This window comes from Rhinopithecus roxellana, chromosome 7, assembly GCF_007565055.1.
Source record: "Rhinopithecus roxellana isolate Shanxi Qingling chromosome 7, ASM756505v1, whole genome shotgun sequence".
Taxonomy (NCBI): Eukaryota; Metazoa; Chordata; class Mammalia; order Primates; family Cercopithecidae; genus Rhinopithecus; species Rhinopithecus roxellana.
Genome location: NC_044555.1, coordinates 47,731,509 through 47,803,597, shown reverse-complemented (window position 1 = coordinate 47,803,597; position 72,089 = coordinate 47,731,509). Strand labels below are relative to the sequence as shown.

Sequence of the window (72,089 nt, the reverse complement as noted above, 5' to 3'; positions counted from 1 at the left end):
TGCAAAAGAAATGATTTTTTTTAAATATAACTTAATAGTATCCCCTGGCGTATATATACTACATTTTTAAAAACCACACACTGTGTATGATATTTTCTTCATACAATCTAAACTTGATGGATACTCAGGTTGATTCCATGTCTTTGCTATTGTGAATAGTGCCGCAATGAACATATGCATGCATGTGTCTTTCTAGTAGAATAATTTCTATTCCTTTGGGTGTTCACTCAGTAATGGAATTGATGGATCAAATAGTAGTTCTGTTTTTAGCTCTTTGAGGAATCACCACACTGCATTTCACAATCGTTGAAATAATTTACATCCCCACCGGCAGTGTATAAGCACTCCCTTTTCTCTGCAACCTTGCCAACACCTATTACTTTTTGGCTTTTAAAAAATAGCCCTTCTTACTAGTGTGAGATGATATCTTGTTGTGGTTTAGATTTGAATTTTTCTAATGATCAGTGATATTGAGGGTTTTTTAAAAATATGCTTCTTGGCCACATGTATATCTTCTTTTGAAAATTGTCTGTTCAAATGAGAACGTATGGACACAGGGAGGGGAACATCACACACTGGGGCCTGTGTAGGGGTGGGAGGCAAGGAGATGGAGAGCATTAGGACAAATACTTAATGCATTCACGTTCTGCACATGTATTCCAGAACTTAAAGTAAAATAAAAAATAAAAATAAAAATAAATTGTTCATATTCTTTGCCCATTTTAAAATGGATTTATTTTTTCTTGTGTATTTGCTTAAGTTCCTTATAGATGTTGGATATTGACTTTTTTAAGATGCATAGTTTGCAAAATTTCTTCTTTTCTGTAGGTTGTGTTTACTTTGTTTATAGTTTCTTTTGCTGTGTGGAAGCTCTTTAGTTTAATTAGGTCCCACTTGTCAATTTTTGTTTTGGTTGCAATTGATTTTGGAGTCTTCATCATGAAATATTCACCAGTTCCTATGTCCAGAATGGCATTGCCTAGGCTGTGTTCCAGGGTTTTTATAGCTTTGGGCTTTACATAAAGTGTTGAATCCATCTTGAGTTGATTTTTGTATACGATGTAGGAAACAAGTCCAGTGTTAATCTGCAAATGGATGGCCAGTTATCTCAGCACCATTTATTGAATAGGGAGTCCTTTCCTTATTTCTTGTTTTCACCAAACTTTATCAAAGTTTCAGTATACAAAATCAGTGTAGAATAATCGCTAGCATTTCTGTGCAACGGCAATAACAAAGCTGAGAGCTAAATCAGGAATGCAATCCCATTCACTATTGCAACAGAAAGAATAATATACCTAGGAAACTGAGAATCAAGTCAAGGACTCAATTCCTTTCACAACAACTGCAAAGAAAATGCATAGAAATATACCTAACCACAGAGGTCAAAGTTCTCTACAAGGAAATCTACAAAACACTGCTGAAAGAAATCATAGATGACACAAACAAATGGAAACATATCCCATGCTCGCAAATGGGTAGAATCAATATTGTAAAAATAATCATACTGCCAAAAGCAACCTATAAATTCAATGCAATTCCCATCAAAATACCACCATCATTCTTCAAAGAACTAGAGAAAACAATCCGAAAATTCATGTGGAACCAAAAAGCCTCTGCATTGCCAAAGCTAGACTAAGCAAACAGACAAAATCTGGAGGCATCACATTACCCGACTTCAAGATATACTACAAGGCTATAGTTTCCAAAACGGCATGGGCCTGGTATAAAGATAGGCACACAGACCAATGGAACAGAATGGAGAACCCAGAAATAAACCCAAATACTTACAGCCAACTGATCTTCAAGAAAGCATACAAAAACATAAAGTGGTGAAAAGAATCATATTCAACAAACTGTGCTGGAATAATTGGAAAGTCACATACAGAAATATGAAACTGAAACTTCATTTCTCACCTTACACAAAAATCAAGTCAAGATGAATTAAAGACTTACATTTAAGACCAGAAACCATAAACATTCTGGAAGATGATACTGGAAAAACTCTTTTAGACGTTGGCACAAGCAAACAATTTATGACCAATAGCCCAGAAGCAAATGCAATGAAAACAAAAAGAAATAAATAGTACTTGACTAAACTAAAAAGCTTCTGCACAGTAAAAGAAATAATCAGCAGAGTAAATAGACAATCCATGGAGTGGAAGAAATTCTTTGCAAACCATGCATTTAACAAAGTACTAACATCCAGAATCTACAAGGAACTCAAACAAATCAGAAAAACGAAGTCAAATAATCCCATCAAAGAGTAGGCAAGAGACATGGATAGACAATTCTCAAAAGAAGATACACAAATGACCAACAAGCATATGAAAAAAATGCTGAACCTCACTACCATCAGAGAAATGCACATTAAAACTACAATGAGATCCCACATTACTCCTGCAAGAATGGGCATAATTATTATGAAAAATATAAAATAATAGATATTGGCATGGATGTGGTGAAAAGGGAACACTTTTATACTACTGTTGGGAATGTAAATGAGTACAACTACTCTGGAAAACAGTATGGAGATATATGTTTAAAAACTAAAAGTACAACTATCATTCAATCCAGCTATCCCTCTACCAGGTATCTACCCAAAGGAAGAGAAATCATTATTTTAAAAAGAAACGTGCACCATGCATGTTTATAGCAGCACAATTTACAACTGCAAAAATATAGAACCATCCCTAATGCCCATCAACTGAGTGAATAAATAAAAATATTATATATATAATATATATACCATAGAATACTATATATATACACCATATATATATATATATATATATATATATATATATATATGCCATAGAATACTACTCAGCCACTAAAAGAAACAAAATAATGGCATTCACAGCAACCTGGATGGAATTGGAGACCATTACTCTTAGTGAAGTAACTCAGGAATGGAAAACCAAGTATTGTATGTTCTCACTTATAAGTGGGAGCTAAACTATGATGATGAAAAGACAAGACTAATATAATGGACTTTGGGGACTCAGGGAATGGGTTGAAGAGGGGTGAGAAATAAAAGACTATACATTGGGCACAGTGTACACTGCTTGAGTGATGGGTGCACCAAAATCTCAGAATTCGCCACTTCAGAACTTATCCATGTAACCAAAAACCACTTGTTCCCCCAAAACTAATGAAATAAAAAAAAATTTAAACACCAAAATAAGAACAAAATACCTAAAATTACAGCTAACAAGGGAAGTGAAAGGTCTCTACAATGTGAACTACAAAACAGTGCTCAAAGAAATCAGAGATGCCAGAAAGAAATGGAAAAACATTCCATGCTCATGGAGAGGAACAATCAATATTGTTAAAATGGCCATAATGCCCAAAGCAACATACAGATTTAATGCCATTTCTATCAAACTACCAACAACAATCTTCACAGAACTAGAAAAAATATTTTAAAATTCATACAGAACTGAAAAAGAAGCCCAAATAGCCAAGGCAATCCTAAGCAAATAGAACAAAACTGGAGGTATTATCTTACCTGACTTCAAACTGTATCACAGGGCTACAGTAACCAAAACTGTATGGTGTCAGTACAAAAACAGACACATAAACCAATGGAACAGAATAGAGAATCCAGAAGTAAGGCTCCACATCTACAACCATCTGATTTTTCACAAATGTATAGACTCTAAATAAAATTTAAAAAACTGGAATTTAGCCATCTAAAAATATGGTTTAACTCAGAACACCAAGAATAGTTGTATGTTAGAAAATTTATAAATTCACTTAATAGTTTTAAAGTTTTTGATAAATTCAAGACTAAGAAAAGGATGGAATAAAAATACTTTTATATGTTAACAAATTTAATCCTCACAATAACCTTACAATAATTTTCCTACCATTATTATTCTTATCTTACTGATAAATAGGCAGAAATATATTAAATAACTTTCCCTTACCTATGCAATACACCAGCAAGTAACACTAGAAAATGTAATTAGAGAAAGCTCCTTCTTGCCATAGCACAAAAATTATAATACACCTTAGAATAAACCCAAGAAGAAATATGAAATGGTAACATTTGATATAGTTTGGCTGTGTCCCCATTCAAATCTCAATTTGAATTTTATCTCCCAGAATTCCCACGTGTGGTGAGAGGGACCCAGTGGGAGGTAATTGAATCATGGGGACCAGTCTTTCCTGTGCTATTCTTGTTATAGTGAATAAGTCTCACGAGATCTGATGGGTTTATCAGGGGCTTCTGCTTTTGCTTCTTCCTCATTCTCTGTTGCTGCAACCATGTAAGAAATATCTTTCACCCTCCACCATGATTTTGAGACCTCCCCAGCCCTGTGGAACTGTAAGTCCAATTAAACTTCTTTTTGTTCCTAGTTTCAGGTATGTCTTTATCAACAGTGTGAAGACAAACTAATACACATTTTATTGAATGGCATGATAAATGGGGAATAAATCATGCTCATCAATGGGAAGACCCAATATTATAAATTTGTCAGTTCTTTTCTATTTTAGTCTAAGAATTTGAATCAATAGTAATTAAGGATTTTGAAATGTTGATTCTACAGCTCAAATCTGAGTATTCAGGAAAGGCCAAAAATAATGTAGTGGACTTAATAATAGTTATCAACACATATGAAATTATTAGAAATAAAAGAAAGTGACAGTGGAATAAGCAAAAACAATCACTGCAAAAGGATAAAAAGTCCATGAAGACAATTCTATATCATCTTTTAATATTTGAGAGGAGCAAACTGCCCAATGTAACCTGAAATATTTTATATATTTTGTGTTAAAAAGAAACCCATAAATAAAAGTCCATATATTTTATGACTCACAGTGTGTATATAAGTTAATTGAAAAATGCTGCAAAGAAAACCCATCATACATTAGTGGCTAATTTGTGGGGTGGATTGTTAATGAAAAAATTTAACATAATTTATAATGCTTTGTGTCTTTTTAACACAGAAAATGTATTTATGTATTTTTTGCAATTAAAATTAATTTTATAATAAAAACAAGAGACTGTAAGAATATGGAGTTCTTTTCACATACTCAAATTTATTGAGTGATTACAGTGTATTATAAGTCATTCTAAGCAACTTATGTGTACTAGTGAATTTAAATTTCATAGCAACTCTATGAAACTCTCACAATGTCACACAGCTTGCAAAGTGTAGAATGAGGACTTGAATTCAGGCAATCTGGTTTCAGAGCCTGTCATCATACCCACTCCACCACTGTATATGTTAATCAGATTTATAATATTTTAATAGATTAAAGGTTAATAATCTTAATAAAGCTATTATTAACATTAGTATGAAATATGAAATGACAATAAACATATGGCCAAAATATATAAATAGAAAATTCAGAGCAGAAGAAATAAAAGTGACTGAGAGTGACAAGCAATGATAAAGAGGTGTCACGATGGCTGAACATTGTGAAGATATTACTACAACTTAAGTTATTCTAAAATAATTACATGCAGTTCTAAGTAAAAAATCAATAGGCCATAGAATTTTGTTGTTCGTAATTGACAAGCTGACTGTCAAATTCAACTGGAGCAGAAAATATGAAAGATTAAAACATGTTTTTAAAGATAAAAATGAGTAACAAATTTTCTTACACAAATAAAGCATCGTAAGAGCCCAGTAATTAACACAATGTAATATTGACACATAAATCAAAGGAATACAATAATTTTAGAAATCAATGTTACCTAAGCACTACTATACCTGCACAGAGATACATATTCAGTGATGTTCCCTATGTCAGTATTAGTAATTGTAAAATAAAATGTAAATAGCTCAAATATTCATCAAGAAAAAATTGGTTAAATTACTGTAAAACTTAATGATGGCACATTATGCTATGCATAGGATCTCTATGTAATTACATGTTAATGCTGTTGCTGTACTACATAACATCAGTTGCAAAAGGAAAGTTACAGAACAATGTTAGTCCAGAGCTTATTCTGTCAGTTAAAGTCAAATTCCCTAGCTTTTCAAGGTATTAGTAATCTTTCTTGCCCAATAAATATAGTAATGGGACCTACCTAATTGTGATATGGTTAATTCTTATTGACAAAACATAAAAAGTGCTTAGTGTAGTGTGTTGCACAGAGTAGGCCCATCATAAACATTAGCTATTAGTATTCATAGTGGATGTAATATGTAAATATTAATGTTAGCAGGGAAAGGTGGGGGTTAAAAGCAGAAAATCTTTCCTTCTATTCCCTTTCCCTCCTTTCCCCTACTTCTCCCCCTCTTTATTTTCTCTTATGTTCTTTCTAATGATATATAATTGTATCAATATATTTATAGCATAAAGTCAGAAGTTTAAAAAAAGATTTTTCAGTCCTACCTAGCAATGAAAGATTCTAATATCACTGAAAATTAGAATCCTGATTGATAGTCTCTGAGTCTTGAGCAAACAAAAATTATTATCCTCTGGGTTTTTTCTTGGAAATATCTCTAATGAAAATCCTTTATTTCCTGATTAAGGCTCATTATTTGGGCACTCTTTTGCAACTCCAGCATGCTACAAATGCTTTATTGACAGGTGGCCAGACTGCATACCACATGACCCCCACCCACACTGCTCCTTGCCAGGCATGACCCTTCAACTTGGGCTCCCTCCCAGTGCAGCCAACCCATCCCTGCCTAACACTGCAGTCAGTCATGATTTTGTATTCCTCTGGGACCAAATTGCCCAGAGGTACCTGAAAGCCTTTCACTATCACCTATGCTGTTGCCCTTGCCCACACTACCCTCAGGCCAGAGAGGGAATGAGGAGACTTGGCACAGTTGTGCACAACCAGAATGGATTCTACAGCCAAGATATAAAGAAGGAGTGGGCAGACTGCACACCCCACAACTCCCCACCTTCACTACTCCCTGCCAAATGAGGCTTGCCACCTTCTGGCATCCAGCCCACTCACTTTTCCCCCAAATGAGCATTTTAGTTATGTCTCAAAGCCCTTCTGAAAACCCAACCCCAACAGGCATGTGATATTCCCTTGGGCTCTCACCACCTAAGCATTTTGCCTTCCCCTTCCTGAGCATCTGGCCAGTGACCTGGGGATCAGTTTGCTCCTTCCCATCACAGGAAGCACTTGAACTCTGGTCTATCCTGACCCTGCTCCAACCCCTTCAGGACTCAAACATGCTGTTCAGCAGGCCACATAGGGGCCGGCGAAGTGGGTAACTATGTATCAGTTTCCAATTCTGCTGTCACATAACCACATCCCCAGAGCCTGTGGTCACGTGAACTCAAGCATCCAACACCATGACAACCAACACCTACCTGCATGAGTTGAAAGACAGAGCCCTGCCTTTACACAAATCAGCAGTGCTATTACACTGGGGAACAGGCAAACTATAAAGCTATCTGTATTGGGCTGAGTAACAAGGTTCTACCCTGACACCGTTTCCACAGAGTCATTAAACAAGAGTTTCCTGTGGCCCTCAATAATATTGTGCTCTGGAGAGAGACTACAGTGTCCATCTGAAATAAGAGTAGCCTGGAACAGAATTTTGAGAGGAAAACATTTCACATTCCTGCATAATTAGGATTCTTGAAGAAATTGCAACCAAAAATTTCATATCTCATAAAAACAAGCTTCACAAATGATAGAGAAATAAAATCTTTTCCAGACAAGCAATCACTAAGGAAATTTGTTACCGCTAGGTCAGACTTACAAGGAACACTTAAGGAAGTTTTAAACATGGAAATAGAAGAATGATACCTGCTATCACAAAAACACACTTAAGTACATATCTCACAGACCCCATAAAGCAATTACAAAATCAACATTACAAAGCAACCAGTTAACTACTTCATGACCAAATCAAAATCTCAGATATCAATATTAACCTTGAATGTAAGTAATATAAACATCCCCTTAAAAAGCACTGAGTAGCAAGGTGAATAAAACACAAGACTCAACATCTTCTGTATTTAAGATACAAATCTCAGATGTAAACATTCATAGGCTTAAAGTAATGGGTTACAGGAATTGCTGTTGTTATATTTGATAAAAGAAACATTAAGCCAACAACAGTCAAAAGGGACAAAAAAGGATATTACATAATGATAAAGGGTTCAATTCAACAAGAATATTTAACTATGCTAAATATATATGCACTCAATATTAGGGTACCTGGATTCATAAAACAAGCACTTCTAAACCTACAAAACGACGTAGACATCCGCACAATAATATTGGGAGACCTCAACACCCCACTGACAGTGGTGAACATATCCTTGAGGTGAAAAACAAAGAAATTCTGGACTTAAAGCTGACACTTGCCCAATTGGACTCAATAGACTTCTACAGAATACTTCACCCAAGAAATCACAGAACATACATTCTCCTTCTCTGCACACAGAACATACTCTAAGATTTACCACTTGCTCAACTATAAAGCAAAGGTCAATAAATTCAAAAATATTAAAATCATTAAACTTATGCTCTTCGGCCAAAATGAAATAAAAATATAAATCAATATGAGGAAGATCTCTAAAAACCACACAATTACATGGAAACTAAACAACTTGCTCCTAAATGACTTCTGGTTAAACAATAAAATTAAGGAAGGAATAAAATGTTCTTAGAGACAAGATAAATAAAAACAGAGACACAACATACCAAAATCTCTGGGATACAGCAAAACAGTGCTTAGAGAAAACTTTATACTGCTAAACACCTACATCAGGAAGTTACAAATATCTCAAATTAAGAATTTAACATTGCATTTACGAAAAAGAAAACTAACCCTAAAGGTAACAGAAGAAAAGAAATAACTAAAATCAGCAGAACTGAATAAAATTGAGACCTCAAAATCCAAACATATGATTAAAAAAAACTAGTTTTTTTTTTTTTTTTTTTTTTTTTTTTTTTTTTTTTTTTGTAAAGACAAATAAGATCAATACACCATCAGCTGGGTTAAAGAAAAGAAAGAAGATCCAAATAAGCACAATAAAAAATGACGAAGGTGACATTGCAAGCAACCCTACAGAAATACAAAAGATCCTCAGACTATTATGAATGCCTCTGTGTATACAAACCAGAAAAGATAGAGAAAATGAATGAACGCCTGGAGCCACATAACCTCCCAAGATTAAATCAAGAAGAAACTGAAACCCTGAAGAATGATATAATGAGTTTCAAATTTGAAGCAGTAATAATAATAAAAAAAAAAAAAGCAAAAGAAGTCCTGTACCAGATGAAGTCACACCCAAATTCTATCAGGCATACAAAGAGAGCTGATACCAATCTTAACAAAACTATTCAAAGAGGAGCAACTTCTCCCTTTCATTCTATGAAGCCAGTTTCATAGTCTGGCAAGCACAAAATGAAAAAGTAAATTACAGGCCACTGTCCCTGATAAAGAAAGATGCAAAAATCCTCAGTAAAATACTAGTAAAGTAAATCCAGTAGCACGCCAAAAAAACTAATTCACCACAATCAAGTAGGCTTTATTTTAGAAATGCAAGGTTGCTTCAACATATGCAGATCAATAAATATTAATCACTACATAAATAAAAACAAAAACTGTATGATTATTTCAATAGGTGTAGGAAAAGCTTTTGATAAAATTCAACATTTTTTCATGATAAATACCCTCAACAAACCAGACATCAAAGGAACATACCTTAGAATAAGAGCCATTTATGACAAACCCACAGCCAACATCATAATAAACAGGCAAAAGCCGGATGCATTCTTCTAAAGATCTGGAATAAGACAATGATGCCAACTCTCACCATTCCTATTCAACATAGTACTAGAAGTCCTAGCCACAGCAATCAGACAAGAGAAATAAATAAAAGGCATCCAAATAGGAAAAGAAGTCAAAGTATCTCAATTTACTGATGATATAATTCTATGCCTAGAAAATTCTAAGGACTCCACCAAAATGCTCCTAGGCCTGATAAAAGACTTCAGTAACGTTTTGGGACACAGAATCAACGTACAACTATTAATAGCATTTCTTAACTAAAAGCCAAATCAAGAATGCAATCTCATTCATAATAACCATATCGTGTACAAACACACCTTGCTAAAAGGGGAAATATCTTTATGAGAAAAACTACAAAACACTGCTGAAATAAATCATAGATATCACAAACTAATGGAAAAACATTCTGTGCTCATGGAATCAAAAGTGAATTAATATTGATAACTATTGTTAAAGAATCAATCAATATTGTTAAAATGGTCATACTACCAAAAGCAAACTACAGATTCAATGGTATTTCCTATCAATCTATTAATATCATTTTCCACATAATTAGAAAAAGCTATTGTAATATTCACATGGAACCAGAAAATAGCCTGAAAAGCTATAAGAATAGCCAAAGAAATCCTGAACAAATTGAACAAAACTGGAGGCACGACATTACCTGTCTTCAAACTCTACTACATGGCTACAGTAACCAAAACAACATGGTACTGATTAAACAACAACAACAACAACAACAACAACAACAAAACAGACACATAAACCAATGGAATGGAATAGAGAATCCAGAAGTAAAGCTTCTCACCTAAAACCATTTGATTTTCAACAAAGTTGACAAAAGTAAACAATGGGGAAAGGACCCCCATTCAACAAATAGTGCTGTAATAACCAGTTAACTATATGCAGAAGAATAAAATTGAACCCCTACTTTTAACCATATACAAAAACTAATTCATGGTAAAGTTAATACTTAAAGATAATACCAAAAACTATAAAAATCCGGGAAAACATTTAGGAAACACTATTCTGGACATTGGCCGTGGCAACTGATTTATGACTAAGGGTTCAAAAGCAGTAGCAATGGAAACAAAAATTGTCAAGTGGGACCTAATTAAACTTACGAGCTTCTGCACAGCAAAAGAAACTATCACTTGTACACTGTAGGTGAGGAAATAAATTAGTTCAGCCACTGTGGAAAGCAGTTTGAAGATTCTTCAAAAAACTAAACATAGAACTACCATTTGACCCAGCAATCTTATTACTGGGTATATACAAAAAGGAAAATAAGTAATTCTATCCAAAAGATACATGTGAGAATTGGGGCCAAGATGGAGGAATAGGACCAGCACCTGTCTGCAGCAATCAGATACACCAATGCAGAAGGCGGGTGATTTCTGCATTTCTAATGGAAGTACCCAGTTCATCTCACTGGGACTGGTTAGGCAGTGGGTGCAACCCACGAGGGTGAGCAGAAGCAGTGTGGGACATCGCTTCATCTGGGAAGTGCAAGAAGACGGGAAAACCTCCCTCCCCCAGCCAAGGGAAGCCTTGAGGGACAGTGTTACCTGGTCAGAATACTATGCTTTTCCCATGGTTTTTGCAATCTGCAGATCAGGAGATTCCCTCATGTGCCTGCACCACCAAGGTCCTGGGTTTCAAGCACAAAACTGGGCAGCTGTTTGGGCAGACACCAACCTAGCTGCAGGAGATTTTTTTGCATAAGCCAGTGGTGCCTGGAACCCCAGCGAGTCAAAACCATTCACTCCCCTGGAAAAGGGGCTGAAACCAGGGAGCCAAGTGGTCTCACTCAGCGGGTCCCACTCTCATGGAGCCCAGCAAGCTAAGAACCACTGGCTTGAAATTCTCACTGCCAGCACAGCAGTCTGAAGTTGACCTCGGATGATTGAGCTTGATAGGGGGAGGGGCATCCGCCATTACTGAGGCTTTAGTAGACGGTTTTCTCCTGACAGTTCTAAGGAGACTGGGATGTGTGGACTGGGTGGAATTTACCACAGTTTAGCAAAGCGACTGTGGTCAGACTGCTTCTAAATTCCTTCTAACTGGGCAGGGCATCACTGAAGGAAAGGTAATAGCCCCAGTCGGGGGCTTACAGATAAACTCCCATATCCCTGAGACAGAGCACCTGGGAGAGGGGTGGCTGTGGGTGCAGCTTCAGTGAATTTAATCTCTCCTGCCTACTGGCTCTGAAGAGATCAGCTGATCCTGACAAGAGGGATTCTCCCAGCACAGTGCACCAGCTTTGTTAAGAAACAGACTGCCTCATCAAGTGGGTACCTGACCTCCGTGCTTCCTGACTGGGAGAAACCTCCAAACAGGGTTAGACAGACATTCTCATACAGGAGAGCTCCAGCTAGCATCAGGTCAGTGTCAGTCTGGGATGAAGCTTCCAGAGGAAGGAGCAGGCAGCAGTCTTTGCTATTCTGCAGCCTCCACTGGTGATACCCAGGTGAACAGGATCTGGAGTGGACCCCTAGCAAACTGCAGCAGACCTGCAGAAGAGGGATGTGACTGTTAGAAGAAAAACTAACAAACAGAAAGCAACATCAAAATCAACAAAAAGACTCCCACACAAAAATCTCATTCAAAGGTCATCAGCCTCAAAGATCAAAGGTAGATAAATCCACAAAGATGAGGAAAAACCAGCACAAAAATGCTAACAATTCCAAAAACCACAATGATCCTCTGAATGATCACAACTCCTCTCCAGCAAGGGCACAAAATTGGATGAAGAATGAGATTGAAAAATTGAGAGAAGTAGGCTTCAGAAGGTGAGTAATAACAAACTCCTCTGAGCTAAAGGAGCATGTTCTAACCCAATGCAAGGAAGCTAAGAAACTTGATAAAATGTTACAGGAGCTGTTAACTAGAATAACCAGTTTAGGGAGAAACATAAATGACCTGATGGAGTGGAGAAACACAGCACGAGAACTTCATGAAGGATACACATGTATCAATACCTGAATTGATCAAGGAGAAGAAAGGATATGAGAGATTGAATATCAACATACTGAAATAAGTTGTGAAGACAAGATTGGGAAAAAAAGAATGAAAAGAAACGACCAAAGCCTTCAATAAATATGAAACTGTGTTAAAAGACAAAACCTATGATTGACTAGTGTACCTGAAAGTGACAGGGAGAATTAAACCAAGTTGGAAAACACACTTCACGTTATTATCCAGGAGAACATCCCCAACCTAGCAAGGAAGGCAAACATTCAAATTCAGGAAATACAGAGAAAATCACTAAGATACTCCTAGAGAAGAATAACCCCAAGAAACATAATTTCACATTCTCCAAGGTTGAAACGAAGGAAAAAATGTTAAGGAAGCCAGAGAGAAAAGCAAAGTAACCTACAAATGGAAGCCCATCAGACTAACAGCGGTTCTCTCTGCAGAAACCCTACAATCAAGAAGAGAGTGAGGGGCCAATATTCAACATTTTTAAAGAAAATAATTTTACACCCAGAATTTCATATCCAGCCAAACATAGCTTCATAAGCAAAGGATTAATAAAATTGTTTACAGACAAGCAGATGCTGAAGGATTTTGTCATCACCACGCCTGCCTCACAGGAGTTCCTGAAGGAAGTATTAAATATGGAAAGGAAAAACTGGTACCAGCCACTGCAAAAACACACTAAAAGATGAAGACCAATGACACTATGAAGAAACTGCATCAACCAATGTGCAAAACAAGCAGCTAGCATCATGGTGACAGAATCAAATTGACACATAACAATACTAACCTTAAAGGTAAATGGGCTAAATGCCCCAATTAAAAGACAGACTGGCAAATTGGATAGAGTCAAGACCCATTAGTGTTTTGTTTTCAGGAGACGCATCTCACATGCAAAGATGCACATAGGCTCAAAATAAAGGGACGGAGGAATATTTACCAAGCAAATGGAAAGCAAAGAAAGCAGGGGTTGTAATTGTAGTCTCTGATAAAACAGACTTTAAACCAACAAAGATCAAAAAAGACAAAGAAGGGCATTACATAATAGTAAAGGGATCAATGAAACAAGAAGAGCTAACTATCCGAAATATATATGCACCCAATACAGGAGCACCCAGATTCATAAAGCAAGTTCTATGAGACCTACAAAGAGACTTAGACTTCCACACAATAATAGTCGGAGACTTTTAATTGGAGACTACTGCCAATATTAGACAGATCAACAAGACAGAAAATTAACAAGAATATTCAGGACTTGAACTCAGCTGTAGACCAAGTGGACCTAATAGACATCTACAAAGCTCTCCACCCTAAATCAACAGAATATACATTCTTCTCAGCACAAGATAACACTTATTATAAAATTGACCACATAATTGGAAGTAAAACACTCCTCAGCAAATGCAAAAGAATGGAAATAATAAGAAACAGTCTCTCAGTCCACAATGCAATTAAATTAAAACTCAGGATTAAGAAATACACTCAAAACCATACAACAACATGGAAACTGAACTACCTGCTCCCAAATGACTACTGGGTAAATAACAAAATTAAGGCAGAGATAAAAAAAATTCTTTGAAACCAATGAAAACAAAGAGACAATGTACCAGAATCTCTGGGACACAACTAATGCAGTGTTAAGAGGGAAATTTATAGCACTAAATGCCCATATCAGAAAGTGGGAAAGATCCAAAATGGAAGCCCTAACATGAGAACTAAACAAACTAGAGAAGCAAGAGCACACAAATTCAACAGCTAGCAGAAGACAAGAAATAACTAAGACCAGAGCAGAACTGAAAGAGATAGAGATACGAAAACCCTTCAAAAAAATCAACGAATCCAGGAGCTAGTTTTTTGAGAAGATTAACAAAATAGATACACTGCTAGCCAGACTGATAAAAAAGAAAAGAGAGAAGAACCAAACAGACATAATAAAAAATGATGAAGGGGCTATCACCACTGAGCCCACAGAAATACATACCACCATCAGAGAATACTATAACCAACTCTATGCAAATAAACTAGAAAATCTAAAAGAAATATACAAATTCCTGGACACATACAACCTCCCAAGACTAAACCAGGAAGAATTTGAATCCCTGAATAGACCAATAACAAATTCTGAAATTGAGGCAATAATTAATAGCCTAACAATGAAAAAAAAAAGGCCAGGACCAGAGGAATTCACAGTCAAATTCTACCAGAGTTACAAAGAGGAGCTGGTACCATTCCTTCTGAAACTATTCCCCAAAACATAGAAAAAGAGGGACTCCTCCCTAACTCATTTGATGAGGCCAGCATCATCCTGATACCAAAACCTGGCAGAGACACAACAAAAAAAGAAAATTTCAGACCAACATCCTTGATGAACATTGATGCAAAAATCCTCAATAAAATACTGGCAAACCGAATCCAGCAGCATATCAAAAAGCTTATCCACCATGATCAAGTCACCTTCGTCCCTGGAATGCAAAGCTGGTTCAATGTATGCAAATCAAGAAATGTAATCCATCACATAAACAGAACTAATGACAAAAACCACATGATTACCTCAATAGATGCAGAAAAGGTCTTTGATAAAATTAAACATTGCTTCATGATAAAAAACTCTCAATAAACTAGGTATTGATGGGACATATCAAAAAATAATAAGTGCTATTTATGACAAACCCTTAGCCAATATCATACTGAATGGGCAAAAGCTGGAAGCATTCTATTTGAAAACCAGCAAAAGAAAAGAATGACCTTTCAAATCACTCCTATTCAACATAGTATTGGAAGTTCTGGCCAGGGCAATCAGGCAAGAGAAAGAAATAAAGAGTATTCTAATAAGAAGAGAGGAATGGAAATCGTCTCTGTTTGCAGATGACATGATTGTATATTTAAAAAACTCCATCGTCTCAGCTCAAAAACTCCTTAAGCTGATAAGCAACTTTAGTAAAGTCTCAGGATACAAAATCAAAGCATTCCTAAACACCAATAATAGACAAACAGAGAGGCAAATCATGAGTGAACTCCCATTCACAATTGCTACAAATAGAATAAAATACTTAGAAATACAACTTACAAGGGACATGAAGGACCGCTTCAAGGAGAACTATAAACCACTGCTGAAGGGAGTAAGAGAGGAAGCAAACAAATGGAAAAACATTCCATGCTATATGGATAGGAAAAATTGACATCACGAAAATGGCCATACTGCCTGAAGTAATTTATAGGTTCATTGCAATTCCCATAAAACTACCCTTGACTTTCCTCACAGAATCAGAAAAAAACTACATTAAATTTCATATAGAACCACAAAAGAGCCTGTATAGCCACAACAATCCTAAGCAAAAACAACACAACTGGAGGCATCACGCTACCTGACTTCAAAGTATACTACAAGCCCACAGTAACCACAACAGCATGGTACTGGTACCAAAACAGATATATAGACGAAAGAAACAGAACAGAGACCTTAGAAATAACACCACACATCTACAGTCATCTGATCTTCAACAAACCTGACAAAAATAAGCAATGAGAAAACGATTCCTTATCTAATAAATGGTGCTGGGAAAACTGGCTAGCCATATGCAGAAAACTGAAACTGCACCCTTTCTAAACACCTTATACAAAAATTAACTCAAGATGGACTCAAGACTTAAATGCAAACCGTATAATTATAAAATGTCTAGAAGAAAACCTAGGCAATATCATTCAGAACATAGGCATGAGAAAATAGTTCATGACTAAATTACCAAAAGTAATTGCAACAAAAGCCAAAATTGACAAATCAGATCTATTTAAATTAAAGAGCTTCTGCACAGCAAAAGAAACTAGCATCAGAGTGAACAGGCAACCTAAAGAAGGTGAGAAAATTTTTGCAATCTATCCATCTGACAAAGGTCTAATATCCTTAGGAACTTAATATACAAGGAACTTAAACAAATTTACAAACAAAACAAAACAAAAACAACCCAATCAAAAAATGGGCAAAGGATATGAACAGACACTTCTTAAATGAAGACACTTATGTGGCCAACAAACATATAAAAAAAGCTTATCATCACTGGTCATAGAGAAATGCAAATCAAAACCACAATGAGATACCATCTCACACCAGTTAGAATGGTGATCATTAAAAAGTCAGGAAACAACAGATGCTGGAGAGGATGTGGAGATATAGAAATGCTTTTAGACTGTTGGTGGGAGTGTAAATTAGTTTAACCATTGTGGAAGACAGTGTGGTGATTCCTCAAAGATCTAGAACCAGAAATACCATTTGACCAAGCAATCCCATTACTGGGTATATACCCAAAGGATTATAAATCATTCTACTATAAAGACACATGCACACATATGTTTATTGCAGCACTATTTACAATAGCAAAGATTTGGAACCAACACAAATGCCCATCCATGATAGACTAGATAGAGAAAACGTGGCACATATATTTCATGGAATACTATGCAGCCATGAAAAAGAATGAGTTCATGCCCTTTGCAGGGACATGGATGAAGCTGGAAACCATTATTCTCAGCAAACTAACACAGGAACAGAAAATCAAAGACTGCATATTCTCACTCATACATGGGAGTTAAACAATGAGAACACATGGACATAGAGAGGGGAACATCACACACTGGGCCTTCCAGGGGGTGGTGGCAAGGTGAGGGAGGTCATTAGGACAAATACCTAATGCATGTGGGGCTTAAAATCTAGATGAGGGGTTGATAAGGTGCAGCAAGCCAACATGGCATCTGTATATCTATGTAATAAACCAGGACATTCTGCACATGTATCCCAGAACTTAAAGTAAAAAAACAATAATAATAGTAATAATACATGCATGTATGTGTTCATCAGAGCACAATTCACAATAGCAAATATGTGGAATCAACCTAGGTACTAAACAATGCTGGATTCAATAAAGAATATGTAGTACATACTATGGCATACTATGCAGCCATAAAAATGAATAAAATTATATTATTTGCAGCAACATGGATGCAGCTAGAGGCCATTATACTCAGCAAATTAATGAAAAAATAGAAAACCAAATACTGCATGTTATCTCTTATATGTGGGAGTTAAACTTTGGGTACACAAGGACATAAAGATGGTATCAATAAACAATGGAGATTACTAGGTGTTAAGGGTTGAAAAACTACCTACTGGGTACTCTGATTACTACCTGGGTAATGAGATCAATTGTACCCCAAACTTCAGCACCACACTACATACCCATGTAAAAAACCTTCACATGTATGCCTTGAATCTAAAATAAAAGTTGATTTTTTTTAAAAAAAAGGCTCAATACTCACATTTAAATATTTTTCTCTTCTACTTTAGGTGCATATTTAGTGCTCCCTTCAGAAGCTCTTGCGAGGGAGGCCTGGTGGTAACAAAATCTTTCAGCATTTGCTTGTCTGGAAAGGATTTTATTTTTCCTTCACTTATGAAGCTTAGTTTGGCTGGATATAAAATCCTGGGTTGAAAATTATTTTCTTTAAGAATATTGAATATTGGCTGGCTCCCACTCTCTTCTGGCTTGTAGAGTTTCCGCTGAAGCTCCATTCTTAGTCCGATGGGCTTCCCTTTGTAGGTTACTTTGCCTTTCTCTCTGGTTGCACTTAACATGTTTTCCTTCATTTCAATCTTGGAAAATCTGGTGATTATGTGTCTTGGGAGTAATCTTCTTGAGGATTATCTTAGTTGTGTTCTCTGTATTTCTTGAATTTGAATGTTGGCCTTTCTTGCTAGGTTGGGGAAGTTCTCTTGGATAATATCCTGAAGTGTGTTTTGCAGTTTGTTTCCATTCTCCCCATCTCCTTCAGGTACTCCAATCAATCGTAGGTTTAGTCTTTTTACAAAGTTCCATATTTCCTGGAGGCTTTGTTTGTTCCCTTTCATTTTTTTTTCTCTAATCTTGTCTGCATGCCTTATTTCAGCAAGATGGTCTTCAAACTCTGATATCCTTTCTTCCACTTGGTCTATTCATCTACTGATACTTCTGTATACTTCATGAAGTTCTCCTGCTGTTTTTCAACTCCATCAGGTCACTTGTTTCTCTCTAAACTGATTATTCTAGTTAGCAGCTCCTCTAACTTTTTATCAAGGTTCTTGGCTTCTTCGCATTGGATTAGAACATGCTCTTTAGCTCAACATAGTTTTTTTTTTTTTTTTTTTTTTTTTTTTTTTTTTTTTCTTTTTTTTTTTTTTTTTTTTTATTATACTTTAAGTTCTAGGGTACATGTGCATAACGTGCAGGTTTGTTACATATGTATACTTATGCCATGTTGGTGTGCTGCACCCATCAACTCGTCAGCACCCATCAATTCATCATTTATATCATGTATAACTCCCCAATGCAATCCCTCCCTCCTCCCCCCTCCCCATGATAGACCCCAGTGTGTGATGTTCCCCTTCCCGAGTCCAAGTGATCTCATTGTTCAGTTCCCACCTATGAGTGAGAACATGCGGTGTTTGGTTTTCTCTTCTTGTGATAGTTTGCTAAGAATGATGGTTTCCAGCTGCATCCATGTCCCTACAAAGGACGCAAACTCATCCTTTTTTATGGCTGCATAGTATTCCATGGTGTATATGTGCCACATTTTCTTAATCCAGTCTGTCACAGATGGACATTTGGGTTGATTCCAAGTCTTTGCTATTGTGAATAGTGCCGCAATAAACATACGTGTGCATGTGTCTTTGTAGTAGACTAATTTATAATCCTTTGGGTATATACCCAGTAGTGGGATGGCTGGGTCATATGGTACATCTAGTTCTAGATCCTTGAGGAATTGCCATACTGTTTTCCATAATGGTTGAACTAGTTTACAATCCCACCAACAGTGTAAAAGTGTTCCTATTTCTCCACATCCTCTCCAACACCTGTTGTTTCCTGACTTCTTAATGATTGCCATTCTAACTGGTGTGAGATGGTATCTCATTGTGGTTTTGATTTGCATTTCTCTGATGGCCAGTGATGATGAGCATTTTTTCATGTGTCTGTTGGCTGTATGAATATCTTCTTTTGAGAAATGTCTGTTCATATCCTTTCCCCACTTTTTGATGGGGTTGTTTGTTTTTTTCTCGTATATTTGTTTGAGTTCTTTGTAGATTCTGGATATTAGCCCTTTGTCAGATGAGTAGGTTGCAAAAATTTTCTCCCATTCTGTAGGTTGCCTGTTCACTCTGATGGTAGTTTCTTTTGCTGTGCAAAAGCTCTTTAGTTTAATTAGATCCCATTTGTCAATTTTGGCTTTTGCTGCCGTTGCTTTTGGTGTTTTAGACATGAAGTCCTTGCCCATGCCTATGTCCTGAATGGTACTACCTAGATTTTCTTCTAGGGTTTTTATGGTATTAGGTCTAACATTTAAGTCTCTAATCCATCTTGAATTAATCTTCGTATAAGGGGTAAGGAAAGGATCCAGTTTCAGCTTTCTACTTATGGCTAGCCAATTTTCCCAGCACCATTTATTAAATAGGGAATCCTTTCCCCATTTCTTGTTTCTCTCAGGTTTGTCAAAGATCAGATGGCTGTAGATGTGCGGTATTATTTCTGAGGACTCTGTTCTGTTCCATTGGTCTATATCTCTGTTTTGGTACCAGTACCATGCTGTTTTGGTTACTGTAGCCTTGTAGTATAGTTTGAAGTCAGGTAGCGTGACGCCTCCAGCTTTGTCCTTTTGACTTAGGATTGTCTTGGCAATGCGGGCTCTTTTTTGGTTCCATATGAACTTTAAAGCAGTTTTTTCCAATTCTGTGAAGAAACTCATTGGTAGCTTGATGGGGATGGCATTGAATCTATAAATAACCTTGGGGAGTATGGCCATTTCACGATATTGATTCTTCCTATCCATGAGCATGGTATGTTCTTCCATTTGTTTGTGTCCTCTTTGATTTCACTGAGCAGTGGTTTGTAGTTCTCCTTGAAGAGGTCCTTTACATCCCTTGTAAGCTGGATTCCTAGGTATTTTATTCTCTTTGAGGCAATTGTGAATGGAAGTTCATTCCTGATTTGGCTCTCTGCTTGTCTGTTGCTGGTGTATAAGAATGCTTGTGATTTTTGCACATTAATTTTGTATCCTGAGACTTTGCTGAAGTTGCTTATCAGCTTAAGGAGATTTTGGGCTGAGACGATGGGGTTTTCTAAATATACAATCATGTCATCTGCAAACAGGGACAATTTGACTTCTTCTTTTCCTAACTGGATACCCTTGATTTCTTTCTCTTGCCTGATTGCCCTAGCCAGAACTTCCAACACTATGTTGAATAGGAGTGGTGAGAGAGGGCATCCCTGTCTTGTGCCAGTTTTCAAAGGGAATTTTTCCAGTTTTTGCCCATTCAGTATGATATTAGCTGTGGGTTTGTCATAAATAGCTCTTATTATTTTGAGGTACGTTCCATCAATACCGAATTTATTGAGCGTTTTTAGCATGAAGGGCTGTTGAATTTTGTCAAAAGCCTTTTCTGCATCTATTGAGACAATCATGTGGTTCTTGTCTTTGGTTCTGTTTATATGCTGGATTACGTTTATTGATTTGCGAATGTTGAACCAGCCTTGCATCCCAGGGATGAAGCCCACTTGATCATGGTGGATAAGCTTTTTGATGTGCTGCTGAATCCGGTTTGCCAGTATTTTATTGAGGATTTTTGCATCAATGTTCATCAGGGATATTGGTCTAAAATTCTCTTTTTTTGTTGTGTCTCTGCCAGGCTTTGGTATGAGGATGATGTTGGCCTCATAAAATGAGTTAGGGAGGATTCCCTCTTTTTCTATTGATTGGAATAGTTTCAGAAGGAATGGTACCAGCTCCTCCTTGTACCTCTGGTAGAATTCAGCTGTGAATCCATCTGGTCCTGGACTTTTTTTGGTGGGTAGGCTATTAATTGTTGCCTCAATTTCAGAGCCTGCTATTGGTCTATTCAGGGATTCAACTTCTTCCTGGTTTAGCCTTGGGAGAGTGTAAGTGTCCAGGAAATTATCCATTTCTTCTAGATTTTCTAGTTGATTTGCGTAGAGGCGTTTATAGTATTCTCTGATGGTAGTTTGTATTCTGTGGGGTCAGTGGTGATATCCCCTTTATCATTTTTTATTGCATCTATTTGATTCCTCTCTCTTTTTTTCTTTATTAGCCTTGCTAGCGGTCTGTCAATTTTGTTGATCTTTCAAAAAACCAACTCCTGGATTCATTGATTTTTTGGAGGGTTTTTTGTGTCTCTATCTCCTTCAGTTCTGCTCTGATCTTAGTTATTTCTTGCCTTCTGCTAGCTTTTGAATGTGATTGCTCTTGCCTCTCTAGTTCTTTTAATTGTGATGTTAGAGTGTCAATTTTAGATCTTTCCTGCTTTCTCTTGTGGGCATTTAGTGCTATAAATTTCCCTCTACACACTGCTTTAAATGTGTCCCAGAGATTCTGGTATGTTGTATCTTTGTTCTCATTGGTTTCAAAGAACATCTTTATTTCCGCTTTCATTTCGTTATGTACCCAGTAGTCATTCAGGAGCAGGTTGTTCAGTTTCCATGTAGTTGAGCGGTTTTGATTGAGTTTCTTAGTCCTGAGTTCTAGTTTGATTGCACTGTGGTCTGAGAGACAGTTTGTTATAATTTCTGTTCTTTTACATTTGCTGAGGAGTACTTTACTTCCAATTATGTGGTCAATTTTGGAATAAGTGCGATGTGGTGCTGAGAAGAATGTATATTCTGTTGATTTGGGGTGGAGAGTTCTATAGATGTCTATTAGGTCCGCTTGGTGCAGAGATGAGTTCAATTCCTGGATATCCTTGTTAACTTTCTGTCTCGTTGATCTGTCTAATGTTGACAGCGGAGTGTTGAAGTCTCCCATTATTATTGTATGGGAGTCTAAGTCTCTTTGTAAGTCTCTAAGGACTTGCTTTATGAATCTGGGTGCTCCTGTATTGGGTGCATATATATTTAGGAGAGTTAGCTCTTCCTGTTGAATTGATCCCTTTACCATTATGTAATGGCCTTCTTTGTCTCTTTTGATCTTTGATGGTTTAAAGTCTGTTTTATCAGAGACTAGGATTGCAACCCCTGCTTTTTTTTGTTCTCCATTTGCTTGGTAGATCTTCCTCCATCCCTTTATTTTGAGCCTATGTATGTCTCTGCATGTGAGATGGGTCTCCTGAATACAGCAGACTGATGGGTCTTGACTCTTTATCCAGTTTGCCAGTCTGTGTCTTTTAATTGGAGCATTTAGTCCATTAACATTTAAGGTTAATATTGTTATGTGTGAACTTGATCCTGCCATTATGATATTAACTGGTTATTTTGCTCGTTAGTTGATGCAGTTTCTTCCTAGCCTCGATGGTCTTTACATTTTGCCAAGTTTTTGCGATGGCTGGTACCGGTTGTTCCTTTCCATGTTTAGGGCTTCCTTCAGGGTCTCTTGTAAGGCAGGCCTGGTGGTGACAAAATCTCTAAGCATTTGCTTATCTGTAAAGGATTTTATTTCTCCTTCACTTATGAAACTTAGTTTGGCTGGATATGAAATTCTGGGTTGAAAATTCTTTTCTTTAAGAACGTTGAATATTGGCCCCCACTCTCTTCTGGCTTGTAGAGTTTCTGCCGAGAGATCTGCTGTTAGTCTGATGGGCTTCCCTTTGTGGGTGACCCGACCTTTCTCTCTGGCTGCCCTTAAGATTTTTTCCTTCATTTCAACTTTGGTGAATCTGGCAATTATGTGTCTTGGAGTTGCTCTTCTGGAGGAGTATCTTTGTGGCGTTCTCTGTATTTCCTGAATTTGAATGTTGGCCTGCCCTACTAGGTTGGGGAAGTTCTCCTGGATGATATCCTGAAGAGTGTTTTCCAACTTGGTTCCATTTTCCCCCTCACTTTCAGGCACCCCAATCAGACGTAGATTTGGTCTTTTTACGTAATCCCATACTTCTTGCAGGCTTTGCTCATTTCTTTTTCTTCTTTTTTCTTTTGGTTTCTCTTCTCGCTTCATTTCATTCATTTGATCTTCAATCGCTGATACTCTTTCTTCCAGTTGATCGAGTCGGTTACTGAAGCTTGTGCATTTGTCACGTATTTCTCGTGTCATGGTTTTCATCTCTGTCATTTCGTTTATGATCTTCTCTGCATTAATGAGTCTAGCTGTCAATTCTTCCACTCTTTTTTCAAGATTTTTAGTTTCTTTGCGCTGGGTACGTAATTCCTCCTTTAGCTCTGATAAGTTTGATGGACTGAAGCCTTCTTCTCTCCTCTCGTCCAAGTCATTCTCTGACCAGCTTTGATCCGTTGCTGGTGATGGGCTGCGCTCCTTTGCAGGGGGAGATGCGCTCTTATTTTTTGAATTTCCAGCTTTTCTGCCCTGCTTCTTCCCCATCTTTGTGGTTTTATCTGTCTCTGGTCTTTGATGGTGGTGACGAACTGATGGGGTTTTGGTATAGGTGTCCTTCCTGTTTGATAGTTTTCCTTCTGACAGTCAGAAGGACTCTCTGTTGGTCTGTTGGAGATTGCTTAAGGTCCACTCCAGACCCTGTTTGCCTGGGTATCAGCAGCAGAGGTTGCCGAAGATAGAATATTGCTGAACAGCGAGTGTACCTGTCTGATTCTTCCTTTGGAAGTGTCCTCTCAGGGGTGTACTCCACCCTGTGAGGTGTGGGGTGTCAGACTGCCCCTAGTGGGGGATTTCTCCCAGCTAGGCTACTCAGGGGTCAGGGACACACCTGAGCAGGCAGTCTGTCCGTTCTCAGATCTCAACCTCCGCGCTGGGAGATCCGCGGCTCTCCCCAAAGCTGTCAGACAGAGTCGTTCGCGTCTGCACCGGCTCCCGCTACTTCCCCTGTTGGTCTTCAGCTGTGCGCTGTCCCCAGAGGTGGAGACTACAGAGACAGGCAGGCTTCCTTGAGCTGCTGTGAGCTCCACCCAGTTCGAGCTTCCCAGCGGCTTTGTTTACCTACTTAAGCCTCAGCAATGGCGGGCGCCCCTCCCCCAGCCTCGCTGCTGCCTTGCGGATAGATCGCGGCAGACTGCTGTGTTAGCAGTGAGGGAGGCTTCGTGGGCGTGGGACCCTCCCGGCCAGGTGTGGGATATATTCTCCTGGAATGCCTGTATGCTTACAGCGCAGTATTGGGGTGGGAGTTACCCGATTTTCCAGGTGTTGTGTGTCTCAGTTCCCCTGGCTAGGAAAACGGATCCCCTTCCCCCTTGCGCTTCCAGGTGAGGCGATGCCTCGCCCTGCTTCAGCTCTCGCTGGTCAGGCTGCAGCAGCTGACCAGCACCGATTGTCCGGCACTCCCTAGTGAGATGACCCCAGTACCTCAGTTGAAAATGCAGAAATCACCGGTCTTCTGTGTCGCTCGCGCTGGGAGTTGGAGACTGGAGTTGTTCCTATTCGGCCATCTTGCTCCGCCCCCGTTCACAACATAGTTTTTTATTATCCATCTTCTGAAGCCTACTTCTGCCAATTCATTCATCTCGCTTTCCATCCAGTTTTGTGCCCTTGCTGGGAGACCTTGTGATCATTTGGAAAAGAGTCACTATAGCCTTTTTGGTTTTCAGCATTTTTTTGTTGATTCTTTCTCATCTTTGTGTGTTTGTCTAGTTTCAATTTTGAGGCTGTTGACCCTTGGATAAGGTTTTTGTAGGGACTTTTTTTGTTGTTGATTCTTTTGTTACTTTCTGTTTGTTTTTATTTCAATCATCAGGTGTCTCTTCTGTAGGGCTGCTGTGGTTTGTTGGATGTTCACTTCAGGCCCTATTCATCTGGTTCGCTCCAGCACCTGGAGATGTCACTCAAGGAGGCTGGAGAACAGCAAAGATGGGTGGTTGCTCTTTCTTCTGAAATCTCTAATGTCAAGGGGCACCAAACTGATGCCAGTAGGATCACTCCTGTATAGGGTTTCTGACAACTCCTGTTGGAGGGTCTCACCCAGTTGGATGTCGTGGGGAATAGGACCCTTTTAATGAAGCACTTTGACTGTCCCTTGATGAAGGGGGTGTGCTTCACTGAGGTGAAACCTACTCGTCTGGGCTTCCCGGATTCCTCAGAACTATTTGGAGGAAAGGCTAAGTCTGCTGGTCTGCAGAGACTGTGGCGACCCCTCACACTAAGGGCTCAGGCCCAGGGAGATCTGGCTTCTGTCCCTGAGCCTGCGGCTAGAGTTGGAGTTCCTGCAGGGAAGCCCCACTCAGTGAGAAAGGATGAGTCAGTTTCAGACCTGAAGACGCGCTCTGGTCGCAGTCTGTCACTGTTAGTGTGTTGGGCTGTGAGGGACACTTCTTGGGACCAAGCCGTCCAGCTTCCCCAGCTCCAGCAGGGAAAAAGCATGGCCTGGAGCTATAGAGATGGATGGCACCCTTCCGCTGCCCAGGGAGCTTAGTGTTTTAGGCAATTGTGAGTCCCATTATTGGCTCCTGCCCCTCCGCAAGGAGCTCAAAGGGCTTAGACAGCAGGCAGTTGCAGCTGTGCTGCTGGTAGCCCTTCCCCTCAGGAACTCAGCATGCTTAAGCAAATTCTAGCTGAGAGGTGCTTGAGAATCTGGGGCCCTCGGTCCTGGTGGTGTGGGTTTGCGAGCGGGATCTTCTGATCCGTGGGTTGCACAGTTCTGTGGAAAAAGCATGGTTTCCCTGGCTGGGTGGCACACTCACCACCACTCTTGGCTTGGGTGTGGGAGCTCCTATGCCTCATGTTGCTCTCAGTTGGCCACCACAGGACTCTGCTCTTTCTTCCTCTCCATGGATCACGCCAGCCGCTTAATCAGTTCTGGCGAGAGAACCTGGATATCTTGGTTGCTGGTGAAGGATTCATATGCTAATTATGGTTCTTTGCGATGGGAGACTTTGATCGCTGCTGTTTCTAGTCAGCCATCTTGGGCCCCACCCAATAAATTTCTTTTGACCCCGCCCCAATAAATTTCTGTCCTGGAAGCTTTAACATCCTTTTTGTTTTTATTCTCAATTGACGACCTTATCTCCTACTATACTAAGAATACAGATACAATTAAAAGTGAATATCACACATACTCCTATCACTGTGTCTACAAACATATGAGATATACACCCATATATTCTCCCACCTCACATGCTATTATAAATTAATTCTCCAGCAAAAGTCAGAAATCCATTTTTGCACTATATTCCATTCTATCCCTTTTCTTTCTCTTTCTCTTATATACCACCTCCAAAGCATACAGGAAGACTTATTTTTCCTTTCTAAACAAGAAAGTCTTCCTCTACTTATTCCTCACATTTCTCTGTTTTGTTTATAAAAAAGCTCCTCAATACAACCGGATGAGGTGGCTCACACCTGTAATCCCAGAAGTTTGGGAGGCTGAGGTGGGTGAATCACAAGGTCAGGCATTCGAGACCAGCCCGGCCAACATGGTGAAATGCCGTCTCTACTAAAAATACAAAAAATTAGCTGGGCGTGGTGGCGGGCACCTATAATCCCAGCTACTCAGGAGGCTGAGGCAGGAGAATCACTTGAACCTGGGAGGTGGAGGTTGCGGTAAGCCGAGATCACGCCACTGCACTCCAGCCTGGGTGACAGTGTAAGACTCCATCACACACACACACACACACACACACACACACACACACACACACACACACACATTGTGTAAATAAAAGATTGCTACTTTTTTTTCCCAATTCTCTCAAGCAAGGCCCTTGATTTATCTTACTCTTGTTTCCACTACATTAATTACCCCAGCATTTCCTTCTGTGTTATCTTTCTTTTTTTTCCCCCGAGATGGATTCTCACTGTGTCACCCAGGCTGCAGTGCAGTGGCATGATTTTGGCTCACTGCAACTTCTGCCTCCCTGGTTCAAGCAATTATCCTTACCTCAGCCTCCCGAGTAGCTGGGATTACAGGCGCCTGCCACTGGGCCTGGCTAATTTTTGTATTTTTTAGTAGAGACAGGCATTTGCCATGCTGGCCAGGCTGGTCTTGAACTCCTGACCTCAGGTGATCCACCTGCCTCGGCCTCCCAAAGTGCTGGGATTACAGGCATGAGCCGCTGCGCCTGGCCCTGTGTTATCTTTAACTCACTGTCTTCCGTATATATGTGCCAATGGTTCTCAAAGTATGGTTTCCAGGCCTGCAACATCATTATCACCTGGGAACTTGTTAAAAATGCAAATTTTATGGCTCCATCTCCAACCTTTTATATCAGAAACTCTAAGAAGCCTACTTTGCAGAAGTAGGCTTCAGAAGACGGGTACTAAAAAACTACCCCGAGCTAAAGGATCATGTTCTAACCCAACGCAAATAAGCTAATTTCTCAGCAATTTGTATTCTAACAAGTCCTTCAGGTGACTTTGGTTCATGCTAATGTCTGATAATCATTTTCCTACAAGGAATTTAATAAATATTCTCATTGTGGTTGCCACTTTGATGGGGAAAGGGCAGATTCTATAAAGAAAGCAATGAAGAGACTGCATCCTAAAGGTGTAGCTTCTTGGCACCTGGCTGTGAAATGTCTTCTTTCAGAAAAAAAGGGAGGCCAGGCACAAAAAGAGTGTATTAAGTTGGTGGTAGAGATGGAGATTCGCTATGGTTCTACCGTTGTTGCTTGCTCAGTTCGACATGGGTTGATAGTCTAAGAACCTTTCTGTAGCATCTAGAAGCATCCTTGCTAAGGTCACTTAATGCCATTAAAGAAAAAATTTAGGTACTATAGAACAGGGAGTATCATTGTAAGGTATGATATAGGAAGAAATGAACTTTTAAAATTTGTCCAAAACTTTGATATTTAGTGGATTCATCCATGATAGAGACCCAAAATGTTTTTCCCCTTAGGAAACCCTAAAATTCACATGGGTCTCGGTGCTCCATTTCTTTGAGAATAATTATGGAGACCCTGTGGAATCTATATGCTGCTTTATAAGATCCTCAGAAATTTCTTCCTCAGTTTTTCTTCAGGATGTTGGTGTAAAGCATGAATAATCAGCACATTGCCATCTGATTTGATGAAGTTAAACAGAGTTCCTCACATGCAGGAAGGCTGTGTCATTTCGAAGTCCTATTCCTTGCCTTCCTGCCTACAGATTTTCATGAGTAGACTAGTGAATACACACAAGGGATAGTTGAGAGTTGCCTTTCTTAATTAAACAATATTCTATTTTACCGTACTTTTCCCATTTATTTCTAGTCTCCTTAGATTAAGTCACCTACTCTACAGTCTTAAGGCTCCTTTCTTTTCTCATGTAGAATCATTGCAAATCTGTAAGATGACTGACTTTGTAATAATGACATATAACAGTGTTTGTAATTCTAGCAGTTCTAATTTTATTTCTAAATGTATTTCCTGAGGAATCTCAGTTAACTTCTCTGCCTCTTATTTCCAATAAAGGAGGTAAAGGAAACAGCAATGCCTTCAAAGTTGTCTCTGTTCTTCTAATTTTCCTCTGAAAGGTTTTATACTCCTCATCCACAAAAGTTATGTGATGATCTTTTCATAGTTTTCATACTTATTACACTAAACTTGCCCCCTTATTCTCAGCAGTAACTTCAACACTCTTTCTCAAATAAAATAGCCAGTAGGCAGGAACAAGTATTTGCTTCTTTCTTGAAAAAAAGGGATCCTTTTTCTTTCTGTTTAAGTGCAATCACGTTACCAGTGCACAGGAAAGTGATCAGTCTGCCTTGTGATTATGTTATTGCCTAGCATCTTAGAAATTAATTAATTTATTTATCTTTTAAATTTTTATTTCCAAAGGTTTTTGAGAAACAGGTGGCATTTGGTTACATGAATAAGTTAGTTCGTGGTGCTTTGTGAGATTTCGAAGCACCCATCATCAAAGCAGTATACACTAAACACAAGTTGTAGTCCTTTATCCCTCACCCCCTTCCTACCTTTTCCCCCGAGTCCCCTAAGTGCATTGTATTATTCTTATGCCTTTGCATTCTCATAGCTTAGCTCCCACTTATGAGTTAGAACATACGATGTTTGGTTTTTCATTCCTGACTTACTTCACTTAGAATAATAGCCTCCAGTTCCATCCAGGTTGGTGCAAATGCCATTAATTTGTGTTTGTGTGTGTGTGTGTGTGTGTGTGTGTTTGTTATGGCTGAGTACTATTCCATTATATATATATTTATATATATTACAATTTCTTTATATATATTTTTATATATTACAATTTCTTTATATATATTCATATATAAAGAATAGAATACTAAAATATGTATTCTAGATAGCAGCTACTCTTTTTATCAAGGTTCTTAGCTTCTTTGCATTGGGTTGGAACACGCTCCTTTAGCTTGGTGTAGTGTTTTATTACCCACCTTCTGAAGCCTGCTTCTGTTAATTCATTCATCTCATTTTCCATCCTGTACTGCACCCTTGCTGGAGAGACGTTGTGATTACTTGGAGATGAGGCACTCTAGCTTTTTGGGTTTCAGCTTTTTTGTTGTTGTTGATTCTTTCTCATCTTCGTGAGTTTGTCTAGTTTCAATCTTTGAGGCTGCTGATTCTTGGATGGGCTTTTTGGGGATATATATATATATATATCTCACAATTTCTTTATCCATTTGTTGACTAATGGGCTGGTTCCATATTTTTGAAATTGCAAATTGTGCTGCTATACACATATATGTGCAAGTTTCTTTTTTGTATAATGACTTATTTTCCTCTAGGTAGATGCCCAGTAGTGGAATTGCTAGATCAAATGGCAGATCTACTTTTTGTTCTTTAAGGAATTGCCAAACTGTTTTCAATAGTGGATGTAGCAGTTTGCATTCCCAACATCAGTGTGAAAGTGTTCCCTATCACCGCATCCACGCCAACGTCTACTGTTTTTTTATTATGGCCATTCTTTTTTTATTATTTTATTTTTATTTTATTTTATTTTTTATTATACTTTAAGTTCTAGAGTACATGTACACAACGTGCGGGTTTGTTACATATGTATACATGTGTCATGTTGGTGTGCTGCACCCATTAACTTGCCATTTACATTAGGTATATCTCCTAATGCTATCCCTTCCCCCACCCTCCACCCCACGACAGGCCCCAGTGTGTAATGCTCCCCATCCTGCGTCCAAGTATTCTCATTGTTCAATTCCCACCTAGGAGTGAGAACATGTGGTGTTTGGTTTTCTGTCCTTGTGATAGTTTGGTCAGAATGATGGTTTCCAGCTTCATCCATGTCACTACAAAGGACACGAACTCATCCTTTTTTATGGCTGCATAGTATTCCATGGTGTATATGTGCCACATTTTCTTAATCCAGCCTCTCATTGATGGACATTTGTGTTGGTTCCAAGTCTTTGCTATTGTGAATATTGCCACAATAAATATACGTGTACATATGTCTTTATAGCAGCATGATTTATAATCCTTTGGGTATATACCCAGTAGTGGGATGGCTGGGTCAAATGGTATTTCTAGTTCTAGATCCTTGAGGAATCGCCACACTGTCTTCCAAAATGGTTGAACTAGTTTACAGTCCCACCAACATTGTAAAAGTTTTCCTATTTCTCCACATCCTCTCCAGCACCTGTTGTTTCTTGGCTTTTTAATGATCGCCATTCTAACTGGTGTGAGATGGTATCTCATTGTGGTTTTGATTTGCATTTCTCTGATGGCCAGTGATGATGAGCATTTTTTCATGTATCTGTTTGCTGCATAAATGTCTTCTTTTGAGAAGTGTCTGTTCATATACTTTGCCCACTTTTTGATGGGGTTGTTTGATTTTTTCTTGTAAATTTGTTTAAGTTCTTTGTAGATTCTGGATATTAGTCTTTTGTCAGATGGGTAGATTGTAAAATTTTTCTCCCATTCTGTAGGTTGCCTGTTCACTCTGATGGTAGTTTCTTTTGCTGTGCAGAAGCTCTTTAGTTTAATTAGATCCCATTTGTCAATTGTGGCTTTTGTTGTCATTGCTTTTGGTGTTTTAGTCATGAAGTCCTTGCCCATGCCTATGTCCTGAATGGTATTGCCTAGGTTTTCATCTAAAGTTTTTATGATTTTATGTCTAACATCTAAGTCTTTAATCCATCTTGAATTAATTTTTGTATGAAGTGTAAGGAAGGGATCCAGTTTCAGCTTTCTACATATGGCTGGCCAGTTTTCCCAGCATCATTTATGAAATAGGGAATCCTTTCCCCATTTCTTGTTTTTGTCAGGTTTGTCAAAGATCAGATGGATGCAGTTGTGTGGTATTATTTCTGAGGCCTTCTTTTGTTCCATAGGTCTATATCTCTGTGTTGGTACCAGTACCATGCTGTTTTGGTTACTGTAACATTGTAGTATAGTTTCAAGTCAGGTAGCATGATGCCTCCAACTTTGTTCTTTTTGCTTAGGATTTTCTTGGCAATGCGGGCTCTTTTTTGGTTCCATATGAACTTTAAAGTAGTTTTTCCCAATTTTGTGAAGAATGTCATTGGTAGCTTCATGGGGATGGCATTGAATCTATAAATCACCTTGGGTAGTATGGCCATTTTCACGATATTGATTCTTCCTGTCCATGAGCATGGAATGTTCTTCCATTTGTTTGTGTCCTCTTTTATTTTGTTGAGTAGTGGTTTGTAGTTCTCCTTGAAGAGGTCCTTCACATCCCTTGTAAGTTGGATTCCCAGGTATTTTATTCTCTTTGAAGCAATTGTGAATGGGAGTTCACTCATGATTTGGCTCTCTGTTTGTCTGTTATTGGTGTATAGGAATGTTTGTGAGTTTTACACATGGATTTTGTAACCTGAGACTTTGCTGAAGTTGCTTATCCGCTTAAGGAGATGTTGGACTGAGACGATGGGGTTTTCTAAATATACAATCATGTCATGTGCAAACAGGGACAATTTGACTTCCTCTTTTCCTAACTGAATATCCTTTATATATTTTTCCTGTCTGATTGCCCTGGGATTATGGCCATTCTTACAGGAGTAAGGTGGTATCGCTTTGTGGTTTTGATTTGCATTTTCCTGATCATTAGCAATGCTGAGAACTTTTTTTCTAATTGAGCATTTGTATATTTTCTTTTGAGAATTGTCTATTCATGTCCTAAGCCCACTTTTGATGGCATTGTTTGTTTTGTTCTTGGTGATTTGTTTGAGTTCCTTGTAGATTCTGGATATTAGTCCTTTGCAGATGTGTAGATTGTCAAGATCTCCCACTCTGTAGGTTGTCTCTTTACTATGCTGCTTCTTTTGCTGTGCAGAAGCTCTTTCATTCAATTAAGTCCCTCCTATTTATCTTTGTTTTTGTTGCATTTGCTTTTGGGTTATTGGTCATGAAATCATTGCCTGAGCCAATGTCTAGAAAGATCTTTCTGATGTTATCTTCTGGAATATTTATGGTTTCAGGTCTTAGAGTTCAGTCCTTGATCCACCTTGAGTTGATTTTTCTATAAAGTGAGAAATGAGGATCCAGCTTTATTCTCCTACCTGTGGTTTGCTGATTATCCCAGCACAATTTGTTTAATAGGGTGTTTTCCCCACTTTATGGTTTTGTTTGCTCTCTCCAAGATCAGTTGGCTCTAAGTATTTGGGTTTATTTCTGGGTTCTATACTCTGTTCCATTGGTATATATGCCTATTTTTATACCTGTACCATGCTGTTTTGGTGATTATAGCCTTATAATATAGTTTGAAGTCAGGTAATGTGATGCCTCCAGATTTGTTCATTTTGCTTAGATTTAGTTTGGCTATGCAAGCTTTTTTTTTTTTTTTTTTTTTTTTGGTTTGTTTATTTCATATACATTTTAGGACTTTGTTTTTCTAGTTCTGTGAAGAATGATGATGTAATTTTGATGAGAGTTGCATTGGATTTGTAGATTGCTTTTTGCAGTATGGTCATTTTCACACTATTAATTCTACCCATCCACGAGCATGGGATGTGTTTCCATTCATTTGTGTTGTCTATGATTTCTTTCAGCAGTGTTTTCTTTATTTTTTTTTTTTTTTCTTGTAGGGTTCTTTCACATCCTTGGTTAGGTATATTCTTATGTATTTTCTTTCTTTTTTTTTGTACGTATTGTAAAAGTGGTTGAGTTCTTTATTTGATTCTCAGTTTGGTCACTGTTGGTGTATAGCAAAGCTACTAATTTGTGTACATTAATTTTGCATTCTGACAGTTTGTTGAATTATCAGTTGGAGGAGCTTTTTGAAGAAGTATTTAGTATTTTCTAGGTATACAATCATATAATTAGCAAACAGCAACAATTTGACTTCTTTTTTACCAATTTGGATGCGCTTTCTTTCTCTTGCCTGATTGCTCTAGCTAGGACTTCCAGTACTATGTTGAATAGAAGTGGTGAGAGTGGGCATCCTTGTCTTGTTCCAGTTCTCTGAGGGAATGCTTTCAACTTTTCCCCATTCAGTATTATGTTGGCTGTGGTTTGTCAGAGATAGCTTTGTCATAGGTGAGGTATGTCCTTTGTATGTTGATTTGGCTGAGGGTTGTAATCATAAAGCAATGCTGAATTTTGTCAAATGCTTTTCTGAATTTTTTGAGATAATAATGTGATTTTTGTTTTTTAATTCTGTTTATGTGATATATCACATTTATTGACTTGAATACGTTAAACCATTCCTGCACTCCTGGTATGAAACCCACTTGGTCATGGTGGATTATCTTTTTGATATTCTCTTGGACTTGGTTAGCTAGTATTTTGTCAATAATTTTTGCAGCTCTGTTCATCAGTTATATTGGTCTTCAGATTTCATTTTTTGTTATGTCTTTCTCTGATTTTGCCCTTATGGTAATACTGGCTTTATAGAATGATGTATGGAAAATTTTATCTTTCTCTATCTTGTGAAAGAGTATCAATAAGATTGGTATCAATTGTTCTTTATTTTTTTTTATTTTTTTATTATACTTTAAGTTCTAGGGTACATGTGCATAACGTGCAGGTTTGTTACATATGTATAATTATGCCATGTTGGTGTGCTGCACCCATCAACTCGTCAACACCCATCAATTCATCATTTATATCATGTATAACTCCCCAATGCAATCCCTCCCTCCTCCCCCCTCCCCCCCCATGATAGGCCCCAGTGCATGATGTTCCCCTTCCCGAGTCCAAGTGATCTCATTGTTCAGTTCCCACCTATGAGTGAGAACATGCGGTGTTTGGTTTTCTCTTCTTGTGATAGTTTGCTAAGAATGATGGTTTCCAGCTGCATCCATGTCCCTACAAAGGACGCAAACTCATCCTTTTTTATGGCTGCATAATATTCCATGGTGTATATGTGCCACATTTTCTTAATCCAGTCTGTCACAGATGGACATTTGGGTTGATTCCAAGTCTTTGCTATTGTGAATAGTGCCGCAACAAACATACGTGTACATGTGTCTTTGTAGTAGACTAATTTATAATCCTTTGGGTATATACCCAGTAGTGGGATGGCTGGGTCATATGGTACATCTAGTTCTAGATCCTTGAGGAATTGCCATACTGTTTTCCATAATGGTTGTTCTTTAAATGTCTGATTAAATTAAGCTGTGAATACCTGTTCTCCTGGAATTTTGTTGGTAATTGTTATTACCTTTTCGATTTTGCTGCTTGTTATTGTTCTGTTCAGGGTTTTCAGTGTTTCCTGATTTAAGTTAGGAGGGTTGCATATTTCTAGAAATGTATCCATCATCTCTAGGTTTTGTAGTTCATTCATGCAAAGGTGTTCATAGTAGCCTTGGGTAATCTTTTGTATTTCCGTGATGTCGGTTGTAATATCTCTCATTTCCTTTCTAATTGAGCTGATTTGAATCTTCTCTTGTCTTTTCTTGGTTAATCTTGCTAATGGTCTATCAATTTTATTTATCTTGTCAAATAACCAGATTATTATTTTATTTAATTTTGTATTTTTTGGTTTCGATTTTATTTAGTTCTGCTCTGATCTTGGTTATTTCATTTTCTCTGCTGAGTCTGGGTTTGGTTTCTTCTTGTTTCTCTAGTTCCTTGAGGTGTGACCTTAGATTGTCTATTTGTGCTATTTCAGACTTTTTGATGTAGGCATTTAAGGCTATAAACTTTCCTCTTAACACTGCCTTTGCTGTATCCAAGGGGTTTTCATAGGTTGTGTCACTATTATTGCTCAGTTCCTAGAATTTTAAAATTTCCATCTTCATTTCATTGTTGACCCAATGATTATTCAGGAGCACGTTATTTAACTTCTATGTATTAGATATCCATTTTTATTCCACTGTGGTGTGAGAGAGTGCTTGATGTAATTTTAATTTACTTAAATTTATTGAGACTTGTTTTGTGGCTACTGCATCATCTATCTTGGAGAAAGTTCCATGCACTGATGAATAGAATGTATATTCTGTGGTTGTTGGGTAGAATGTTCTGCAAATAACTGTTAAGTAATTTGTTCTAGGGTATAGTTTAAATTCATTGTTTCTTTGTTGACTTCCTGTCTTGATGACTTGTCTAGTGCTGTCAGTAGAGATTGAAGTCCCACACTATTATTGTGTTACTGTCTATTTCATTTCTTAGGTCTAGTAGTAATTGTTTCATAAATTTGGGAGCTCCAGTGTTAGGTGTACATATATTCAGGATTGTGATATTTTCCTGTTGGATAAGGCCTTTTATCATTATATAATATCCCTCTTTTTTCAACTGCTGTTTCTTTAAAGTTTGTTTTGTCTGATATAACAATAGCTATTCCTGCTGTCTTTTTGTATCCATTTGCATGGAATGTCTTTTTCCACCTTTTTAACTCAAGTTTATGTGAGTCTGTATGTGTTAGATGAGTCACTTGAGGGGAGCAGATACTGCCCTCATGAGGCCTTATCCATGGGTAAGCCCTCAATGCTTATCCATTCTGCCATTTTGTATCTTTTAAGTGGAGCATTAATGCCATTTACATTCAATGTTTGCAATGAGATGTGAGGTGGTATTTCATTCATCATGTTATTTGTTGCCTGAATACCTTCATTTTATTTATTGTATTTTTGTTTTATATGTCCTGTGAGATTCATGCTTTAAAGATTTTTTTTTACGTGTTTCCAAGATTCATTTCAAGATTCAGAGCTCCCTTTATCAGTTCTTGTAGTGCTGGCTTGGTAGTGGTGAATTCTTTCAGCATTTCCTTGTCTGAAATAGACTGTACCTTTCCTTCATTTATAAAACTGTTTTGCTGAATACAAAATTCTTAGCCGATAATTGTTTTGTTTAAGGAGACTGAAGATAGGGCCCCAATCCCTTCTGGCTTGTAGGGATTCTGCTGAGAAGTTTGCTGTTAGTCTAATCAGTTTTTCTTTATAGGTTACCTGTGCCTTTGCCTCATAGGTATTAAGATTATTTCCTTTGTCTTGACTTTAGATAACCTGATGACTATATGCCTAGGCAATGTTCTTTTTGTGATGAATTTCCCTGGTGTTCTTGGAGCTTCTTGTATTTGGATGTCTAGATCTGTATCAATTCTGGGGAAGTTTTCCTCAGCTATTTCCCCAAATGTGTTTTCCAAAGTTTTGGATTTCTCTTCTTTTTCAGAAATGCCAATTATTCTTATGTTTGGTCATCTAACATAATCCCAAACTTCTTGGAGGCTTTGTTTATGTTCACTTTTTTAAAGTTCTCATTTCTTTGTCTTTGTTGGATTGAATTATTTCAAAAACTTTGTCTTTGAGCTCTGAAGTTCTTTCTTTTGCTTGTTTAATTCCATTGCTGAGACTTTCTAGTAAATTTTGCATTTCTGTGTGTCCTTTATTTCCTGAAGTTGTGATTGTTTTGTATTTATGCCAATTCACTGAAGATTTCTCTCCTCACACCTTCTATCATTTTTTAAAACAGTTCTTTAAGTTGGGCATCATCTTTTTCTTGTGCCTCTTTGATTAGCTTAATAATCGACCTTCTGAATTCTTTTTCTGGCAATTCAGGGATTTCTTCTTGTTTTGGATCTATTACTGGTGAGTCAGTTTGATTTTTTTGGTGGACATTAAAGAATCTTGTTTTGTTATATTATCAGAATTGTTTTTCTTGTTTCTTCCCATTTGAGCAGTCTATGTCAGAGGGAAGATCTGGGGCTCAAGGGCTGGTGTTCAGATTCTTTTGACCCACAGTGTGCTCCCTCGATTCAGTACTCTCCCCCTTTTCTTTGGGATGTGGCTTCCTGAGAGCAAACTGTAGTGATTGTTATTTCTTTTCTGGATCTATCCATGCAGCATAAGTGCCAGGCTTTGGGCTGATTTTTTTGTCAGGGGGTGTCTGTACAGAGTCCTGTGATGTGAACCATCTTCAGGTCTCTCAGCCATGGATACCAGCACCTGCTCTGGTGTAGAGGGCAGGGGAGTAGAATGGACTCTGTGTTGGTCTTTAGTTGTAGTTGTTCAGTACACTAGTTTTGTGCTGGTTGGCCACTTGCCAGGAGGTGGTGCTTTCAGGAGAGCATCAGCTGTGGTAGTATAGGGAGGATCAGGCAGTGGGTGGGGCCCTAGAACTACCAAGAGAATATGATTTTTTACTTCAACTACCAGGGTCTGTGGGGAAAGACCATGTTGGGACAGGGTTAGGTGTATCTGAGCTCAGACTCTCGGTTGCGTTTGTTGTGGCTGCTGTGGGGGAGGGAGTGTGGTTCTCAGGTCAATGGAGGTACGATCCCAGGAGTATTTTGGCTGCCTCTGCTGTGTCATGCGGGTTGTCAGGGAAGTGGGGGAAAGCTGTCAGTCACAGGCCTCACCCAGCTCCCATGCGACCCAAAAGACTAGTCTTACTCCCACCCTACCCCAAACAACAGCACCAACTTTGTTTCCAGGTACTGAGTGAGCAGTCTGAGAACTTGTCCTAGGCTACCAGCCTCCCAGCTGAGACAGCAAGCAAAACTTTCACACCTCCTTCATAATAAGATAAATGCCATCTTATTCCCCTAGCAGGCCATTCCCTGCCCTGTAAGTTTCTCTGAATTTTACACAGAGGTGAGAATAATTATACTACAATCAAAATAGTCCTGAGGGACTACTGAGGTGTGCCAGGGAGAGTGCTGTTTAATGCTAAAGGAGATGTGAAGGAGTCTGCACACAAGACTCACACCCTCCCCCGAGTTCTGGCCAGGAAGCTTCACATTCAATTGTAATTGTTAGAAAGTTCAACTAAAGGTTTTCTTGTCCCTGTGGTCTTTTCCTAGTTCCTCTGGCAGCCCTCCCCAAGGATGCCTGTGAGACAAGTCAGAAATGTCTTCCCTGGGGATCCAGAGAGCCCACAGGGCTTTTCCCGCTGCTTTCTCTACCCGTGTATTTCGCTCGACTCTTTATATTGTCTCAGCTCCAGATAAGATCAAATCCTTCTCCCATGACCTGGACCTTCAGATTCCCCACTGAGGATGTGTGTTCAGGGGTGGATGACCCCCCTTTAGTGTTTTCACAGTTTAGGCACTCACAGTATTTGGGCTGTCTCCCAGGTTCTGCAGGAGCAATCCACTTCCTTCAAAGGGTTTGTGGATTTTCTCTACTTTCCTGGTATATTCCCCCAGTTGTTCTTGGAGCGAAAGTTCACAATGTGAATCTCCACACACTGCTCTGTCCATCCGAGTGGAAGCTGCAATTTAGTCCTTCCTCCTATCCATCATTTTTTTTTCTCCTTCTCATCTCTTACAAATTTAATTTCTCTCTCTTGGTTTCTCTGTCTTTATGTCTTTCTTCATCTTTCTCTAGGCTTCTTGCCATTCTCAGTTAAACTGCTTAAGTGTCTTGCATTTGAAATTTGAAATAAATAAACTTTCATCAATCACGTATTTCTGAATAGCTAATTGCCTATATCTCCTTTAATAAGTAATGTCTTAAAAATAAATGATTTTATTCATGTTCTCTATGTTTCTCATTTTCTACTGAATTATCAAGTAAATGCAACCTAACAATCTCTCTATCTTTTAGAGGTAGTGGATAAAATTTTCCTGTGGTTGGATGTGGCAATGACCTACAAATGCCATCTTATTCCCCTACCAGGCTATTCCCTGACCTGTAAGTTTCTCTGAATTTTACACAGAGGTGAGAATAATTATACTACAATCAAAATAGTCCTCAGGGACTACTGAGGTAGTGCCAGGGAGAGTGCTGTTTAATGCTAATTTAGGGTCACAGCTGAGATGCAGCATTTACTTACGCCAAATTTAGGCATAACTTTTGAGATGTATAGCACACTCACTGGCCTCATGGAAGAAATAACTTAAAGAACTAATAGTGGCCCTTTGAACAATAGTGATAGATGTGTAAGGAAAGCAGCCTGTGTCTTCACTGACCCATACAGCCAAGTAGGTAGAGGAGGTAGAGATCAGAGATGAATGACCAGGCCTATTCCAGACAAGGCAGACTTTTGTACAATCAGTTCAGTATACGGAGGCAGAAAGAACTAAATACAAATACCTTTTGGGTACATTTTTAGCACCTTAACTGTTTATTTTCTTGATGATCTAGTTGCTTTTTATCTTTCCAGTTATTTTTTATGTGGCAACCAAACTCCAAGCAGCATTATGTGGAAAAAAAAAAAAACAAAAAAAACCTGTTTCCCTGAATTACCTCCTTCTCCTATGTATTGTTATATATTCCTGTACTTGTACTGAACACAGAATTTATCATACTGAATTTTAATTAATTTTTAAATTAACTTTTTACTTTTAATTTTTTAAATTAATTTTAATTCTTGTATGTTATGAATAATAATTTCTAGCTACCATGGTTATAGAAATAATTAAATGTGACATTACATGTGAAATATCTAGCATAGTCATCATGAGGTAGAAAGTATGCAATAAACAGAATGTCTAATTGCCTGCCTGGACTCAATGACTTTTCTCCTGGAGATCTAGATTGTAGACCATGGCAGTATCTAGCAAATGCCAGAAATCAAAGGATACCCTCCAATGACCAGAACTCTTCTCTTGTTATCCCAAAAGTCATCTAAGGCCTTGGACCCTGGAAGTGTGTGGTTTCTACTTTCCTCTGGGCTTGTTCTCTCTTCCATGAAGGGGCCTTAAACACATATGTCAGCCATGCTGTAAAGCTGTTTCTCCCAACTTCTTTTTATTTTTTTAAATTATTTTTTATTGTATCAGATGGAATCTCACTCTGTTGCCCAGGCTGGGGTGCAGTGGTACGATCTCAGCTCACTGCAACCTCTGCCTCTTGAGTTCAAGTGATTCTCCTGCCTTAGCCTCCCAAGTAGCTGGGATTAAAGGTGCCCACCACAACATCTGCCTAATTTTTGTATTTTTAGTAGAGACAGGGTTTCACCATGTTTGCCAGTCTGGTCTTGAACTACTGACCTCAAGTGACCTGCCCATCTCTGCCTCCCAAAGTGCTGAGATTACAGGCATGAGCCACTGTACCCGGCCTGTTTCTCCCAACTTCTGAAGCTTGTCCTAAGTACCTGTCTAAATTCAGTCTCATAGGAGAACACTGTTCATGCCATCTTCAGAAACAGTGTGTACTCTTATATTCCTTGCTAAACTACTTGCCCCATCTGTCATTTTGTGGTTCCAGAGTCCTTACTCCTGTGAGATATCTACCCTGAGACCCAGTCTTTCTTTGTAGGAACCTCTCCAGTTGAGAAGCCATCCAGAGGGTCAGCAATTGACATTTCATGAGCCATTGAATAGTTCAGGCCTTTTGCACTGAGGTCATAAGTACCATTCGGAGCCAGTGTACCTGTGATGACTCCCCCTGGTGTTGTGTTGATCCACAGACAATGCTGCTTTCAATCATAACTTCACAACAAAGAAATATATGTAAAATTTATTTGTTGATATTCCTACAGAGACAGGGAGGGATTTTGTTTCTTTCAAGGTGATCCCCTTGCCTTTGCCCCCAAGTGAAACTCATCTCTGGTGGGTCTGCAGGACAGTGTCTTGCATGCCTTCTCTGGAACTAGTCAGGGAATAAAGGCTCCTGAGATGTCACTTCTGGCTCACTCCTCTATAATTTCCTCTCTTTTATATCCTATACTGTTTTGCAGTGGTTTCAGGAAGAGTAGTGATGATTATGGTAATGATAATGATGATGGTGATTATGATGATGATAGCTGTCATTTACTGAGCAGCAACACTGTGCCAAGAACATGTTTCTGAGCATCATGAGAATTATCACTTTTAAATCTCACAACAAAACTATGAGGTGTGTAGTAACATTATCTCCAATTTGTAGGCAAAGATCCTGAGGCACAAAAAAAGGGTAGATATAATATCAAAGTCATGCACATTGGAAGTTGTTAAGACAGGATTCTAATCTCTCTGGTCCCAGAAAAAACTACCCTGTACAAAGAAATAAAGACATAGGAGGGGGCCGCCTAGAAGCAGCTACAGTGCATGGTTTTCACAGGGAGAAATAAAAGGAATGAGCAAATACAGCACCTTCAATTGAAACATCTAGGTACTTGCATTGGGACTGATCAAGGAAATAGCTCAACTCACGGAAAATGGAGAAAAACAGGGAAGAGCAATGGCCTACCAGGGAGCAACACAAAGCCAAGGAAACCTACCCCCCACCAGGGCAGCAGTGAGTGAATGTGCAACCCCAGAAAACCACACTTTTTCCAAAGATCTTTCAGTCCTTGGGTCAGGATATCCTGTCATGAACTCATTCTACCAGGGCATTTGGTCTGACACACAGAGCTGCATGAAGTCTCAACAGAGCAGCTACGCAGGCATGTATGGAGAACCAGGAGATATACCTACTCCAGCTCCAGAATTCCCAGCAAAGGTGACTGCAACTCAGGCAAGGCAGGAGGTTGAACTCTCGTACATACCCCCAAAAGGGGGCTGAATACAGGGTGCTGAGCAGCAATGATCTGCGGGCCCCACTTCAATGGTGCGTCACAGGATAAGACTCACTGGCTTGGAATTCTAGCCAGCCACCAGCAACAGTGTTGCACCTACCTGGGACCTGGGACAGGATGAAGTTCCCAAGGGGAGGGGCAGGCCACAATCTTTGCTCCTTGAGCAACTCAGCCATTCTAGCCTGTGGGCTTTAGAGAGCCCAAGCTGATCAGGGCAGAAGTGGCACCCCAGCATAACACAGCTGCTCTATAAAAGCATGGCCACATTGCTTCCTTATGTGAGTCCCTGATTTGTTCCTCCTCAGTAGGGGGAACATCCCAACTGGGGACTCTAGCTATTCCTGCCAATGTTCTCTGGCCAACATAGATTTGAAAACTTTCTGAGACAGAGCTGCTAGAGGGCGGAATGGTCTGCCATCTTTGGTGTTTCAGTGACTTAGCCATTCCAGTCTCCACACTTTGGAGATCCCAAGCTGACTGACTGGAGGTAAAAGCAGTACCCCAGCCCAGCACACCTGCTCTATGAAAGCACTGCTGACTGCCTTTTGAAGCAGGTCCCCAATTCTGTTCCTCCTGAGTGGGTGAGACCTCCCAGCCAACTTCTCCAGCCACCTCCTACTGGTGCAGTCAGCCTGGCAATAAGTCTGTACATACCAGAATGAAGCTCCCAAAAAAGGCTGTAGGCTGCCATCTTTACTGTTGTGCAACCTTCACTGGTGACACCTCTAAGTACTAGAAAATCCAAGGTGACTAAGGATTGGAGTGGACCCCCAGCAAACTGAAGCAGCCCTACTGAAAAGTGGCCAGACGGTTAAGAGAAAATAAAACCCACCTGAAGGTCAATAACCTCAAAGATTGAAGGTAGATAAGCCCACAACGATGAGAAAGAATTAGTGCAAGAACACTGAAACTTCGAAAAGCCAGTGTGCTCTTGTTCCTCCAAATGACTAAATCACCTCTTCAGCAAGGGTTCAGAAGTGGGCTGAGACTAAGATGGCTGAAGTGACAGAAGTAGAATTCAGAATATGGATAAAAATGAATTTCACTGAGCTGAAGAAGCACATTGTAACCCAATGAAAGCAAGCTAAAAACCATGATAAACCAGTGCAGGAGCTGACAAACAAAATATCCAGTACAGAGAAGAATGTATCTGACCTGATAGAGCTGAAAAACACACAAGAATTTCATAATTCAATTGCAAGTATTAATAGCAGAATACACCAAATGGAGAAAAAATGTGAGAGCTTGAAGACCTTCTTTTTGAAATAAAACAGGCAGACAAAAATAGAGAACAAAAAATAAAAAGAAATAAACAAAACCTCCAAGAAATATGGGATTGTGTAAAAAAATGAATCTGTGACTGATTGGTGTACGTGACAGAGATGCGGAGAATAAAACAAATTTGAAAAACGTATTTCAAGATATTATTTATAAAAACTTTCCCAACCTAGCTAGACAGGCTCACATTCAAATTCAGGAAATACAAAGAACCCCAGTAAAATACTCCATGAGAAGATCATCCCCAAGACACATAACCATCAGATTCTCCAAGGTTGACATGAAAGAAAAAATGGTAAGGGCAACCCAGAGAGAGAGACAAAGTCACCTACAAAGGGAAGCCCATCAGACTAAAAGTAGACCTCTCAGTGGAAACCCTCAAAGCCAGGAGAAATTGGGGCCAATATTCAACATTCTTAAAGAAAAGAAATTTTAATGCAGAATTTCATATCTGGCCAAGCTATGCTTCATAAGCAAATAAAAAATAAGATCCTTTTTCAGTCAAGCATATGTTGAAGGTATGTATTACCATCAGACCTGCCTTACAAGAGCTCCTGAAGGAAACACTTAGTATGGAAAGAAAAAACTATTTCCAGCCACTAAAAAAACACACTGAAGTACATAGACAAACAAACTCACAAACAAACTCCCATTCACAATTGCCACAAAAAGAATAAAATATCTAGAAATAAAACTAACAAGGGAGGTAAGGGATGTCTACAAGGAGAACTAAAAACCACTGCTCAAAGGAATCAGAGATGACACAACCAAATGGAAAAAATTTTACACTCATAGATATGAAGAATCAATATTGCTAAAATGGCCATACTGCCCAAGCAATTTATAGATTCAATGGTATTCCAATTAAACTACCATTGATTTTCTTCACAGGACTAGAAAAAAACTATTTTAAAATGTATATGGATCCAAAAAGGTGCCCAAATAGCTAAGGCAATCCTCAGCAAAAAGAACAAAGTTGACGACATCAAGCTACCCAACTTCAGACTACACTACAGTGCTACAGTAAACAAAACAGCATGGTATTGGTACAAGAACATACATATAGATCAATGGAAGAGAATAGAGAACCCAGAAATAAGACCACACACCTACAACTATCTGATCTTTGACCAACTGGACAAAAACAAGCAATGGGGAAAGGATTCCTTATTCAGTAAATGGTGCTGGGATAACTGGCTAGCCATATGCAGAAAACTGAAACTGTACCCCTTCCTTAAACCACATGCAAAAATTAACTCAATATTTATTAATAACTTAAATGTAAAAACCCAAACTGTAAAAACCCAAACTATAAAACCCTGGAAGATAACCTAAGCAATACCATTCAAGACATAGGCATGTGCAAAGATTTCATGAGGAAGATGCCACAAGCAATTGTAACAAAAGTAAAAATTGTCAAATGGTATTGAATTAAACTAAAAAGCTTCTGTACAGCAAAATAAAATATCAACAGGGTAAACAGACAACCTAGAGAATGGAAAAAAATTTGCAAACTAAGTCTTTGACAAAGGTGTAACAGCTAGCATTTATTTATTTATTTATTTATTTATTTATTTATTTATTTATTTATATATTTTTGAGATGGGGTCTCACTTTGTCCCCTATGCTGGAGTGCAATGGTGTGATCTCAGCTCACTGCAGCCTCTGACTCTGAAGTTCAAATGATTTTCCCACCTCAGCCTCCTGAGCAGCTAGGATTGCAGGCACCCACCATCATTCCTGTCTAATTGTTTATATTTTTTGTACAGATGGGGTTTCACCATGCTGGCCAGGCTGGTCTTGAACTCCTGACCTCAGGTGATCCACCTGCCTCGGCCTCCCAAAATGCTGGTACTACAGGTATGAGCCACCATGCTTGGCCTATCCAGCATCTTTAAACCAATTTATAAGAACTTAAACCAATTTAAAAGAAAAAAAAAAAAAAGCAAACAACACCATTAAGTGGGGAATGCACATGAACAGACACTTTTCAAAGGAAGACAAACACATAGGCAACAGGCATATGAAAAAAAGCTGAATATCACTGACTATTAGAGAAATGCAAATGAAAATCACAATGAGATAGTATCTCACACCAGTTAGAATGACTACTATTAAAAAGTCAAAAATAAATACTGGCAAGATTGTGGAGAAAAAGGAATGCTTATACACTGTTGGTGGGAGTCTAAATTTGTTTAACTATTGTGGAAGACAGTGTGATGAGTACTCAAAGACCTATAGATAGAATTCAGCAATCTAATTACTGGGCATATACCTAAAGGAATATACATTGTTCTATTATAAAGACACTTGCATGTGTACATTTATTGCAGCACTATTTACAATAGCAAAGACATGGAATCAACCTAAATAACCATCAATGATACACTGGATAAAGAAAATGTGGTACACACACACCATGGAATACTATGCAGCCATTAAAAAGAATGAGATTGTGTCCTTTGCAAGAGCATGGATGGAGTTGGAGGACATTATCCTCAGCAAACTAACAGAAGCAGAAACCGAAAATCAAATACCACATGTTCTCACTTATAAGTGGGAGCTAAATTATGAGAACACATGGACACATAGAGGGGAACAACACATACTGTGGCCTATCAGAAGGTGGAAGGTGAGAGGAGGGAGAGGATTAGGAAAGATAACTAATGGATACTAGGCTTAATACCTGTGTGAGAAAATAATCTGTATAACAAAACCTATGACCACATTTACGTATGTAAGAAACCTGGACATCTTACACATGTACCCTGTAAACATAAAATAAATGTTTTTTGTAAAAGAAGAAACAATGTGTTTCGATACCCTGGACTTAGTTGAATTGAAGCTATTTGTATTCATAAGAGCCAATTATTAAATAATCAGAAATATTGTGAACAGGTTGTTAACTATAAGAAGCTTAAAGTCAGTGATGTTGAGAGTATTTACAACATGAAAATTAGCAAATACTACATACCAAAATGTTTCTTTTATTTCCAGTTTGCTAACTCATCACTGCCTACCTGTGATCTTAGTAAAAGCCGGGAACAGAACAGTCCTATAGACTGTTTAGGAACCTTATGTCCTAAATCCCATTTTCCAGCCTCTGCTTCTGTTGCCACGGATGAGACTCAACATAAGCGTGTTTTAGGAGGAAAGGGCTGACTAATATTTATGAACTGAAACACAATGTTCCAACACAGGGACACAATAACCCATACCTTTTGATCAGATGTTTTACTCAGCACTTGCTATAATCTACACAATGTGGAGATTTTATCTTTCATTTAAAATGTCTGGGATTCACTTCCAAAATGGCCAAATGGGAACAGCTCCGGTCTGCAGCTCCCAGCGAGATCAATGCAGAAGATGAGTGATTTCTGCATTTCCAACTAGTTGAGGTACCTGGTTCATCTCATTGGGACTGGTTGGACAGTGGGTGCAGCCCACAGAGGGTTAGCCAAAGCAAGGCGGGGAATTGCCTAACCTGGGAAGCACAAGGGGTATGGGGATTTCCCTTTCCTAGGCAAGGGAAGCTGTGACAGACTGTACCTGGAGGAATGGTAAACTCTTGCCCAAACACTGCACTTTTCCCACAGTCTTAGCAACCGGAAGACCAGGGGATGCCCTCCTGTGCCTGGCTTGGCGGGTCCCACACCCGCAGAGCCTTGAGCTGCTACAACAGCAGTCTGAGATTGACATGCAAGTATGCAGCCTTGGAGGAGGGAAAGGTGTCTGCCATTGCTGAGGCTTGAAAATGTAAATAAAGTGGCCAGGAAGCTTGAACTGGACAGAGCCCACGGCAGCTCAGTAAGGCCTACTGCCTCTTTAGACTCCACCTCTGTGGGCAGGGCATCACTGAACAAAAGGCAGCAGACTTCTGCAGACTTAAACGTCCCTGTCTGAAAGCTCTGAAAAGAGCAGTGGTTCTCCCAGCATGGCGTTTGAACAGACAGACTGCCTCCTCAAGTGGGTCCGTGAACCCCGTGTAGCCTGATTGGGAGACACCTCCCAGTAGGGGCCGAGAGACAACACATAAAGGCAAGTGCCCCTCTGGGATGAAGCTTCCAGAGTAAGGATGAGGCAGCAATATTTGCTGTTCTGCAATATTTACTGTTCTGCACCCTCCACTGGTGATACCCAAGCAAACAGGGTCTTGAGTGGACCTCCAGCAAACTCCAATAGACCTGCAGTTGGGGGTCCTGACTGTCAAAAGGAAAACTAACAGAAAGGAATAGCATCAGCATCAACAAAAAGGACATTCACACCAAAACCCCATCTGTAGGTCACCAACATCAAACACCAAAGGTAGATAAAATCACAAAGATTGGGAGAAACCAGAGCAGAAAAGCTGAAAATTCGAAAAGCCAGAGCACCTCTTCTCCAAAGAATCACAGCTCCTCACCTGCAAGGGAACAAAACTGGACGGAGAATGAGTTCGACGAGTTTACAGAAGTAGGCTTCAGGAGTTGGGTAATAACAAACTTCTCCAAGCTAAAGTAGGATGTTCTAATCCATCATAAGGAAGCTAAAAACCTTGAAAAAAGGTTAGATCAATGGCTAACTAGAATAAACAGTTTAGAGAAGATCTTAAATGACCTGATGAAGCTGAAAACCACAGCAGGAGAACTCCGTGACACAGGCACAAGGTTCAATAGCCGATTCAATCAAGTGGAAGAAAGGATATCAGTGATTGAAGACCAAATTAATTAAATAAAGCAAGAAGACAAGATTGGAGAAAAAAGAGTGAAAAGAAACAAAGCCTCCAAGCAATACGGGACTATGTGAAAAAACCAAATCTACAGTTGATTGGTGTACCTGAAAGTGATGGGGAGAATGGTACCAAGTTAGAAAACACTCTTCAAGATATTATCCAGGAGGACTTCCCCAACGGTGCAAGGCAGGCCAACATTCAAATTCAGGAAATAGAGAACACCACAAAGATACTCCTTGAGAGGAGCAACCCCAAGACACATCAACGTCAGATTCACCAAGGTTGAAATGAAGGAAAAAATGTTAAGAGCAGCCAGAGAGAAAGGCCGGGTTGCCCACAAAGGGAAGCCCATCAGACTAACAGTGGATCTCTCAGCAGAAACCCTACAATCAGAAGAGAGTGGGGGCCAGTATTCAACATACTTAAAGAAAAAAGCTTTCAACCCATAATTTCATATCCAGCCACACTAAGCTTTATAAGTGAAGGAGAAATAAAATCCTTTACAGACAAGCAAATGCTGAGAGATTTTGTCACCACCAGGCCTGCCTTAAAAGAGTTTGTGAAGGAAGAACAAAACATGGAAAGGAACATCCAGTACCAGTCACTGCAAAAACATGCCAAATTGTAAAGACCATCGATGCTGTGAAGAAACTGCATCAAATAATGGGCAAAATAACCAGCTAACATCATAATGACAGGATCAAGTTCACACATAACAATACTAACCTTAAATGTAAATGGTCTAAATGCCCCAATTAAAAGACAAAGACTGGCAAATTGGATACAGAATCAAGACCCATCAGTGTGCTGTATTCAGGAGACCCATCTCACGTGCAGAGACACACACATAGGATCAAAATAAAGGGATAGAGGAAGATCTACCACGCAAATGGAAAGCAAAAAATAGCAGGGGTTGCAATCCTAGTCTCTGAAAAAAACAGACTTTAAACCAACAAAGATCAAAAGAGACAAAGAAGGTCATTACATAATGGTAAAGTGATTAGTTCAACAAGAAGAGCTAACTATCCTAAATATATATATGCACCCAATACAGAGCACCCAGATTCATAAAGAAAGTCCTTAGAGACTTACAAAGAGATATAGACACTCACACAATAATAATGGGAGACTTTAGCACCCCATTATCAATATTAGACAGATTAACGAGACAGAATGTTAACAAGGATATTCAGGACTTGAACTCAGGCCTGCACCAAATGGGCCTAATAGACATCTACAGAACTCTCCACCACAAATCAACAGAATATACATTTTCTCAGCACCCCATTGCCCTTATTCTAAAATCGACCACATAATTGGAAGTAAAACACTCCTCAGCAAATGTAAAAGAACAGAAATCACAACAAACTGTCTCTCAGAACACAGTGTAATCAAATTAGAACTCAGGATTAAGAAACTCACTCAAAACCTCACAACTACATGGAAACTGAACAACCTCCTCCTGAAGGAGTAAACAACGAAATCAAGGCAGAAATAAAGATGTTCTTTGAAACCAATGAGAACAAAGAAACAATGTACCAGAATCTCTGGGACACATTTAAAGCAGTGTGTGAGGGAAATTTATAGCACTAAGTGCCTACAAGAGAAAGTAGGAAAGATCTAAAATAGACACCCTAACATCATCATTAAAAGAACTAGAAAATCAAAAGCAAACAAATTCAAAAGCTAGCAGAAGGCAAGATGTAACTAAGATCAGAGCAGAACTGAATGAGATAGAGACACAAAAAACCCTTAAAAAAATCAATGAATCTAGGAGCTGACTTTTTGAGAAGATCGACAAAATAGACAGCTAGCCAGACTAAAGAAAAAGAAAAAAAGAAGAATCAAATAGATGCAATAAAAAATGATAAAGGGGATATCACCACTGATCCCACAGAAATACCAATTACCATCAGAGAATACTGTAACCACCTCTACTCAAATAAACTAGAAAGTCTAGAAGAAATGGATAAATTCTTGGACATACACTCTCTCCCAAGACAAAACCAGGAAGAAGTTGAATCTCTGAAGAGACCAATAACAGGTACTGAAATTGATGCAATAATTAATAGCCTACAACCAAAGAAAGTCCAGGACCAGACAGATTCACAGCCGAATTTTACCAGAGGAACAAAGAGGAGCTGGTACCATTCCTTCTGAAACCATTCCAATCAATAGAAAAAGAGGGAATCCTCCCTAATGCACTTTATGAGGCCAGCAGCATCCTGACACCAAAGCCTGGCAGTGACACAACACAAAAAGAGAATTTTAGACCAATATCCCTGATGAACATCGATGCAAAACTCCTCAATAAAATACTGGCAAACCAAATCCAGCAGCACATCAAAAAGCTTATCCACCATGATCAAGTGGGCTTCATCTCTGGGATGCAAGACTGGTTCAACATATGCAAATCAATAAACATAATCCATCACATAAATAGAACCAATGACAGAAACTACATGATTATCTCAATAGGTGCAGAAAAGGCCTTTGACAAAATTCAACACCCCTTCATGTTAAAAACTTTCAATAAACTAGATATCAATGGATTGTATCTCAAAATAGTGAGAGCTATTTATGACAAACCCACAGCCAGTAATCATACTGAATGGGCAAAAACCGGAAACATTCCCTTTGAAAACCAGCACAAGACAAGGATGCCCTCTCTCACCACTCCTATTCAACATAGTGTTAGAAGTTCTGGCCAGAGAAATCAGGCAAGAGAAAAAAATAAAGGCTATTCAATTACAAAAAGAGGAAGTCAAATTGTCCTTGTTTGCACATGACATGATTGTATATTTAGAAAACCCCATTATCTCAGCCCAAAATCTCCTTAACCTTATAAGCAACTTCAGCAAAGTCTCAGGATGCAAAATCAATGTGCAAACATCACAAGCATTCCTATACACCAATAACAGACAAATAGAGAGCCAAACCATGAGTCAACTCCCAATCACATTGCTGCAAAGAGAATAAAATACCTAGGAATACAACTAACAAGGAATGTGAAGGACCTCTTCAAGGAGAACTACAAACCACTGCTCAATGAAATCAAAGAGGACACAAACAAATGGAAGAACATTCCATGCTCATGGATAGGAAGAATCAATATCATGAAATTGCCATGCTACCCAAGGTAATTTATAGATTCAATGCCATCCCCATCAAGGTCCAATGACTTTCTTCACAGACTTTTAAAAAACTATTTTAAAGTTCATGTGGAACCAAAAAAGAGCCCGCATTGCCAAGACAATCCTAAGCAAAAAGAACAAGGCTGGAGGCATCATGCTACCTGACTTCAAACTATACTACAAGACTACAATAACCAAAACAGCATGGTACTGATACCAAAACAGATATATAGACCAATGGAACAAAAGAGAGGCCTCAGAAATAACACCACACATCTACAACCATCTGATCTTTGACAAACCTGACAATAACGAGAAATGGGGAAAGGATTCCCTTTTTAATAAATGGTGCTGGGAAAACTGGCTAGCCATATGTAGAAAGCTGAAACTGGATCCCTTCCTTACATCTTATACAAAAGTTAATTCAAGATGGATTAAAGACTTGCATGTTAGACGTAAAACCATAAAAACTTTAGAAGAAAACCTAGGCAATACCATTCAGGACATAGGCATGTGCAAGTGCTTCATGACTAAAACACCAAAAGCAATGACTACAAAAGCCAAAATAGACAAATGGGATCTAATTAAACTAAAGAGCTTCTGCACAGCAAAAGAAACTACCATCAGAGTGAACAGGCAACCTACAGAATGTGAGAAAATTTTTGCTATCTACCCATCCGACAAAGGGGTAATATCCAGAATCTACAAAGAACTTAAACAAATTTACAAGAAAAAAACAACCCCATCAAAAAGTGGGCAAAGTATTTGAACACACACTTCTCAAAAGAAGACATTTATGCAGCAAACAGACACACGAAAAAATGCTCATCATCACTGGTCATCAGAGAAATGCCAATCAAAACTGCAATGCCATACAATCTCATGCCAGTTAGAATGGCGATCATTAAAAAGTCAGGAAACAACAGATGTTGAAGAGGATGTGGAGAAATAGGAACACTTTTACACTGTTGGTGGGAATGTAAATTAGTTCAATCATTGTGGATGACAGTGTGGCGATTCCTCAAGGATCTAGAACTAGAAACACCATTTGACCCAGTGATCCCATTGCTGGGTATATACCCAAAGGATTATAAATCATGCTGCTATAAATACACATGCACACATACGTTTATTGTGGCACTATTCACAATAGCAAAGACTTGGAACCAACCCAAATGTCCATGAATGATAGACTGGATTAAGAAAATGTGGCACATATATACCATGGAATACTAGGCAGCCATAACAAAGGATGAGTTCCTGTTCTTTGCAGGGACATGCATGAAGCTGGAAACCATCATTCTGAGTAAACTATCACAAGACAGAAAACCAAACACTGCATGTCCCCACCCTTAGGTGGGAATTGAACTATGAGAACACTTGGATACGCCATGGGGAACATCACACCCTGGGGCCTGTAACGGGGTGGGGGGCTGGGGGAGGGATAGCATTAGGAGAAATACCTTATGTAAATGACGACTTGATGTGTACAGCAAACCAACATGGCACATATATACTTACGTAACAAACCTGCAAGTTGTGCACGTGTACCCTAAAACTTAAAGTACAGTATAAAAAAAAAATCCTATGACATAGTCCTGGTCACAAAAACATCACCAAACTTTTAAATAAAGACCAAAATGTTTCTAATGGCAAATATGAAAATAAATGTGAGCTATAGATACATTTCAGAAAGATTAATAAAAACTATGAGAGAATTATTTACCCAAAAAAGATGAATTAATGGCAATCATTTTCAAATTCTTTGAATAAATGTAAGAAAAGACAACACTTTCATACTACTTTTATGACTCTAGCATTACCTTGATACCAAAGCCAGACAAGGATATTATGAGAAAAGACAATAACAGGCCAATGTCTCTTAAGAATATAGATGTGAAGATCCTCAACAAAATACTAGCAAACTGAATCTGCCAACACCTTAAAAAGGTCATACACCATGGCCAAGTAGGATTTATCCCTGGAATTAAAGGATAATTCAATATGTAAAAATCTATCAATATGATATACCATATTAACAGAATAAAGGAATAAAAAACACACAATAAGACAATCATTTCAGTAGATGCCTAAATACATTTGAAATAATTTTAAACACATTCATGATAAAAACTCTTAACAAACTGAGACAAAAAGGAAACTACCTCAACATAACAAAGTCTGTATACAGAAAGCCCATAGGTAACAGCATACTCAATGGTGGAAAACTGAAAGGTTTTCCTCTAAGTTTAGAAACAAGGCAAGAATGCCCACTTTCACTATTTCTATTCAACATAGTACCGCAAATCCTAGTCAGAGCAATTAGGCAAGAAAAAAAAAAGGTATTCAAATCAGAATAGGTGAATTGTCCCTGTTTGCAGATGACATGATTTTATATGTAGAAAATGCTGAAGACTCCTAAAAACTGTTAAGGTTAATAAAGAAATTCAGTAAGGCTGCAGTTAACAATATCAACATATAAAAATAAGTTGCGCCGGGCGCGGTGGCTCAAGCCTGTAATCCCAGCACTTTGGGAGGCCAAGACGGGCGGATCATGAGGTCAGGAGATCGAGACCATCTGGCTAACACGGTGAAACCCCGTCTCTACTAAAAATAAAAATAAAAAAAAAACTAGCCGGGCGAGGTGGCGGCGCCTGTAGTCCCAGCTACTCGGGAGGCTGAGGCAGGAGAATGGCGTGAACCCGGGAGGCGGAGCTTGCAGTGAGCTGAGATCTGGCCACTGCACTCCAGCCTGGGTGACAGAGCGAGACTCCGTCTCAAAAAAAAAAAAAAAAAAAAAAAATAAGTTGCATTAATAAAAGAAATTAAATAAGGCACAAACAAGTGGAAAAAATATCTTGTGTTTGTGGCTTGTAAGATGTAATATTGCATAAACGTTTATATTACTCAAAAAGATCTACAAACTCAATGCAATCCATATCAAAATCTAAATGGCATTTTTTACACAAACAGAACAATTTTAAAATTTGTATAGAACCACAAAAGAATAAAAATAGCCAAATCAATCATGAGAAAGAACAAAGCTGGAATCATCACCCTTTCTCATTAAAAATGTAATACAAATAAACAATAAACAAAAGAGTATGGTGCTGAAATAAAAACAGACACATAGAACAATGGAACAGAATACAGAGCCCAGAAATTAGAAATAAATGCACACATATACAGTGAAATGATCTTCAACAGGGACACAAAGAATATACAATGAGGAAAAGAAATTGGTGTTGGGAAAACAGGATATTCATGTGCAAAAGAATGAAATTGAATTTTCATTTTCAACAATTCACAGAAAATGAACTCAAAGTGGATTAAAGAGTTAAACAGAAGACTGAAAACTATAAAACTCTTACAAGTAAACAGGAAAATACTATAGGACATTGGTCTTGGCAATGATTTCATAGATATGACACCAAAAGCAAAGGCAAAAAAAAACAAAAAATACATTAGAGAATTGGACTACATTAAACTAAAAATCTTCTGCACTACAAAGGAAATAATCAACAGAGTGAATAGGCAACATGTGAAATTAGAGAAAATATTTGTAAGCCATATATCTGACAAGAGGTTTATCTCCAAAATTTATAAGAAAATCCTATAACTCGGTAGTAAAATAATTCAAAAATCTATTAAAAACTGGTTAAGAACTTGAAAAGACATTTTCCCAAAGAAGTCAGAGCAGGTCAACAGGTATATTTTATAAATGCATCAGGGAAATGCAAATCAAAAACACAGTAAGACATTACCTATCACTTCTCAAGATTACTATTATTTTAAAAAAACAACACAAGCGTTGGTGAGGATGTGAAGAAATTGGAACAATTGTACAAAGCTTGTGAGAATGCAAAATGGTGCAGTCACTATGGAATACAATATGGAGGTTCCTAAAAACTTAAAAATAGAACTACCATATAATTCAGCAATCCCACTTCTGAGTATTTATTCAAAAAATTGAAATCAGGAGCTTGAAGATACAGCAACACTCCTATACTCACTGCAGCACTATTCACAATAGCCAAGATGTGGGCAACAACCTAAGTGCCCATCAACAGATGAATGGATACATAAAATGTTGTATGCACAAAAGTTGAATAATATTCAATCTTTAAAAATAAGGAACACCTGAAATATGTGACAACATTTACGAACCTTGAGGATATTATACTAAGTGAAATAAGTCAGTCACAGAAAGACATAGACTTCATAATTCCACTTAAATGAGATGTCTAAACCAGTCAAGTTCATGGTATCAGAGAGTGAAATGGGGGTTTCTGGGAGTTGGAGGGAGGGGAAGTTATAAATCAATGGTCATAAGGTTTTAGTCAAGTAGTATAAATTGGCTTTAAAGATCTGCTGTACAACATGGTACCTATAGTCAACAATAATGTATTGTACCCTCCCTGTGTCCATGTGTTCGCATTGTTCAGCTCCTATTTATGAATGAGAACATGTGGTGTTTGGTTTTCTGTTCCTGTGTTGGCTTGCTGAGAATGATGGTTTCCAACTTCATCCATGTCCCTGCACAGGACATGATCCTGTTCTTTTTTTATGATTGCATAGTATTCCATGGCGTATATGTATCACATTTTCTTTATCCAGTCTAACATTGATAATTATTTGGGTTAGTTCCAAGTCTTTGCTATTGCAAATAGTGCTGCAGTAAACATACATGTTCATGTTTCTTTACAGTAGAATAATTTATAATCCTTTGGTTATATACCCAGTAATGGGATTGCTGGGTCAAATGCTATTTCTGACTCTAGATACTTGAGGAATAGCCATACAGTCTTCTACAACGGTTGAACTAATTTAAACTCCTGCCAACAGTGTAAAAGAACACCTATTTCTCCACAGCCTCCCCAGCATCTATTGTTTCCTGACTTTTTAATGATCGCCATTCTGACTGGTGAGAGATGGTATCTCTTTGTGTTTTTGATTTGCACTTCTCTAATAATTAGTGATGGTGAGCTTTTTTTCATATGTTTCTTAGCTGCATAAAAGCTGGAATCATCTTGCTACCTGACCTCAAGCTATACTACAAGGTTACAGTAATTAAACAGGATGATACTGGTGCCTAAACAGATCTATAGACCAATGGAACAGAAGAGAGCCCTCAGAAAAAGCACCACACATCTACAACCATCTGATCTTTGACAAACCTGACACAAACAAGCAATGGGGAAAAGATTTCCTATTTAATAAATGTTGGGAAAACTGGCTAGCCATATGCAGAAAAACTGAAACTGCACCCCTTCCTTATACAAAAATCAACTCAAGATGGATGAAAGACTTAAATGTAAGACCTGGGACTACAAAAATCCTAGAGGAAAACCTGGACAATACCATTCAGGAATGTCAAGAATGTGTCTGTCAAGGATGTTCGTCATGGCAACGTTGCCGGTGACAGCAAAACGACCCACCAATGGAAGCAGCTGGCTTCACTGCTCAGGTGATTATGCTGAACCATCCAGGCCAAATAAGTGCTGGCTATGCCCTGTGTTGGATTGCCAAACGGCTCACATTGCATGCAAGATTGCTGAGCTGAAGGAAAAGATTGATCGCCGTTCTGGTAAAAAACTGGAAGATGGCCCTACATTCTTGAAGTCTGGTGATGCTGCCATTGTTGATATGGTTCCTGGCAAGCCTATGTGTGTTAAGAGCTTCTCAGACTATCCACCTTTGGGTCACTTTGCTGCTCGTGATATGAGGCAGACAGTTGGGGTGAGTGTCATCAAAGCAGTGGACAAGAAGGCTGCTGGAACTGGCAAGGTCACCAAGTCTGCCCAGAAAGCTCAGAAGGCTAAATGAATATTATCCCTAATACCTGCCACCCCACTCTTATTTAGTGATGGAAGAACGGTCTCAGAACTGTTTGTTTCAATTGGCCATTTAAGTTTAGTAGTAAAAGACTGGTTAATGATAACAATGCATCGTAAAACCTTCAGAAGGAAAGGAGAATGTTTTGTGGACCACTTTGGTTTTCCTTTTTACGTGTGGCAGTTTTAAGTTATTAGTTTTTAAAATCAGTACTTTTTTTTTTCAATGAAACTCATAGATATATTTTTATTTTCTAATATAATTGGTACATATTTTCATAAAGATGTCTCCAAATGTCTAAACATTATCTACATCTTCCTGTAACACTGAGATCTGTTTCTTTTTTTTTTTATTATTATACTTTAAGTTCTAGGGTACATGTGCATAATGTGCAGGTTTGTTACATATGCATACTTGTGCCATGTTGGTGTGCTGCACCCATCAACTCGTCAGCACCCATCAATTCGTCATTTATATCAGGTATAACTCCCAATGCAATCCCTCCCCCCTCCCCCCTTCCCATGATAGGCCCCGATGTGTGATGTTCCCCTTCCCGAGTCCAAGTGATCTTATTGTTCAGTTCCCACCTATGAGTGAGAACATGCGGTGTTTTGTTTTCTGTTCTTGTGATAGTTTGCTAAGAATGATGGTTTCCAGCTGCATCCATGTCCCTACAAAGGACGCAAACTCATCCATTTTTATGGCTGCATAATATTCCATGGTGTATATGTGCCACATTTTCTTAATCCAGTCTGTCACAGATGGACATTTGGGTTGATTCCAAGTCTTTGCTATTGTGAATAGTGCTGCAATAAACATGCGTGTGCATGTGTCATTATAGCAGCATGATTTATAATCCTTTGGGTATATACCCAGTAGTGGGATGGCTGGGTCATATGGTACATCTAGTTCTAGATCCTTGAGGAATCGCCATACTGTTTTCCATATTGGTTGAACTAGATAACAACTTCAGCAAAGTCTCAGGATATAAAATTAATGTGCAAAAATCACAAGCATTCTTATACACCAGTAACAGACAAACAGAGAGCCAAATCAGGAATGAACTTCCATTCACAATTGCTTCAAAGAGAATAAAATACCTAGGAATCCAACTTACAAGGGATGTCAAGGACTGCTCAGTGAAATAAAAGAGGACACAAACAAATGGAAGAACATACCATGCTCATGGATAGGAAGAATCAATATCGTGAAAATGGCCATGCTGCCCAGGGTTATTTATAGATTCAATGCCATCCCCATCAAGCTACCAATGAGTTTCTTCACAGAATTGGAAAAAACGGCTTTAAAGTTCATATGGAACCAAAAAAGAGCCCGCATTGCCAAGACAAACCCAAGTCATAAGAACAAAGCTGGAGGCATCACGCTACCTGACTTCAAACTATACTACAAGGCTACAGTAACCAAAACAGCATGGTACTGGTACCAAAACAGAGATATAGACCAATGGAACAGAACAGAGTCCTCAGAAATAATACCACACATCTACAGCCATCTGATCTTTGACAAACCTGAGAGAAACAAGAAATGGGGAAAGGATTCCCTATTTAATAAATGGTGCTGGGAAAATTGGCTAGCCATAAGTAGAGAGCTGAAACTGGATCCTTTCATTACCCCTTATAAGAAAATTAATTCAAGATGGATTAGAGACTTAAATGTTAGACCTAATACCATAAAAACTCTAGAAGAAAACCTAGGTAGTATCATTCAGGACATAGGCATGGGCAAGGACTTCATGTCTAAAACACCAAAAGCAACGGCAGCAAAAGCCAAAATTGACAAATGGGATCTGATTCAACTAAAGAGCTTCTGCACAGCAAAAGAAACTACCATCAGAGTGAACAGGCAACCTACAGAATGGGAGAAAATTTTTGCAATCTACTCATCTGACAAAGGGTTAATATACAGAATCTACAAAGAACTCAAACAAATTTACAAGAAAAATACAAACAACCCCATCAAAAGGTGGGCAAAGGATATGAACAGACAGTTCTCAAAAGAAGACATTCATACAGCCAACAGACACATGAAAAAATGCTCATCATCACTGGCCATCAGAGAGATGCAAATCAAAACCACAATGAGATACCATCTCACACCAGTTAGAACGGCAATCACTAAAAAGTCAGGAAACAACAGGTGTTGGAGAGGATGTGGAGAAATAGGAACACTTTTACACTGTTGGTGGAATCAGTACTTTTTAATGGAAACAACTTGACCAAAAATTTGTCACAGAATTTTGAGACCCATTAAAAAAGTTTAACGAGAAAAAAAAAAGTAATAGCAAAAACACAGTTACTTTTGCACCAACCTAATACTTTTTTTATCCTCACTCTCCTTCCACCTTCCATTCTCAAGTAGGCCCCAGTGTCTATTGTTCCCTTCTTTGTGTCAATGTGTACTCAATGTTCAGGTCCCACATATGATATGAGAACATGTGATATTTGTCTTTCTGTGCCTGGTTTATTTCTCTTAATATAACGACCAGTAGTTTCATTCATGTCGCTACAAATGACAGCATTTCACCCCTTTTCTGGGTGAATAATATCTCAGTGTTTGTACATAACATGGTTTCTTTATCAATTCATCCACTGAAGGATACTTAGGTGGATTCCATATTTTGGCTATTGTGAATAGTGCTATAGTAAACATGAACTTGTGGATATCTCTTCAATATATTGATTTCCTTTCTTTTGGAGATATACCTGGAGTGGAATTGCTGAATCATATGGTAGTTCTAGTTTTTAGTTTTTTTGAGGACCCTCCATACTGATTTTCATAGTGGGTATACTAATTTACATTCCCACCAACAGTGTACAAGGTCCCCTTTCTCCTTACCCTCACCAGCATCCATTATTCCCTATCTTTTTGATAAAAGCCATTTTAACTGGGGTGAGATGACACATTATTGTGGTTTTGATTTGCATTTCCCTGATAAGTAGTGATGTTGAGCATTATTTCATGTTTACTCGTAGGTCTTCCTTTGATAAATGTCTATTCAGACCATTTGCCCATATTTATTTGGTTTTTAGTTTTATGTTTATGGTTATTTTATTTTATTAAGATACTGGTAGTATTTGATTGCATGAGTAAGTTCTTTAGTTGTGATTTGTGAGATTTTGGTGCACCCAAGCAGCATACACTGCACCACATTTGTCGTCTTTCATCCCTCGCCCCCTCCCACTCTTCCCCAAGTCTCCATAGTCCACTGTATCATTCTTATGCATTTGCGTCCTCATAGCTTAACTCCCACATATCAGTGAGAACATACAATGTTTCGTTTTCCATTCCTGATTTCCTTCACTTAGAATAAGAGTCTCCAGTCTCATCCAGGTCGCTGCAAATGCTGTTAATTCATTCCTTTTTATGGCTGTGTAGTTTTCCATCTTATGTATACATGCCACAGTTTCTTTATTCATTGATTGATAGACAGTTGGGTTGGTTCCACGATTTTGCAGTTGTGGATTGTGCTGCTATAAGCATGCATGTGAAAGTATCTTTTTTTGTATAATGGCTTCTTTTCCTCTGGGTAGATACCTAGTAGTGCATTTGCCCATTTTTAAATTAGATTTTTTTTTTTTTTTTGCTATTTATTTGTTTGAGCTCCTAGTATATTCTGGTTATTATTCCCTTGTCAGATGGATAGTTTGTAAATATTTTCTCCCATTCAGTGCATTGTCTCTCTACTTCATTGATTGTTTCCTTTGCTATGCAGAAGCTTTTTACCTTGATGAAACACTGTTTGTGTATTTTTACTTTGGTTGCCTGTGATTTTGCAGTCTTAAAAAAATCTTTCCCCAATGTTCCAGATCATTTTCCAAAAGTTTTCTTGTAACAGTTTCATAGTTTCATGTCTATATTTATTTATTTAGTCCATTTTGATTTAATTTTTGTATATGGTGAGGCATAGGGCTCTGTTTTTATTTTTCTGCATATGGTTTTCTGAGCCCCATTTATTGAAGAGATTGTCCTTTCCCCATTGAATGTTCTTGGTATCTCTGTCTAAAATAAGTGGGCTGTAAATGTGTGGATTTATATTTGGTTTTTCTTTTCTGTTTCATTGGTCTATGTGTCAATTTTTAGGGCAGTACCATGCTGATTTTATTACTAGAGCTTTGTAATTTATTTTGGAGTCAGATAGTGTGATGCTTCCCACTTGGTTTGTTTGTTTGTTTGTTTATTTGCTCAACAGTAAGTTGTCTGTTTGGGGTCTTTTGTGGTTTCATATAAATTTTAGGATTACTTTCTTCTACATCTGTGAAAAATGTTATTGACATTTTGATAAGGAATGCATTCGATCTGTAAATTGCTTTGGGTATTATTGACATTCAAAAAATATTAGATTTTTTAAATCCATGAACATGGAATATCTTTCTGTTTTTTTGTATTTTCTTCAATTTCTTTCATTAATGTTTTATATTTTTGTATAAAAATTTCACTTCTTTGGTTAAATTCATTCCTAGTTATTATATATATTTTTTTAGGTATTATAAATGTGATTGCATTCTTGATTTCTTCTTCAGATTGTTTGCTACTGGCATATACAAGTGCTGCTGAATTTTGTATGTTGATTTTGCAACCTGCAACTTTACTGAATTCATCTCAGTTGTATCAGGTTTTTGGTGAATTGTTTAGGGTTTTCTAAATATATGATCATGTCTGTGAATAAGGCTAATTTAACTTATTCCTTTCCAATATGGATGCTCTTTATTTCTTTCTCCTGCCCAATTGCTCTGGCCAGGACCTCCAGTATAATAATGAATAAATGTGGTAAAAGTGAGCATTATTTTGTTGTTCCAGACCTTAGAGGAAAGGGTGCCAACTTTTCCTCATTCAGTGTGATGTTGGCTTGGTTTGTCTTAGTGGCCTTTATTATTTTGAAGTGTGATTCTTGTATACCCAGTTTATTGACGGTTTTATTTCATAAAGGGATGTTAAATTTTAACAAATGTTTTTTCAGCATCTATTGAAATGATCACGTGGCTTCTGTTCTTGGTTTTGTAAATGTATTGTATCATTTTTATTCATTTGCATGTATTGAACCATCCTTGAATCCCTGAGATGAATCGCACCTGATTGTGGTGAATGACCTTTTAAATGTCTTTTGTTGTTGTTGTTGGTGTTGTGTCTTTGTTTGATTTTGGTATCAGGTTAATGCTGGCTTTGTAGAATGAGTTTGGATTTGTTCTCTCCTTTTCAAATTTTTGAAAAATTTGATGATAGTTGGTATTAGTTATTTAAATATTTGACAGAATTTAGCAGTGAAGCCACCAGATCCTAGGCTTCTCTTTGATGAGAGAATTTTAATTATGACTTTGATCTCATTACTCATTATTGGTTTTTTGAAGCTTTCTATTTCTTCATGGTTCAATCTTGGTAAATTGCATGTGTCTAGGAATTTACCCATTTCTTTTAGGTTTTCCATTTGTTTGCATATGATTATTTTTAATAGTCTGTAATGATTCTTTGTATTTCTGGGGCTTTAAGTGTAATGTCTCATTTTTGATTTATTACTTTATTTATCTGAGTCTTCTCTGTGTTTTTCTTAGTCTACCTAAAGATTTGTCAATTTTGTTTATCTTTTTAAAAATGACTTTTTGTTAGTTGATTTTCTGAATTGTTTTTAGTCTCAACTTCATTTATTGCTGTTATGTTCTTTATCATTTCGTTCCTTCTACTACTAATTTTGGATTGGTTTGTTTTTGCTGTTGTACCTCCCTGAGGTACATGGTTAGGTTGTATTTTTGAAGTCCTTTTTTAATTTTTTTTTTGATGTAGGCATTTATTGCTGTAAATATCTCCCTTAGTACTGCTTTTGTTGTGTCTCATGAATTTTGAGATGTTATATTTTCCTTTTCATTTGATTAAAGACATTTTAAAATTTTATTTTATTTTATTTTATTTTCCTTTTTTTTTTTTATTATACTTTAAGTTCTAGGGTACATGCGCATAACGTGCAGGTTTGTTACATATGTATACTTGTGCCATGTTGGTGTGCTGCACCCATCAATTCGTCAGCACCCATCAATTCATCCTTTATATCATGTAAAACTCCCCAATGCAATCCCTCCCCCCTCCTCCCTCCCCATGATAGGCCCCAGTGCGTGATGTTCCCCTTCCCGAGTCCAAGTGATCTCATTGTTCAGTTCCCACCTATGAGTGAGAACATGCGGTGTTTTGTTTTCTGTTCTTGTGATAGTTTGCTAAGAATGATGGTTTCCAGCTGCATCCATGTCCCTACAAAGGACGCAAACTCATCCTTTTTTATGGCTGCATAGTATTCCATGGTGTATATGTGCCACATTTTCTTAATCCAGTCTGTCACAGATGGACATTTGGGTTGATTCCAAGTCTTTGCTATTGTGAATAGTGCCACAATAAACATATGTGTGCATGTGTCTTTGTAGTAGAATAATTTATAATCCTTTGGGTATATACCCAGTAGTGGAATTGCTGGGTCATATGGTACATCTAGTTCTAGATCCTTGAGGAATTGCCATACTGTTCTCCATAATGTTTGAACTAGTTTACAATCCCACCAACAGTGTAAAAGTGTTCCTATTTCTCCACATCCTCTCCAACAACTGTTGTTTCCTGATTTTATAATGATTGCCATTCTAACTGGTGTGAGATGGTATCTCATTGTGGTTTTGATTTGCATTTCTCTGATGGCGAGTGATGATGAGCATTTTTTCATGTGTCTGTTGGCTGTATGAATGTCTTCTTTTGAGAAATGTCTGTTCATATCCTTTGCCCACTTTTTGATGGGGTTGTTTGTATTTTTCTTGTATATTTGTTTGAGTTCTTTGTAGATTCCGGATATTAGCCCTTGGTCAGATGAGTAGATTGCAAAAATTTTCTCCCATTCTGTAGGTTGCCTGTTCACTCTGATGGTAGTTTCTTTTGCTGTGCAGAAGCTCTTTATTTTAATTGGATCCCATTTGTCAATTATGGCTTTTGCTGCCGTTGCTTTTGGTGTTTTAGACATGAAGTCCTTGCCCATGCCTATGTCCTGAATGGTACTACCTAGATTTTCTTCTAGGGTTTTTATGGTATTAGGTCTAACATTTAAGTCTCTAATCCATCTTGAATTAATCTTCGTATAAGGAGTAAGGAAAGGATCCAGTTTCAGCTTTCTACTTATGGCTAGCCAATTTTCCCAGCACCATTTATGAAATAGGAAATCCTTTCCCCATTTCTTGTTTCTCTCAGGTTTGTCAAAGATCAGATGGCTGTAGATGTGTGGTATTATTTCTGAGGACTCTGTTCTGTTCCAATGGTCTATAGGTCTATTTTGGTACCAGTACCATGCTGTTTTGGTTACTGTAGCCTTGTAGTATAGTTTGAAGTCAGGTAGCGTGACGCCTCCAGCTTTGTCCTTTTGACTTCGGATTGTCTTGGCAATGCGGGCTCTTTTTTGGTTCCATATGAACTTTAAAGCAGTTTTTTTCAATTCTGTGAAGAAACTCATTGGTAGCTTGATGGGGATGGCATTGAATCTATAAATAACCTTGGGCAGTATGGCCATTTTCACGATATTGATTCTTCCTATCCATGAGAATGGTATGTTCTTCCATTTGTTTGTGTCCTCTTTGATTTCACTGAGCAGTGGTTTGTAGTTCTCCTTGAAGAGGTCCCTTACATCCCTTGTAAGTTGGATTCCTAGATATTTTATTCTCTTTGAAGCAATTGTGAATGGAAGTTCATTCCTGATTTGGCTCTCTGCTTGTCTGTTACTGGTGTATAAGAATGCTTGTGATTTTTGCACATGAATTTTGTATCCTGAGACTTTGCTGAAGTTGCTTATCAGCTTAAGGAGATTTTGGGCTGAGACGATGGGGTTTTCTAAATATACAATCATGTCATCTGCAAACAGGGACAATTTGACTTCTTCTTTTCCTAACTGAATACCCTTGATTACTTTCTCTTGCCTGATTGCCCTAGCCAGAACTTCCAACACTATGTTGAATAAGAGCGGTGAGAGAGGGCATCCCTCTCTTGTACCAGTTTTCAAAGGGAATTTTTCCAGTTTTTGCCCATTCAGAATGATATTAGCTGTGGGTTTGTCATAAATAGCTCTTATTATTTTGAGGTACGTTCCATCAATACCGAATTTATTGAGCGTTTTTAGCATGAAGGGCCGTTGAATTTTGTCAAAAGCCTTTTCTGCATCTATTGAGATAATCATGTGGTTCTTGACTTTGGTTCTTTTTATATGCTGGATTATGTTTATTGATTTGCGAATGTTGAACCAGCCTTGCATCCCAGGGATGAAGCCAACTTGATCATGGTGGATAAGCTTTTTGATGTGCTGCTGAATCCGGTTTGCCAGTATTTTATTGAGGATTTTTGCATCGATGTTCATCAGGGATATTGGTCTAAAATTCTCTTTTTTTGTTGTGTCTCTGCCAGGCTTTGGTATCAGGATGATGTTGGCCTCATAAAATGAGTTAGGGAGGATTCCCTCTTTTTCTATTGATTGGAATAGTTTCAGAAGGAATGGTACCAGCTCCTCCTTGTACCTCTGGTAGAATTCAGCTCTGAATCCATCTGGTCCTGGACTTTTTTTGGTGGGTAGGCTATTAATTGTTGCCTCAATTTCAGAGCCTGCTATTGGTCTATTCAGGGATTCAACTTCTTCCTGGTTTAGTCTTGGGAGAGTGTAAGTGTCCAGGAAATTATCCATTTCTTCTAGATTTTCTAGTTGATTTGCATAGAGGTGTTTATAGTATTCTCTGATGGTAGTTTGTATTTCTGTGGTGTCGGTGGTGATATCCCCTTTTTCATTTTTTATTGAATCTATTTGATTCCTCTCTCTTTTCTTCTTTTCTAGTCTTGCTAGCGGTCTATCAATTTTGTTGATCTTTTCAAAAAACCAACTCCTGGATTCATTGATTTTTTGTAGGGTTTTTTATGTCTCTCTCTTCTTCAGTTCTGCTCTGATCTTAGTTATTTCTTGCCTTCTGCTAGCTTTTGAATGTGTTTGCTCTTGCCTCTCTAGTTCTTTTAATTGTGATGTTAGAGTGTCCATTTTAGATCTTTCCTGCTTTCTCTTGTGGGCATTTAGTGCTATAAATTTCCCTCTACACACTGCTTTAAATTTGTCCCAGAGATTCTGGTGTGTTGTATCTTTGCTCTCATTGGTTTCAAAGAACATCTTGATTTCTGCCTTCATTTCATTATGTACCCAGTAGTCATTCAGGAGCAGGTTGTTCAGTTTCCATATAGTTGAGCGGTTTTGATTGAGTTTCTTAGTCCTGAGTTCTAGTTTGATTGCACTGTGATCTGAGAGACAGTTTGTGATAATTTCTGTTCTTTTCCATTTGCTGAGGAGTGCTTTACTTCCAATTATGTGGTCAATTTTGGAATAAGTGCGATGTGGTGCTGAGATGAATGTATATTCTGTTGATTTGGGGTGGAGAGTTCTGTAGATGTCTATTAGGTCTGCTTGGTGTGGAGATGAGTTCAATTCCTGGATATCCTTGTTAACTTTCTGTCTCGTTGATCTGTCTAATGTTGACAGTGGGGTGTTGAAGTCTCCCATTATTATTGTATGGGAGTCTAAGTATCTTTGCAAGTCTCTAAGAACTTGCTTTATGAATCTGGGTGCTCCTGTATTGGGTGCATATATATTTAGGATAGTTAGCTCTTCCTGTTGAATTGATCCCTTTACCATTATGTAATGGCCTTCTTTGTCTCTTTTGATCTTTGATGGTTTAATGTCTGTTTTATCAGAGACTAGGATTGCAACCCCTGCTTTTTTTTCTTCTCCATTTGCTTGGTAGATCTTCCTCCATCCCTTTATTTTGAGCCTATGTATGTCTCTGCATGTGAGATGGGTCTCCCAAATACAGCAGACTGATGGGTCTTGACCCTTTATCCAGTTTACCAGTCTGTGTCTTTTAATTGGAGCATTTAGTCCATTTACATTTAAGGTTAATATTGTTATGTGTGAACTTGATCCTGCCATTATGATATTAACTGGTTATTTTGCTCGTTAGTTGATGCAGTTTCTTCCTAGCCTCGATGGTCTTTACATTTTGGCATGTTTTTGCAATGGCTGATACCGGTTGTTCCTTTCCATGTTTAGGGCTTCCTTCAGGGTCTCTTGTAAGGCAGGCCTGGTGGTGACAAAATCTCTAAGCATTTGCTTATCTGTAAAGGATTTTATTTCTTCTTCACTTATGAAACTTAGTTTGGCTGGATATGAAGTTCTGGGTTTAAAATTCTTTTCTTTAAAAACGTTGAATATTGGCCCCCACTCCCTTCTGGCTTGTAGAGTTTCTGCCGAGAGATCTGCTGTTAGTCTGATGGGCTTCCCTTTGTGGGTAACCCGACCTTTCTCTCTGGCTGCCTTTAAGATTTTTTCCTTCATTTCAACTTTGGTGAATCTGGCAATTATGTCTCTTGGAGTTGCTCTTTTCGCGGAGTATCTTTGTGGCATTCTCTGCATTTCCTGAATTTGAATGTTGGCCTGCCCTACTAGGTTGGGGAAGTTCTCCTGGATGATATCCTGAAGAGTGTTTTCCAACTTGGATCCATTTTCCCCCTCACTTACAGGCACCCCAATGAGAAGTAGATTTGGTCTTTTTACATAATCCCATACTTCTTGCACGCTTTGTTCATTTCTTTTTCTTCTTTTTTCTTTTGGTTTCTCTTCTCGCTTCATTTCATTCGTTTGATCCTCAATCGCTGATACTCTTTCTTCCAGTTGATCGAGTCGGTTACTGAAGCTTGTGCATTTGTCACGTATTTCTCGTGTCATGGTTTTCATCTCTGTCATTTCGTTTATGGCCTTCTCTGCATTAATTAGTCTAGCTGTCAATTCTTCCACTCTTTTTTCAAGATTTTTAGTTTCTTTGCGCTGGGTATGTAATTCCTCCTTTAGCTCTGAGAAGTTTGATGGACTGAAGCCTTCTTCTCTCATCTCATCAAAGTCATTCTTTGACCAGCTTCGATCCGTTGCTGGTGATGAGCTGCGCTCCTTTGCAGGGGGAGATGCATTCTTATTTTTTGAATTTCCAGCTTTTCTGCCCTGCTTTTTCCCCATCTTTGTGGTTTTATCTGTCTCTGGTCTTTGATGATGGTGACGTACTGATGGGGTTTTGGTATAGGTGTTCTTCCTGTTTGATAGTTTTCCTTCTGACAGTCAGGACCCTCAGCTATAGGTCTGTTGGAGATTGCTTGTGGTCCACTCCAGACCCTGTTTGCCTGGGTATCAGCAGCAGAGGTTGCAGAAGATAGAATATTGCTGAACAGCGAGTGTACCTGTCTGATTCTTACTTTGGAAGCTTCCTCTCAGGGGTGTACTCCACCCTGTGAGGTGTGGGGTGTCAGACTGCCCCTAGTGGGGGATGTCTCCCAGTTAGGCTACTGAAGGGTCAGTGACCCACTTGAGCTGGCAGTCTGTCCGTTCTCAGATCTCAACCTCTGTGTTGGGAGATCCACTGCTCTCTTCAAAGCTGTCAGACAGAGTCGTTCGCGTCTGTTCAGGCCTTTGCTGCTTCCCCTGTTGTTTTTTTAGCTGAGCCCTGCCCCCAGAGGTGGAGTCTATCGAGACAGGGAGTTTTCCTTGAGCTGCTGTTAGCTCCACCCAGTTCGAGCTTCCCAGCGGCTTTGTTTACCTACTTAAGCCTCAGCAATGGTGGGCTCCCCTCCCCCAGCCTCGCTGTTGCCTTGTGGTTAGATAGCCACAGACTGCTGTGTTAACAATGAGGGAGGCTCCGTGGGCGTGGGACCCTCCTGGCCAGGTGAGGGATATATTCTTCTGGTGTGCCCGTTTGCTTAAAGCACGGTATTGGGGTGGGAGTTACCCGATTTTCCAGGTGTTATGTGTCTCAGTTCCCCTGGCTAGGAAAAGGGATTCCTTTCCCCCTTGCACTTCCCAGGTGAGGCGATGCCTCGCCCTGCTTCAGCTCTCACTGGTCAGGCTGCAGCAGCTGACCAGCACCGATTGTCCTGCACTCCCTAGTGAGATGACCCCAGTACCTCAGTTGAAAATGCAGAAATCACCAGTCTTCTGTGTCGCTGACGCTGGGAGTTGGAGACTGGAGCTGTTCCTATTCGGCCATCTTGCTCCGCCCCCTCCATTTTAAAATTTTCTTAATTTTTTTTCATTAACCCATTCGTAATTCAGGAGCATGTTTCAAAATTCTCGTGTTTTTGTATAATTTCTGAGATCTCTCTTGTAAATAATTTCTAGTTTGTTTTCCCTGCGGTCAGAAATGATATAATAATATAATTTTTACTTTGTTAAATTTTTTGAGACTTGTCTATCTTAAGCCACATGGAGAATGTTTCATGCAATGATAAAAATAAAGTGTATTCTGCACCAATGGTGTGAAATATTCTGCAAATGTCACTTAGGCCTGTAATGGCTATTGTGTAGCTTAACACTGATGTTTCTTTGTTGATTTTGTGTCTGGACAATCTGTGCATTAACGAGTGGGATGTGAAAGTATCATACTATCATTGTATTGTAGTCCGTCTCTCCTTTTAGAGCCTTTAATGTTCGCTTTGTATGTGTGGATGCTCTGCTATCAGGTGCATGGACATTTATACTTATTATATTCTCTTGCTGAATTGACTTTATATAGTGACTTTCCTCATCTCTTTGTATGGTCTTTGACTTGCAGTATGTTTTATTTGATATGAATGTAGATACATTTCCTCTTTTGCAGCTTCCACTTGCAAGGAGTATCTTGCAATCACTTCACATTCCAACTATGTGCATCTTGTAGGCAGCTGATAATTGGATCTTATTTCTTTATCCATTCAAGGCACTTCATGTTTTTTAATTGGAGAATTGAGTTTTTTACATTTATTGTTACCTTGATAAGCAAGGACTTAGTACTGTCATTTTGTTGTTTGTTTTCTGGTTGTTTTGTAACTCATATCTTTCTTTCTTTCTTTTTTTATTGTATTTCTTTGTGGTTATTTTCTAAGGTAGTATGTTTTAATTTGTTTCCTTTTATTTTTAGAGTATCTAGTACAGGTTTTGGCATTGTACCTCATTTTACCATGAGGTTTAAAAACACATCACACAGATATAACAAGTTATTTTTAAAAGGTGGCAACTTATCTTAGATCACAACAATAGAATAGAAACAATGAAAAAACTAAAAATTAAACTCTATGATATAACTTCATCTAACCCATTTTGACATTTCTTTGTCTCAATTTACATATTTTAATATTGCCCATCTCTTAGTAGGTTAGTATAGCAATTATTAGCTTTGATAAATTTGTCTTTTAACGTTTATACTAGAGTTTTGAGTGAAATGTACAGCATAGTTAGATAATTAGAGTGTTTTACAGTTGTATATTTAATTTTACCAGTGGGATTTATACCTTCAAATGTTTTCTTTCTGTACATTGGCATTTCTTCTTTTCAGACAGAAAAATTCCTTTTAGCCCTCCTTGTAAGACAGTTCTGGTGGTGCTTAATTCTCTCAACTTGAAGGATAGCTCTGCAGCATACAGAATTCTCGGATGGCAGGTTTTTTCTTTCAGTACTTTGAAAATATGCTTCTGCTTTCTAATGATGTCTCTGGTTTCTATTGAGAAGTCTATTGCTGGATGAATTGAAGAACTTTTACCTGTTATTTACTTCTTTTGTTGCTTTTAGGATGTTCTTTTTGTGTTTGACTATTGAGAGTTTGATTATTATATTCCTTGCAGTAATCTTATTTGGGTCAATCTGTTTGGTGTTCTCTTACATTCCTATAGGTGGAAATGTACATCTTTCTCTAGTTTTGGAAAGTTTTCTGTTATTATTTCTTTGAATAAGATTTCTTCCCCTTGCTCTAGCTCAACTCTTTCATGAACACCAATAATTCTTAGATTTGGTCTTTTGAAGTAATTTTCTTTATTTCATAGATGATCTTTATTTGTTTATTTTGTCCTCAAACTGTATTTTCAAATAGGTTGTTTGAGCTCATTCTTTCCTCTGCTTGATCCATTCTGCAGTTAAGAGCTTCTAATGAATTTTTCAGTTCAGCAAATGTATTCCTTACTTCCATGATTTATTTAATTAAAAAAATTATTTCAATCTCTTTGTCAAATTTCTTTCATAAGTTTCTGAATTGTTTTTCTGTGTTATCTTGGAGATCGAGTTTCCTTCAAACTGCTATTTTGAATTTTTGGTCAGAGAGCTCAGTATTAACATGTCATTAAGGTCAGTCACTGGATACTTGTTTTGAACATTTGGGGAAGTCATGATATCTTGTTTTCTATTGTTTCTAGTAAATGTATGTTTATTTATTCACGTTGACAGATTAGTTACTTATGCCAGTCTTCTCTGTCTGGATTGTTTTGTTTTCTTTTGCTTTTTTTTTTTTTTTGGCTAGAGTTTTTTTTTTTTTTTTTTTTTTTTTTTTTTAAATTTTTGAGTTTCTTCCTCCCCGTCCCCTGCCCCACTGGGTTGCTGCCTTTTTGTTTAGCACTAGATGGCACCTTAAGCCATGGTTTGCTTAAGGTTTAGTAACAGATCCTAGCACTATTTATCCCCAAAGGAGGAGGTCCTAAATGGGATACATGATAGTGTGGGAAAGCTGAATGAGGGGTTGTGCCCAGGGGCCCTGTGGAATGAACTACTAACAGCATGGTGCTGCTGAACAGCCACTTTGAATGATGTCCTTTTTGGCTGAGTTATAGAGCAGAGTTCTCAGGGTTGTGGGTGATAAAGTCCCACTTCCCACTTTTTGCCTGGCTGTCCTCAGGGATATTTCTCCCT

The 72,089-nt window shown here is 38.3% G+C and overlaps 1 pseudogene across 1 annotated transcript; it reads left to right on the top strand.

The window, feature by feature from the left end:
* The first annotated feature begins 28,214 nt into the window (after nt 1-28,214).
* Nucleotides 28,215-57,458, top strand: LOC104680859 (annotated as a pseudogene). The gene is made up of 2 exons (XR_750518.2): nt 28,215-28,264; nt 56,871-57,458. The product of XR_750518.2 is annotated as an elongation factor 1-alpha 1 pseudogene (transcript).
* Nucleotides 57,459-72,089: the final 14,631 nt, after the last annotated feature.